General features: G+C 37.6%; 6 protein-coding genes and 1 long non-coding RNA gene across 15 annotated transcripts in view; 5 read left to right on the plus strand and 2 right to left on the minus strand.

Annotated features, from left to right (window-relative positions):
- The window catches only part of LOC109014555 (uncharacterized protein YKR070W-like), a 4,962-nt gene extending 3,648 nt beyond the window's left edge, over positions 1 to 1,314 (plus strand). For 3 of the 4 annotated variants that reach the window (XR_004802042.1, XM_018997062.2, XM_035692590.1), the window contains 3 exons: positions 296 to 497; positions 802 to 885; positions 1,028 to 1,314. Coding sequence is in view for 3 of the 4 variants with exons in the window: in XM_018997062.2 (XP_018852607.1) it covers positions 296 to 497; positions 802 to 885; positions 1,028 to 1,087 (346 nt within the window). In the remaining variant the exon portion in view is untranslated. The other variant, XM_035692591.1, reaches the window with a different exon arrangement.
- A 2,399-nt stretch (positions 1,315 to 3,713) lies between these two features.
- Positions 3,714 to 8,145, minus strand: LOC109014554 (leucine aminopeptidase). Its single transcript, XM_018997060.2, has 4 exons — positions 6,896 to 8,145; positions 6,099 to 6,332; positions 5,531 to 5,857; positions 3,714 to 4,215 (listed from the first exon to the last, which is right to left on the minus strand). Exons 1-4 carry the CDS (start codon positions 7,874 to 7,876, stop codon positions 3,919 to 3,921), a joined length of 1,839 nt encoding a protein of 612 aa, XP_018852605.1. The 5' UTR covers positions 7,877 to 8,145; the 3' UTR covers positions 3,714 to 3,918.
- An 898-nt stretch (positions 8,146 to 9,043) lies between these two features.
- On the plus strand, positions 9,044 to 15,751 carry LOC109014552 (protein TONNEAU 1a-like). The gene is made up of 8 exons (XM_018997059.2): positions 9,044 to 9,225; positions 10,067 to 10,199; positions 11,321 to 11,409; positions 11,509 to 11,631; positions 12,346 to 12,479; positions 12,587 to 12,612; positions 12,693 to 12,849; positions 15,279 to 15,751. Exons 1-8 carry the CDS (start codon positions 9,139 to 9,141, stop codon positions 15,328 to 15,330), a joined length of 801 nt encoding a protein of 266 aa, XP_018852604.2. The 5' UTR covers positions 9,044 to 9,138; the 3' UTR covers positions 15,331 to 15,751.
- Positions 15,752 to 16,690: 939 nt separating this feature from the next.
- Positions 16,691 to 22,213, plus strand: LOC109014551 (probable adenylate kinase 6, chloroplastic). The gene is made up of 4 exons (XM_018997058.2): positions 16,691 to 17,108; positions 19,257 to 19,397; positions 20,338 to 20,610; positions 21,040 to 22,213. The coding sequence occupies exons 1-4, from the start codon at positions 16,788 to 16,790 to the stop codon at positions 21,178 to 21,180; spliced, it is 876 nt and encodes a 291-aa protein (XP_018852603.2). The 5' UTR covers positions 16,691 to 16,787; the 3' UTR covers positions 21,181 to 22,213.
- An 8,344-nt stretch (positions 22,214 to 30,557) lies between these two features.
- Positions 30,558 to 44,785, plus strand: LOC109014549 (two-component response regulator-like PRR37). Of its 4 annotated transcripts, none has more exons than XM_035692428.1 (9): positions 30,558 to 30,722; positions 37,635 to 38,096; positions 38,500 to 38,661; positions 38,775 to 38,908; positions 39,102 to 39,263; positions 42,325 to 42,508; positions 42,603 to 43,032; positions 43,122 to 43,926; positions 44,299 to 44,785. In XM_035692428.1, the coding sequence occupies exons 2-9, from the start codon at positions 37,739 to 37,741 to the stop codon at positions 44,404 to 44,406; spliced, it is 2,343 nt and encodes a 780-aa protein (XP_035548321.1). In that variant the 5' UTR covers positions 30,558 to 30,722; positions 37,635 to 37,738; the 3' UTR covers positions 44,407 to 44,785. The 4 variants fall into 4 exon arrangements, with proteins under 4 accessions (XP_035548321.1, XP_035548318.1, XP_035548319.1 ...); XM_035692425.1 differs by having other exon boundaries at positions 44,231 to 44,779; XM_035692426.1 differs by having other exon boundaries at positions 37,745 to 38,096; positions 44,231 to 44,779.
- LOC108997864 lies at positions 44,434 to 45,665 on the minus strand. Its single transcript, XR_001997226.2, has 3 exons — positions 45,383 to 45,665; positions 45,232 to 45,295; positions 44,434 to 45,090 (listed from the first exon to the last, which is right to left on the minus strand). It is a non-coding gene; the product is annotated as an uncharacterized LOC108997864 (long non-coding RNA).
- A 14,503-nt stretch (positions 45,666 to 60,168) lies between these two features.
- Positions 60,169 to 70,565, plus strand: part of LOC109013080 (probable serine/threonine-protein kinase PBL7) — a 12,914-nt gene continuing 2,517 nt past the window's right edge. Inside the window, exons 1-6 of one of the 3 annotated variants that reach the window (XM_035691885.1) lie at positions 60,224 to 60,320; positions 61,537 to 61,871; positions 64,098 to 65,235; positions 65,677 to 65,864; positions 66,675 to 66,864; positions 67,364 to 67,755. In XM_035691885.1, the coding sequence (XP_035547778.1) occupies positions 64,149 to 65,235; positions 65,677 to 65,864; positions 66,675 to 66,864; positions 67,364 to 67,755 (1,857 nt within the window). In that variant the 5' untranslated portion in view covers positions 60,224 to 60,320; positions 61,537 to 61,871; positions 64,098 to 64,148. Of the gene's footprint in view, positions 60,321 to 61,536; positions 61,872 to 64,097; positions 65,236 to 65,676; positions 65,865 to 66,674; positions 66,865 to 67,363; positions 67,756 to 70,565 lie in introns of all 3 variants that reach the window. The other 2 variants (XM_035691884.1, XM_035691886.1) reach the window with 2 other exon arrangements.

Here is a 70,565-nt window from a genome sequence, read left to right on the forward strand (position 1 = left end):
TAGAACCCATTTGGAGGAAGCAACACCTTGATTCTATGGTAAAATTATCATATGTTCTAAACAACTATTTCACTCACCTTTATCTGAAATTTATGGGTATTGGATCACCCCCCTCCCTCACATGCTAGCCCTTCTCATAATGTTGGTGGCTGTATCCTCGTGTTCAAGCACAAAGTTGAGTAGATAGGAGAAGAGACAAAGAGCCACCCTTCAAGAGCAGCAAACTGAAAAACATTAGTAATTGTCATCAGCTCCCAATAGTAGAATAATTCTTATATTTGATTTTGGTTTACAGAATTCACTGTAATGCTCTGGACTGCGTTATATTTGGGAAACCAAATCCGTTTGTATTCAAGAACACTGAAGCCATACTGAGACAGCTTCACTCATCATGTGATGATAATTACATAAATAATGGAAACAATGGATCACACCCTTTCAAGACGCTTTATATGATTGGTGACAACCCGTTAGTTGATATCAAGGGTGCACAACAGGTTTGTCTGTCTACTCCTTAAGCTCTTTAAATTTCAACAGAATATAAAAGAGGTTTTATTTACTGTCTAGATACCTCAAAGAACTAAGGTGGGACCTTCATCCGAGGACAATCTCTCAAATACACATTAAGACGTTGACCCCCTTTTTTTTTGTCTTTGCTGATTTCATAGTCCTTTGGCCTGAATGTTACATGAAGAACACCTTGTCAAAATCAAATGTAGTAGACCGAATGCTACATGGATTACTCATAATCAAATGTATCAAGTGTTATATTACTGACGGGGGACACCTTTCAATACTCAGGCAGGACATCCTTGGTTTTCAATTTTGACGAGGACAGGTGTTTTCAGGGGAAAGGATAATCATGCAGAATTTCCGGCTGATCTGGTGAGTTCATTGTTGATGTCATTTCTTTTATTATTCCTAGGGTAAACATATAGAAAAGATGGGAGAGTTTGGGAATGTGAAAAATATGTACTAATAGTTGCTGTTATGTTTTGCTATGTTTCTTTCTTTGGTACTTGTGAAGGTCGTTGATACTGTTGAAGAGGCGGTTGACTATATTTTGAAAAGGGAGAGTACGTCTTAGGACGTACGCCATTTTTAAAATGGAATCCATTTTTCGTGCTCTCTTGACCAAAACCATTATATGGCAGGTAAAAAGATAGTTAAAGCCAGAAAACGAAGGCTTCTCTCTTTAGCAAGTTAATTTTTTAAATCCCTCTGACGTTTTTGTTAGATAGAGGATGGAAAGTGCAATTGTGTTTCTCGTAATTTCAGTTTTTTACCATTCAAAAGGCTTCGCCAATTTCAATTGCTTGATGGACCATCGCATGGCCATTACTCGGCGTTAAGCAACTCTCTCAGACTTCACAGATAGTAAAAATAAATTAAAAAATTACATTTATTCTCAAATTTATCTTTTTGGAAACTTGATCGTTAAACTATCAAATTTTTCGTTTATTTTTCAATTTGAAATATAAATTACAATTTACTTTCCTTGTTAAGATCGGAGGGTAGATGGGAAATAGATTACATGACACATCGGTTAAATGAGATAAATTATATGTGAAGTATCAATTTGTTGGAGTAAAATACTTGATTTTTTTTTTTATTATTCGTGGAAAAATGGTTATAGTACGACAGGGAGAGTAACTAAAATAAAAATAAGTATAATATTACATGTACAACCTCGTCTTATAGTAAAATTATGAATTTTCCTAAAATTAAACAGAAGAGGTAGTATGATTTCTTGGAAAGTGAAACGGAAAACCATGCTGCTAAATACCAGGTTCACGCACAAAACAGTTCTTAATTTTTTTTGAAAATGTTTTACTCATTGTCCTCATATTATACACTACACATAATCTTTTACTTTTTAATTTTTTTTCTTACTAAATATATGATTTATGGATGATGAGTAAAAAAATTCAGTTAGCTTAGGAAGAATAAAACAAAATTTAAAAAAATAATAATGTTACTCATTATCTTAATTATTATCATCTCATGATGTAATATTAGATGATTGAAAATTATTTATTATATTTCATTTGTAAATCTATTATCTAATGGTACATCATGAGACGATGAAAAAATAAATGATGAATATATATATTTTTTTTTGGATATGTTGGAGGCTCTACTAGATTTGTCTTTTCAGTTTGAGAATACATCTACAACTTTCTGTTACAGAGACAACAGCATTGTCAAAAAAAAAAAAAAAATTGTAATTTTTTTTTTCATTAGTTACTATTCATTATCACATACCCTACACTCTATAAAAAAAATTATAGGTATGAGATATGAGAGTGAATAATAGTTGATGAGTAGAATTCTTCCGAAAAAAAAGAAACGGATAAACCCGACCGGTTTGAAACTGGTTTTTAATTATCAAAATCGATTGAAAATCGATCTGATTATGATTTTAAGTTTTTAAAACACCGGTTTAGTTGTACATATATGTTATTTTTAAATTTTTATATTATATATAAAATATAATTTTATATGATTTTTTATATTATATTATATATTATATGCTAAATTTCTAATTAATATAATTTAAAATTTTAAAATATTATTATTCACATCTATTAATATCTTATAAATCTTAATATAATATTTGATTATGATATAACATAAACTAATTTTTTAATATAATATTTGAATTTTGATATAACATATAAATTTGTTAACTTGTTAAAGTTTTGTGAGAGTATGATATTGTTTATCTGTAAAATCGAAAAAATCGGATCAAAATTGAAAAAATCGAAAGTTTCAATTTTGGTGGTGAATCAGTATGATACCGATTCTTAAATTTTCAAAAATGGTATATATTGAATCGATTATAAAAAAAATGTCTAAAACTGAATCAAATCGAACTGGTTACACTCTTATATAATCCGCACTTTAACCTTACCCTCATGTCCCGAGAGTCACAACCGCCAATACCATCATCCATTATGAAAGCGATTCTCTTAGCTTTCTCTTATCTAGAATCTCTCCCTAATTCTGCCATATTTCAGAGAGACTAGACTGCATTTGAATGTTGAAGTGATTTCAGATGATCTAAATTGATTTGTGAATAGTATTTTATGGGTCTTATTGAGATGTTTTTTAATATAAATCAGTTGAGATACGTGTTTGGATGTATGAAGTAGATTGAAATGAGTTCAACTTTTTTATGAGAAATTAAAAAAGTAATGGATCCCATATATGATTAGTTTGAGATAAAACTCACTTTAAAGACCAAACACAGCTAAGACCCACCCCAAACTCATTATTCCTATTCTCTAACATTGTTCCAAAAGTACGGTTTGGATAGTGAGTTGAGATGAGTTGAAATGAAAGTTAAAAGTTGAATAAAATATTGTTAAAATATTATTTTTTTAATAATATTATTATTATTTTAAAATTAAAAAAAATTAAATTATTTATTATATTTTATGTGAAAATTTAAAAAATTTATAATAATAAAATGAGATAAGATAAAATTATTGTATCCAACCAGGCCCTAAGTGATTATCTTCGTTACGAGGTACTCAATCCTAACATTTTACTTTTGCAGTTGAATTGGTCGTTTATTATAAAACAGAGGAAAATAATCAACTTATGAAATGCAAATAACTTTTGAGTAAAACAGAAAACATTCATGAAAATAATTTTCATTCCTCTAACAAGCCATGAAAACTTCGAGGAAATGCACAGGGCTCGTCTTCCACAATTCAAAACCCAAAGACACTAGATTGCCTCCTTAGATCATTTCAGTTAACTAAGATAAAATCATTCCAAGATGCATGATACATTCAACACAATCCGTACATATAGTATGAGCCTACAAACTTTAGAAGATCAAAAAAAAGTAATTTACGGAATAAGCCTAAGAAATTCTGTTCAAAGAAGATTATTGTTATATACTCTACTCTAGAGGTGCTTGGCAAAGATTGATGCAACAACCCCTTTAGCTATGGGGTGATAAAAGTCACAAGCCTCTGCAAACACCCTCTCAGCCAAAATCTTCTCCTCTTCCTTTCCAGTGCCTTGTACAAGAGCAGTGTAAAGTGGGCGAAGGTACTTCATCCTTCCAACTTCCTTCAACGTTTTTTCCACCTCACCATATTTATCTCTGCACTTAGATGAAATGGCCATTTGGAGAAAGGCAACCTTCACCTCATAATCCTTTGATTCCGATAGCCTGTAGCGTTCATCCAAGGCCAAGACCTGCACATCCAACCAAACATTATGATCAGACAAGTGTAACAAAACATTTTTGGGTCCATGAGATTAAAAACTATAAAGGAAAGTATATCAAGGAGTTCTAAATTTATGTGAATGACTTGAACTGAAGAATTATGCAATAGTTAGCTTTTATGGATCTTTGGTTCTTGTCTTTTGGTGGTGTCTTGGAGGAAAACAAACAGACCATGGATGGGCTTAGAACTTTCTCTTTCAATACTTTATTCCAACGGTCAATTGTAAATAGAATTCAATGGAACTTTCTTGTATCAATTGTCAATCATACTTAGGTGTTTCTCTTTTATACGACCTGTGTACATGGGCGATGCCTATTGCTATCAATAAAAGTTCTTGCTTACCTATAAAATAAAAAAGATCTTTGGTTCTTGAGAAAACGGAGAATGCATTAGGAGGTTCAATACCAGATCTAGAATGTGTGTTCAGCGGAACTTAGCCTATGCAAAGGAATGTATAAAAAAGTTCATACAAGAGAAAGCATGCATTGCTTGCATTGTGACCCAGCGCATCTACCTATCTTTATGTTGGTAGTTTCAATGCATCAAGTCTTTGAATAACCCACTAAGAATTCTAGTTGTGGGGAGGATGCCTAGACTGTGGGCTAAGTCCTATACGAAACTAATAAAAAAGAAAAAATATTTCATCTTCAGAGATTATTTCTGGTCAAATAAACTTTTTTTTTTTTTTTTTTCCCTCGGGAAAAAATAGAAGATGGTATTTTTTTTTTTATTGGCAAGGGGTGTCCAGGAACAGCATCCCGACTAATCCGGGGGTGCACAGGCCCTTGACAAGGAGTTTTCCACTAGTGCACCTCGGGAAATTCAAGGGGAAAATCCCTAGTCCGATGGCCCCTAGAGATTGTTTGCACCCAAGGAGATTTGAACCTTAGACCTAGGGGGAGCATACCCTCAAGCCCAAGGCTTTTACCACTTGAGCCAACCCCTAGGGGTTAAAAATATATAAGACAGTATTCAGCCAGTTCTGTCCATTGACATCATGTAATATGGTGATGAGATTTCTATTAAACACATCTAAAGTTTTTTTGATAAGTAATCTAAAGCAGAATGTTCAACCTGCATATACAAATTACCTCATCATCACTTAAACCCATTTATTCAAGTAAAAAACATCCCTACACCAGTTCAGAGGTTGTAGACCACGATGTATTAGACAGGAAATCTAATATATTTAAGGGGGAGAGAGCAACCATGAAAATAACAAAAGAATAAATAAATCGAAACAAAAACGATTGGAAAACTCTAACATGATAAGAAACCACTACCTGTGATGTTTCAACGGATTTGGGCAGGTTCTCCAAGTAGAGTTCCCATTCCTGCCCTTGCCAGTCTGCAACTTCATCCTCTCTTGGCATCCTCCCTAGCTTAAACTCATTGGCAAGTGATACAATCTTGGTATATATATTAGAAACTGGTTCGTATGCATCTGGAGGGATACCAGTACCCTCAGTCCATAATTCCAAGTCAATGTCTTTCTCTATTCCGGGGATGTTTGCTTTCAGGAAGTCCAGAAATGTCTGGGTATCAATTGATTGGAACTTAAAGGTGGCAATGTATTTCTTGAGGAATTCATCAAACACAGGCCTTCCAATCTATGCATTCGAGAGGCAAAACACAACTGGTCAGAATATTCGTCATACAATAATGTCCAGTTACACCAATATTATATGCATAACATAGGATTAGATACTCCTATAACTACTGCAAGGGGCAGAAGACACCGTCACTTTCATAAGCACATTTATCAGACTTAAAATGACACATTTTATATGTTTTCAGGAGGCGATAAGGAAACATACAGAATAAATCCACGCTAAGAAACAGTAGGCATACCTGACGTTCAATACGCCATAGAAACTGAAAACCTTTCTCATATGGGACTTGAGAATAGACATCATCTGGGTCTACACCTTCCTGATTGGTTTTGAGTTTTGTGAACTCCATCTTGTCCTTGAATCGCTCCATCTCCTCATTTAAACCCTTCCAACCAATTCCAATATTCAATGTAGCTCTGTCTTCCCCTTGTACAGCTTCGACAATCCTTCTCTCCGCATAAGTAGTAAACCCCTAGTACAAGAAACAAGAAAATTAAACCCAGTTCCAGAGAACAAAACTCGCTCTTGCCACCACAAAACATGCGATTAATGTATCTCAACTTCTTCAACAAACCAGTACTTTATTATTCTTCTACGATTCTGACGCAATTCAAAGTTTATATATATTACCAAAAAATCTTGATATCTTATATTTAACCTTAGATCTTCGTGAATCGTCACATCAAGAACTCGAAACCAACCTTATCCCAGTTCGGCTATCAACAAATACGAGGCTAAGGAAAGAAGAAACACTCACTTAGCTTGTTTTCTAAGCATTTTGAACATCTGCAAGAGTTTCCTTTTACGGCCTCATATTCTCCAACAGAAAATAATTAGTTAAAAAATGCAAATAATGAGACACATCATCCTCGGAAAATATGCTTGCACAGATGGATGAATTAAGAAGACCACAACAATATTAGGAAAAAAAACAGCAAAAAAAGAATAAGAAGAAAAACACAAAAAGGACAACCAAAAAAATAAAAACGAAACAGCAAGAACAAACCAAACAAATCTAATGTACACAAGCTATACCTCATTCAACCAAAAATGGTCATTGGTCTTGTTAGTGATCAAATTCCCGGTCCAACTATGCGCAAGCTCGTGGGCCACCACCTGGGCCCCGCTGGCATCACCCTTAATAACAGTGGGCGTCAAGAACACCATCCTTGGGTTCTCCATGCCCCCGTACGGGAAGCTCGGTGGCAACACCAACAAATCGAACCTCTCCCACTCGTACGGCCCGAACAACCGCTCCCCTTGCCTTATCATATCCTCCGTTCCCGCGAACTCCCTCGCGGCGTCGTCCAACAAGCCCGGCACCGCCTCGGCATAAACCCTAGTCCTTGGCCCCACCTCCCGGAACCCTAGCTCCCCCACCGCGAAGGCGAAAAGGTACGGCGGTATCGGCTGCTCCATCTCGAACTCCTCGACGACCCTCTCCTCCGAACACCACAGCGAGGAGTCGCAGACCAACGCCGCGGCCTCCTGGCTCAACGGGGGGCGCCGCTCAACGTGGCGCGCGGACATCACCGCTGAGAGCTGGCGCGGGATGTTGATCCGGCAGCTGTAACGCACGCGCGCGGCGGGAGTGTCCTGGCAGGGGAAGACCGATCGAGCGTGGATGGCCTGGCATTGGGTGTAGACGAAGGGGTACTTCTTGTTGAATGTTTGCCAGGGTAAGAGCCATTGAAGGGCCGAGGAGGACGGGGAGGTGGAGTAGAGGACGAGGAAGGAGGAGTGGTTGGAGAGAGAGACGGTAACGTGACAGCCCTTGATTGGATCAGGAGGGGAGAGGGAATAAGGGATGGTGGCAAGGGAAATGGGGTCGCGAATGGAGTGGATGGTGAGAGAGCGAGTGTCGAGAGAGAGAGCGCCGGAGTGAGGGTTCGGGAGGGAGACGAGGGCCGAGCCATGGATGGTGGAGGTCGAGAAGTCTACGTAGAGGGTGAGAGAGACGTGGGTTGCTAGTGGGTGGGTGGAGTCTGTGAACGAGTGGGGGTCGATGGGTGCCATTTCTTTAGGGTTTTGTAACGTTGAAGGAGGGGGAACTGGGAGCTGAAGAAGAGAAGAGAAGAGAAGGATCAGCGGGAGAGACGGAGTGGGAAGGTTGCATAATCTTATATAATATAATAAAATAATATTAATATATTAGGTATGATCTGAATATGTTTAGTTTTGGTGGAGAAATTGGGGAATATATAATATGAATGAATTCCATGTTTGGTGAGAGAATGGAATGGAGGAGGAGGAGGAGGAGGAGGGCTTTTTACTCAGTATTTTTGGTGGTACGGTTTTATATTTGGAGGGAGAATTAATAATAATAAGAAAACAAAACAAAAATATAATACTATTACTGCTGGCTACGATAACGAATCCAATCCCCTAACCCAACTCATTAAAGCAGGAATCTATTCTGCGTGCTTTGTTTTCTTCCTTTCTCTGTCTTTTTTATTATTTATTAGTTTAGCTTTCTGTAACTTCATACAGTGCTCGAAAGAGCTGCTCCCTGCGCCTGCGGAACTTTTAAACAATTCGTGGCCGAACCGTAACAACACAGGCGACGACAATACCTTCGTTATAAAGAAAATCTATCTAGAGTTTACAAAAATTAAATTGACTCATAATTTTACTTTATAAAAAAAATGTTAACAATCTTGCGTATTATCTCGTATCACATCAATTTATAATTTCTTTTTTATAAATTAAATATTTATATTCATTATATATATAGTGTACAACAAACTCGACCTATTGAATAATATTATATATAATCGTAAAATATATAAATATCGTATAATTATTTTTAAAAAAAATATAATTTATTATTAAAAAATTAAAATTTTATATAAATTATATATTTATTTATTTTAAATAATTTATAATATTTATATATTCACAATTATAATTATCTAGTAATATAACTTGTTAATAACAAGAGTCAAATCATACGAGCATCAAGTCTGTTTGGGCTTGGGCTGACTGAATGGTCCAAAAGTTCGAAAGCCCCCGAAGAACTTTCAAGTTTAGGCCTCCATGAATCAGTCGTGGCACTTACCCACTAGTCACCCAGTGGGACCCATCTTCAGATGGACTGACATTCTGAACGGGACGGCCTGTAACCAACTCATGTAGAGCCCACATTTACCAAAGTAAACCCATCATTATACCCACCACCACTACTCTTCATTTACCTCTCTCTCCTGTTTGCTGAAGCAAAGCACTGCGCGCCTGCAAGACGAGTGAGCAGAGAAGACGAAAACTCGGTTTCAACAGGAATGGACGACTACACGAGGCAGATGATGGACCTCAAGACCCTCGTCACCCGCACCCTTGAGAAGAAGGGCGTACTCGCCAAGATCCGGGTAAAATCCCCCGCATTACCCTTCCCACGTTTTTCACTTTCACTTTTAGTTTGTTTGTTTTCTCTTATTCTATTGAGTCCTTTCGCATGAGCTAATTGAGTGATAATGCCAACACTTTGTTGGATAGCTTTACGTTGGCAAGCCCATCCGTTATCTGCGTTCATAGAAACGTGATTGTTTTCATGTAAACTAATGAAGGTTTTCGTGCTGTGAGTCTGGAGCCCCATTTTACCGAACCACAAGCTAGATTGGAATTAGGTTTTGACAATGAATTTTAGCAGTTTGGTGTAGACGGTCAGTGTGAATTAGTTGTGGAAGATGATCGATCCAGAGCAGCATGCTCTTCTATGCTAAGAACATGTATTAGTCTGCTGCCATTTTGAACTTTTCGGTTTTTTGGAGTAATTTCTTTTTTTTGATTTTCAAACTCGGAGTCTGTGTTCAATTAACTTTTTTTTTTTTTTTTTTAATAAGAGTTAAATATACAAGAGAAAACATCCATATAGGGAGGAGAAGATAAGAAATTCAGAAATTCTAGACAATTAGAAAAGCGGGAACTGTTCTAAGCAGACATGCAAACATAACGATTTTTTTTCATGGTAGCTGTATATAATATAAATTGTTAGATTCACTTCTTAAGGTGTGAATGGAACAGGGTGGTGAAGATTATGGCCTTAGATGGTGGTTAGATTTAGTGACAAATGATAAATGTAGCTGATTCCAATAGCTGATAGTAAGGCTTAGCTGGGTTGAATTGAATGATATTGCCAAAAGAAACTAAATGCTTCTGTCAATGTTTTATACCTTTGCTAGTTGATTAATCTTGTTGGGCTTTTGCTAGGCTGAACTCAGAGCAAGTGTGTTTGAGGCAATTGAAGATGAGGATCGGGTAATTGAACAAGAAGAAGGTTTGCCTCCTGCATTACTTGGTAGCTGCAATGATCGTGCAAAACATCTTCATTCGTCTCCATCAGGTTCCAGCCCTAATCCATTTTATCTCCTATATATTTGATTTGTTTTATCGCCTATATATATTTACTTTTTTATTTCACTCAGTCTAGCTTCTTCTTCTTTTCTTTTTTTTTTTGTGAATTATTCAGGTGTAACACTACTAATAATAAATCTAATATCTGAATTTTAAAGATAACATTAGAATCATAATAGATACAATAAAAGACAGTGTGTGATTTGACAATATCCTTTGCTTTATTGCAATTGAGATGCAAAATTGTGTAGAATGCTTGTCTTTTAGGCTAACACCACACACGCAAGTTAACTGCAAACATTTAATTTCCATTTTTTAGCAAATTAAGGGTAAGATAGTTAAAAAGTTGGACAAATTATCAAATTTGGTTTTTTTTTTATAAGTAAGAGATAAACTTTATTGATGTGAATGAAATAGGCATGTACCTAGTCCACAGGAAGTATACAATAGAACACCTAAATTTGGTTTTCTTTCTAGTCTGCCAGCATTTTATTCCAAGAATACGAGTTCCTTTCAGGCTTTTTCTCAAACACACTCCTTGCGCAGCCCTTGTACCGACCCTTTTACATTACATATGTCCCAATTCAAAGACCCCACTTGCAGCTCCCCCAACTTTCATATCCTGAATGTCTTGCAGCAATTTGTGAGGTCTCCATTGCTTGCTATTTCACCAATGGCTCGAAGGGTTTGAAAATACCACCTTCATGCTGCTTGTTTTTATGCTTTACTTTTTTTTTTTTTAAGAAAAAAACCCCCCACAATAGCTCAATTTCATGGCAAGAGAGAGTAAAGATGTAGGGTTTAAAATGTTAATGTCACCACACAACTTGGCTTCTGTTCCACCTTACAATGTTGGATGTGGACAAGATGAGGATTTCAATCATTTATTGTGTTTTGCTGGTTTTGCTGATCTTGCGACTTCTTTTTCTCACTATACATGCAATAAATATGGATATGTCATTTGAATTGCATTACAAAATGGATATGGAATACACATGGATGGTCAAGTTTTGTGGCAGAACATAATGCATCTACAAGTTGTTCCGTAGAGTCTTATATATGACTACCTTTTTAATTTATTTATCTTTCATTGTGCTCTTTTAAATGCAGGAAGGCTACTTACTGCTCTTATATGTGAATACTTAGACTGGGCGCAACTAAATCACACGCTAAAGGTTTATTTGCCGGAGTGTAATTTGGTAATCATGTAATTATTTTCTCCTTCTGGTTCTTAGGATTGCTATTTTTTTTCCAACTTGTTAAATTATCTTCTAACTTATATGTGGATTATTGTGCAGCAAAAGGATTCTTGGAAAACTGATTTGCAAGAATTTAGTAGCAAGAATGGATATGATCTCAACAGAAATGGTGATAGTGGTCCGTTGCTTTTGGATGTGCTTGAAGGATTCTTGAAGTTTGAGGTATGATATTAGATCTCATTAGACATCAATATGCAAACTCTGTTTTGACGCAATTGCAATAACTTTCAGTGTCAAGATTGATTAGAACATCTGAGTACTTTGTATGTTTGATGCGTTTATGCATCCATGCATGTACATCCGTTTATTCCAATGATACTTAAATTTGAAGGACTAAGAATTAGATATCTATGATCTGAAACAACCTAAATGTATGCATTTTAAAATGTGTTTTGCCCATATCACCCTGTGTGACTTCGACAATTGTATTTCTTAATGTCTATGATGGCAGTCTACAGTAAACCTTTAATTATTTTATGGAATAACTAGTGATTGGATTGGTATTATATGAACATGTTCAAACTTTAAGATATAATGTTCAAGAGGCATTTGGAGGGAGAGGAATGATAGAAGCTTTGAAGATCATGAGTGGTCAATGGTTGAGCTTAGAAGTTTCTTTTTGTAATACTTGATTCCATTGGACTTGTGTAATAGATTTTAGTGGTATGAACTTACATGAATTTATTGTACCACAAAATCAGCAAGCATATGTGATGCTCTTGTATATGTCCCATGTACTCGAGTTGTTGCCTATCCTTATCATCAATAAAATTTTGTTTACCGATAAAAAAAAAGAGATATAATCTTCAAGAGGAACCACTTCTCATTCTACTCTTTTTAATTGAGTCATTTATTTTTTGAATCATGTTTTGATAGAATCTATCTCAAGCAAGAGGTACTGGAAGAAGAATAACTACTCCAGAAGCTGAGTCCTTATCCAATTTAGAGTCCAGGAACAATCGGAGGCCTTCTTCATCATCTGTTGCTGGGGGCCTACCTCCACTGGGAAGGTTCTGCACTGACCTTACTGTTTCATTAACTTGTACAATTTATCTTTTTTCCCTTGTCCTTTTCTTCACTCCAATTGACACATTAGCTTGTTGGCGTGTTATTGTAGGCCTATTCCTGCTTCCCAGGCATCTGGTGAGTAATAAAGCATTTTATTCTGTCCTTCCAAAATCTGTTTCTTGTAATTTCTCTATCTGATATTGTCAAGCCTTCAGATCGTAGAGGAGGTTCCTCGATGTCTGGTTACAGGAAGGATGACTATAATTGGAGATATGACAGTGACGAGCTCCCAGAGGATGTAATTCGAGCTTCAGCTGCCTTGGAGAACCTTCAGTTGGATAGAAAGGCTCGAAATCTTACTACATCTTGGCGGTTTGTTCTGATATCTTAATAAATCTGCAAAGTTTTCTCCCGTTTTTCATTTGTTACTATTGAATAACTCAAGGTAGGGGTTCTAGAAACATCCAACATGGTGACGTAGTGTTCCCTTTGGATTGCTAGAAACCCGACTCCCTGTGCCAGATGAAGGATTCTTATTACTATCATCACCGTCATTATTTGGTAGAGGGTCCTTTTTTTTATAACTGAAATCTAGTACAAGTTCACTGGTGCCCATTCTTGCATACCTCATCTTACTGCCAGAGTATCAATGATGCAGCAGTAACAAGTTTTTGACTGTTGTCTCTTGAAGAAAATTTAAATTTGGAAAGAGAATTAGTACTTCTTTTCTCTGATAGGGTGTTGGATTTTAGTAGGATTTGTTGATGTCGATTGGTTTGGCTAGTTGACCTATTTTCAAATAGCTGGAGCTTATTAGCGCAACCATTGAAAGAATAATGCATGATCAGCAGATAAAAAAGGTATTAGGGGAAATGCTCACATTGTTGCTGTGTGGAAAATGATTCCCCTCTGCATTATGTGGTGTTTGTGGATGGAGAGAAATAAGAGGTGTTTTGAAGACCGGGAGCATTCCTTGGATGAGCTGAAGAGATTTTTTTATAGTACTTTGTTTTCTTGGGCTTCAGTCATTAGTTGTAATGAGGACAGGTTTCATGATCTGTTTGTATCCCTCACTAGTGTTTAATGGTACTTAGGCATTTTCTGTGTATACTTCCTGTGTACTTGGGCTATGCCTATTACTATCAATAAAGTTTTACTTATAAAAAAAAAAAAAAAAAAGCTCCAGCTCAAATAGCGCATCCTTTCTTGTAAGATCGGGTTGAGAGTGATGTTGTGGGTCCTAGATCCAGTGAGTGTATGTTTAAACTTTAAACTACCCATAAAAAAATCATATAGTTGCTGATTGAAAGGGATTCAAGTTTACCAACAAATTCAGAAAAGAAAAAAAGAAGGAAAGAAACTAAGTTCGGAATTGAACTAACAAGGACGGAATCCTTAGGACATTGTTCAAGCAAAGATGCATACAACTATCATTAGGCGATTTTTATTCGTTCTTGGTTGATATTTAATTTGTAACCTAGTTGTACTTGAGTATAGGACTGAATAACGATGCTGCATATACGAATAGAAATGCAAAATGTGTCTGGCCATGTTGATCAACACTATTTTGTCATTTTCTATTAGTGTAGAAATCTTTTTTCTTTTTTTACAAGATGTAAATTTTATTGATACGAATGACGTAGGCGAAACTTGTGTATACAGGAAGTATACAAAAGAACACCTAAGTACATTCTAGGATCCAGAAATTAAGAACAGAAAATCATGAACACTGTTTCCATTAAGCACAATGGCTGAGAACCAAAGCAATAAAGTTTGTACAAAAAAGTTATGAAGTTCCTCCATTGTATGCTCCCTATCTTCAAAGCATTGAGCATTCCTTTTCATCCAAATACACCACATAATGCACAAAGGAATCATCCTCAATGCCACTTGGGGACAGCTTTGAATCTCCTTCCAACAAGCTATTAAATCCACCACCCTCAAGGCATTACCCAAGCCACACCAACTCTTCTAAAGATCTCATCCCACAACGCTCTTTGGGGGGGGGGGGTTATGGAAATTTATTAGGAGGGGTTGGAAGAGTTTTGAGACCCATATCCGTTTTGTGGCTGGTGAGGACTCTAGAACCAGATTTTGGCACGACGTTTGGTGTGGAGATTGCGCTCCCGATAGGGCCTTTCCAGCTCTCTATCGCATTGCGGTTAATAGGGATGCTTCTGTGTTGGATCTGGTGGTATTTTCCCATGGTTCTCACTAGTGGGATGTTCTATTTAATAGGGATATTCATGATTGGAAATTCCCATGGTTCTCCCTTTCTTTACGAGAAACAACAATCATACTCACACTAGGCATCAAATTAACCAATCCAATGGAAATTCCCTAAAGTGAATCATATAGAAATCTTATGCTTAGGTAGAATATGTACAGTCAATATTTGGCAGCCTGGTCTCTCTCTCTCTCTCTCTCTATATATATATATATATATTATATAAATATATATGTGGTTTTTTGCTTTGTTTGGTTTTAGTATGTACAGACAATATTTGGCAGCCTGGTCTCTCTCTCTCTCTCTCTCTATATATATATATTATATAAATATATATATATGGTTTTTTGCTTTGTTTGGTTTTAGTATGTACAGACAATATTTGGCAGCCTGGGCTTGCTCTCTCTCTCCCTCTCTCTCTCTCTCTATAATATATATATAGTTTTTTTTTTTGTTTGGTTTTCTTTTGCTGGTGCCAGCTGCAGCTTCTACTTTGTGATCTTTAACAAACCTTATAAGCTCAGAGATGTGTATTTTTTTTTTTCCATATCTTATTTGATGGATTTGGTTTCAGGCATGCTGGGGATGGAATCAGTGAGGGTGATGGCCGGGCAGACCATATGTAGCTGAGTGATACGCTTCATATGACTGCTCCTGTATCTTACTGTGTTTTTATTTTTCAACCTTCAATGAAGACCATCAAATGAGAGTAGTGATGTCATGTAAGATTATTTGTTATGTGATGTGATTTAGTGCTTTGATCGAGCTTTTTGTATGTGAAACTCATGTTAGTAACTTTGCCTTGTGTAGAATTTTAGATTTTGAAGGATCTTAGGTGATGTCATGTGCAAATGCAAAGATTTAGTGGGGGATTATCCAAACTAGAATATATAGTGACTTGTAGTCAGCTGAGACAACTGACCTGAAGACCTTTTTACTTTTTGGTTAGAACATGCATCTCCGTTTCATTATACGTGCATCTTGTTTCGGCCTTATTAGCACGGTGGCAGCGAAGTAATAGATTGGCTTGGGATGAAAGTTGCTGTACTTTTTTCGTGAGGAATGTTTGTCACACTTCCTGTCCAAGTTTCTTTTCCTGCGCTTCATCATTTTCCTTCTTTTCTTCGAAAGCACGGCAGACCCTTGTATGGAAACAAGAATAATGCTTAGTCCACCAATGGATTCCACCAAAGTTTATTATTATTATTATTATTATTTACTTAATGATTAATGAAGTATTTTTTAATGATATTATGGATTTTTTTTCAAATGTTGAAGGGTATAAAAAAAAAAAAAAAAGTTATTTGGCCTTGTCGGTTGCTAGATTCCACCGGTGGGCAGTAGGGTTATTTTGGATTTAAATTACCCATAGAAATACAGGTTATTATCTTAAGTTTCATAAATTCAAAAAAAAATATTTTTCATTTATTTTTTCATTATCTTTTAATTATTTTGTGATGTGATATTAGATGATAACTTTATAAATTAAAATATAATAAATAGTTTTTAATTATTTAATATTAAATTATGAGATTATAAGAAGATGATGAGTAGACTAGACGTTGCCAAATCGAGAATAATATCCGGTTAGGAAGATATGTAAAGGGATTAAAGTTTTGAACTGTTCAATCAATGTGTTTGCTGAACTTGTACAATCTCCTGAAATTATCCAATCCCACGAATCTGCCCCAAGTAAATTCTAATCTAACGGTTCGGTGGAAGCACGTATGAAGGTTTCATGTGTGAGGAAGAAAAAGGACTCCCACCCCCACGTCCCCACGTATCCTACGATGAGTAGGAAATTATTCTTAAAAGAAAAATTATAAACATAAGTTACATCACTCAAAAATATATTACCCTCATATTTTATATTAATTTTAAGAGTAGTATCTATAAGTCTTATATATTTTACGTTAATAAAAAAAAAAATTAATATATTTTTAAATGGATATTCAGATAAGATGGGAGCTGTAAATTTTTCATTGATTTTACTTCGTAAAATTTATTGTTTCAAACGTTTAAACCTTCCTTGCTTCCACGCTTTCCGGCTGAACCTCCTCTCTCTCTCTCTCTCTCTTCTCCCATGGCGGTATTTTACCGGTTGCCAAGGGCGAGAGGCTCAACGCAGATCTTCTCCATGACCTCCACAGTCCGGGCCTTCTCTTCGTCCTCTATATCGAATTCCGGAAATGACCTCAAATCGCCGTCCCTGCTCGCCCAGAAGTCCCTCCCTCTGCGTCGCGAACCCAGGGACAGAAACGTCCATTGGGTTTTCCTCGGCTGCCCTGGCGTCGGAAAAGGCACCTACGCGTCTCGACTCTCCAACCTGCTTGGTGTCCCTCACATCGCCACCGGTGATCTTGTCCGTGAAGAGCTCACTTCCTCTGGTCCCCTCGCTTCCCGGGTACGCTTGGGTTTCGTTCTCAATCTCAATTTCAATCACATTTTTTTCTAATGTTTTTCCCTTTGTTTATACTCTGGATTTTCTTTCTTGATTTTAAGTTATAGAACTGCGTTTCTGATTATTCGTATAGTAGTAGGCTTTGAATTCTCGTCTCAAACTGCGATTTAAGTGGGAGGATATGGCGGTGGGTTGCTGTGCTAGTTTCTGGGGGGGTTAGGTTCCATGGTGAGTCCTAGGTAGGGGTGGCCCCGCCCCCGCATGGGCGGGCGGGCAGGCGGGCTACCCCACTCTGCCCCGCCCCCACCCCGCATGGAGAGGGCCTAGCGGGGGTGGGGGGCGGGATGACCCCAGCAGGACCCCGCCCCCGCCCCCGCCCCTCAAATATAATTTTTTATATATATATATATAAATAAATATATTGTATATAGATATATACAATTTATTAAAAACTTAATTGTATTCAAGTCATTGGATTACCTTAACCTCCTAGGCCAACCTTTATATAGGAGGCCAAGACATTGGCCTCCTATATAAAGGTTGGTTTAAGAGGTCAAGACAATCCAAAATCTAACTCTAACGAGTTTAAGTTCTTTTTATATTTATAAATTTTAATTTATTATTTAAATTATATTATAATTTGAGTCTAAAAAATCTTTTTAGACTAAATTTTTTTTTTAAACACAATGTGTTGGCCTAGGCGGGGGGCGGGGCGGATGTGGTTTTTTCCCCCCCTTTGGCACCAAGGCGGGGGACAGGGAAAAAACTCCAATTCCCCATATGGTACGGGGCAGGGGAGGGTACCCCCTGCTCCACACCATACGGGTATCACCCCTAGTCCTAAGGGCTCTGCCGTGGGTGGTTCCCGTTATCAAAAAAATAAAAATCCTCGTCGGCTTATTAATCGTTCAATCTGTATGGATTTTAGAAAATTTTCTATCATAAGAAAAGTGGTGAAGTCTAAGGGCAGGTTTTTTTTTCTAAACACAATGTGTTGGCCTAGGGCGGATGTGGTTTCCCCTTCCTTTGGCACTGGGGGGGGAAAAACCTCAATCTCCCATATGGTGCGGGGCAGGGGGCAAGGGAGGGTACCCCCCGCTCCGCACCATGCGGGTATCACCCCTAGTCCTAAGGGCTCTACCGTGGGTGGTTCCCGTTATCAAAAAAATAAAAATTCTCATCGGCTTATTAATCGTTCAATCTGTATGGATTTTAGAAAATTTTATGTCCTAAGAAAAATGGTGAAGTCTAAGGGCAGGTTTGGGGGGTGGGATGAGATCCAAAATTCTCATCTCATCTCATCATTACACATTTTTCAAATTCTCATACAAAATATAATAAACATTTCAACTTTTTCAAATCCCAAAACAATAATAATATTAAAACACAATATTTTAAACTCTCAAACAAAACACAAAATTCTCATCTCACCCCCCAAACCTACCCTAAGTGTAAAGAAAAGGGGCGAAGTCTGAATACGCTCTCACTTTTGCAGAAACAATTAAATTACAGCTCAAGTCAGCTAAATGATCATATGGTATTCAGCCTCAAATAGAAACTAAAGGAAACTTCTTTGAAAGTTATTGTGGGTATAATATGCTAGTAACCATCAGTCCTACACTTCTATTTCCCTGACAGGAGAACTTTATAATAGATAAAACCATATTGGGGTTTCTAGTTTGCCGAGAGCTCACTAAAGGGACAGTTTATTGTACAGCCTCTAAAAGGTGTTCATGAGCCAAATGCTTTGTGCCTTGTGAACAGACATCTGGCCACATATTTGTCCTAAGAGGGAAAAACTGACAGTATGTGCGAGGTTTCGGGCTGGCTTAATTTGTCTCCTGGCTACAGTTTGGATTTAGCAGTTGCAAACGTGCCTTCTAGGCATAAATACATAGAGACTTTCTAGAAGGGAACAAGAATTTTAGGATTTGATAACCTAAAGACCATTGCCTTTTGTTATTCCAACATTTGGATAAAACTCAAAATGTTCTGAGTTTGTACTGCTTAAAATGTGTCTTAACTTTTTGGGTGAGCAATAACTTTTGGTCGACCTATCTTAGGCCTGGTCTAGAAGAACCAAAAAATTAAACTTGATGTTTAAATTTATATATGTTTATTTTGATTATATTCATTTTATTTATTTTGCAGCTTGCAGAGATTGTTAACCAAGGAAAACTGGTTTCAGATGAAATTGTAATAAATCTGTTGTCCAAGCATCTTGAAGCTGGTGAAGCTAAGGGCAAAACTGGCTTCATTCTTGATGGTTTCCCTCGAACCATAACACAGGCGGTGAGCTTTTGAAACACCAATCTAGCAACATATGATATCTTGTTTGATAATGTATGAAAGTAACATTAATAACTGATGTAAAATAACGTGAAAAGGAGATCTGGTCTGCAATGACACTACTACTGACACCGGTGAAAATAAGTGGCCTTTTGCTGGTTGGGTTTTGTATTTTATATATGTTCCTTGACTAAAGTTAATTACTTATTTTAAAAAAAAACATGATTTGTGTATATTTTATATATGTTCTTTAAGTACCTTTTGCACTTATTGCTTCTTGTTTAAGAATTTTGATGTAACCTTAACTGCTTGTCAAAAAAAAAAAAAACTTTGATGTAACCTTAACTAATTGTGTATGTGCATGTTATAAAAACGTGTACCTTTTCATGGTACCGTGGTGGTTCCTAAGATGAAAATTTAATAATGATAAGGAGATTTTAAAGATTAAAATGGATACCAATAAAAAAAAAAAAAGCAGAAGATTAAATTGGAATTCTCTATATCCTTTCTTTCCCAGCTTATTCATATCATTCTTAGGGCTTGTTTGGGTGTTACATTTTGATGTTTTTCCTCAAGCGTGCTTTTCCGAATAATGCGGAATGTAATTCGAATTTTAAAAAGACTGTCAATGGACTGAAGTACCTATACAACTTTAAGATAATTACAACTTTCAAGGATATAGTCATTCTCTTTAAAAATTCAAATATCGTCATTTCTACCTTAGAAAACACTTTTTAATTTGTTTCCACACAAATATAACGTAGTTGAAAGTTCTTTAAACATATGGTCAGTAAATAACCTTTTAATAGTAGAACTTATACTTAAGTCCTTAAGCTATAAGCTATATTTCCCAATGCAATTCCAAACATGCACTTAATGTTCTCTGTGTCCAGTGCTCTGACTTTTACCCTTCAGTTTACATTATGTTTTGGCTGTTGTCCAGGAAATTCTAGAGGGGGTAACAAATATTGACTTGGTGATCAACCTGAAGCTTCGGGAAGATGCATTGCTTGCAAAGTGCCTTGGAAGAAGAATATGTAGTGAGTGCGGAGGAAACTACAATATTGCATGTATCGATATTAAGGGTGAGAATGGAAGCCCTGGATTGTATATGGCTCCACTTCTCCCCCCTTCACATTGTGCATCAAAACTTTTCACTCGATCTGATGACACTGAAGAAGTTGTTAAGGAACGGCTTCATGTATATAAGGAAATGGTATTGCTCCATAGTCTCTTTTTTTTTTCAGAATTTTAAATAGACACTTTGACAAAATTCTTATTTATAATATTTTTATTTCAAGATTCTGTAAGAAGAAAGTCGTACACATATAATGTGCATAACACTTTTCCCTGTTGAGGATTAATGTTTTGTATGCCTAGCTGCAATAGAACAGGCTTGATACCATTTCTCCACTTCTCCCTTAAACCTCAAAATTGTCTGGTTTCATTATAATTTGTTTGGGAATTACTTATCAAAAAAATTTGTTTGGGAATTGTTTTGGCACTGTCCATTTTCATCTTTCCCACTCTTGTCTACCAACATAATTTATGGAGCCTCTTTATGCGAATGCAAAATGATGGACTACTAAAGATAATAATGTGATTTCTTATCAATATGTATAAATCTGTGTGCTTATTCTTACAGACTCAACCTGTGGAAGAGTTCTACCGCAGCAATGGGAAGTTGTTGGAGTTTGATCTACCAGGAGGAATCCCAGAATCCTGGCCAAAGCTGCTTCGTGCTCTGAATCTTGAACATGATGATAAACAGTCTGCAGCAGTATGAGTTATATTGATATTGTGTATACCCAGCAGAAGGTAAGTTGGATCATTATTTGCATGTTGAAGACATGTACGTGGATATCAATTTCAAAATGGGGATGTCCAACAAGAACTGGAAACATGCTTATACATCTTCAAGGAAACTTCCTATTCAGGTTTTGGAGATACGTGCAATTGTAAAATGTTGTGTGATGGGCAAGGAGGAATTGCGTTGTTTTTGGCAGTGTTATTTGGTTGAGGTATATGTTTAGCTGACGGTGATAATATTGTAGGCAATAAGTGTAATGGAAATACAAAGTTGCTAATTTGCTAAATGTTTATGCTTCTAAAATTTCGGTTTAGAGGTCACTAAACTCGGGATTTAAGGGGAAAAAAAGTTATTCGTTCTATTAGATTCCTCGGACCTGGAGCATTGCTATGGCAATGAGATTGTGAGATCTTGCACCTGCCATCAGATTCGGCCGTATGGATCAGTTGGGTTGGAGGATCTTGGTTTCTGACACCTTATCTTTTGACAGCCATATCGATCCCCATCGGAAGGGGATTTTTGTACCACTGCCTGATCAAATAAAAAATATAGATTGGTAGTTTCGGGTTGGTGCCTATTGGAGATTTTGGGTTGAATCTGCGGGTTAAGGATATTTCTCACCCTTACTGAAAACAATTCTTCTTGTTGGATGGCCTGCTTTTCCTCATCTATCCAATTGGATGCTGATGCATGTAATAGGTAACTTTCAATGGGGTCACCACGTCTATTTGGCAAGCTGCTTCTCCGCTTTCCATTCCTACGGGCATAGATGGATGGATGGAATGAAGTGGCATTATATTGTTTCTTGTGTAAATGCCAGATCGGATTCAGAGGGAGAACAGGCTTCTTCTCATGATATTATTATTTCTTTGTAGAAATACAACACAAATTTGTAACTAGAAAAGAGTGCGTAGCTCATTTCTTTTATTCTCCATCTGCATCAACACTTTTGTACGAGTGATCGGAATTTTATGTGATCTTTTGTAAAATAGCTATGTTGTATACCGCATTAAATCCCACTTTTACCCTACTAAGCTGATGTAACATTGCCTCGAATCTCTTTTAGGAAATTAGAGTTGTTATACAAGGATTATGGATGGCGTTACATCGACACATGATAGAAGTGGAATATGGTATTTTTCTTTATAAAATATATAATATCTTAATTATATTAAGGTTTTGGGATGTCGTTTAGTGTAATATGCATTATGTGCTCGTTTAATTCTCACATCCAAATTATTCTATCCGGAAGTTATCTTGGATTCTTGGGATACCTGTCCCCATCTGAATGAAAACCCACCATTGTTTTCGACTCTGGAAGCATTCGATTTTGTGAATGGTCATATCGTAAAGTTAGACTTGCAACCATGGCTCTTCTAATCCCCAACTTTTTCCAACCTCAAAAGTGGAAGCCCCACAAAGGAAATCCACAATGAACCACAAAAAAGGGAAAGAAAAACAAAAAAAAATGGACGAAGCTTGGCTGATTCCAAAGAAAAAGAGCAAAGGAATCGCACTTTTTGCCACCGGATGTGTATCTGAAAAGATAAAAGAGTTGATGTAAGAAAACTTCGGAGCAAGGCCACAGAGAAGGCATGAGATGCAAAGGTTAATTGGAAAAGTTGACCGCAAAACACTAGCGTGTCGTAGCCTCACAGGTGGCACTCTATTCCTGGGACTACAGCTTTTTGTGAGAATCGGCTGAGAAACTGGGCCCTCAAAATATCTTCAAACTCGTGGCTTTAAATTAACCGAAACAAGATGGTTATGGAATAATGTTAGATACAAATTTTAAATAGATAAGTTTTATATAAGTTTTTTATAAAATAATAGATGTCATTATTAAAAAATAATTTTTTTATACTTTTTTAAAATAGAGTCTACTTTTTTATAAAGATTTGTATAAAATTTATCTATTTAAAACTATTACAAATCATTTTTCATGAACAATACGATTTGTACTTCAAAATAAGATTATTTACTTTATATTGCCACTTATAAAATATCATGTCATCTTACTATCAAAGAATTTTAATATCAACCACTCTACAATATCTAATTATCGAGATTGAATTTCATTACTTATTATTATTATTTATCTATATTAGTACTTGAAATGAAATAATATACTCTTTATCGAAAACAAAATGTAAAGATGTAAAATGAGGTTCCTTGATTTCACATGTCATACTCTATGCAGAAATGCTTATAGGCCCCATTTAGATTGAGAAATGAGATAAGATGAGTTTAGATAATTTGTGAATAGTAATAAGATTTGTGAGTTGACATCATTTTTAAAAATTTTGGATGTTTGGATTGGAAGTGAAATGAGATGATTTTAAGTTGTTGGAGAATTGATAGATGTGGATTCCACAAATAATTGCATAGTATTTGTAATGATTTTATTTTATTTATAAATATATTTATAAATAAATAATAATAATTTTTTAAATTACACACCCATTTTTTTTTATAATATAACTCATAATAATATAAGATGGCAATATTTTTATAAAATCAAATTATATAAAATATATTTTTTATAACATTTTTAAATAATTATGAGATATTTATAAAATCAGTTTATTTTATATTTTCATTATTATAAAAACTAAATATATTTTATTTTATTTTTCGACCGTTTCCTCCATTTTCATTAGGAAAGCTGAATGAAATCAATTCCTTCTAAAAAGTACTGATCGTTTGCCCTTGTTTGTCATCTTCTGAAAGTAATTTGAAATATGTTAAGAAAACTTGCTTTGACCGTTTGGCTAAGAGATGAGTTCTTCATTTGGGATAAGATGAGATGATCTCATCTCACTTCACTCCTGAATCCAAACTAGGCATAATGTGCAACCATTCATAATACTAGAATGATCAAAATATAATATAGTATTTTTCATTTAGTTTAAGTTTTTTTTTTAATACTAGTTGTTAAATATGATATTGGAGCAAAGGCTGTAATTTCTTACTGTACCCAGGTTTATTCAAGTATTTGGTATGTTATCTATTTTCAATCAGTATATTATAAAAGTTTAAAAATAGGGTTAAAAAATCATATTATAATATCATAAGAATTTTTTTTATACCTTTTCTATTTATAGTTGTCAATATTATATTTAGTTGTAATATGGAATATCTATTAATTATATAGTTTAAGATCCACATCATTATATGAGATATTCTCCTCCAAGCTCCTATGGCGAGTGAGCAAGGTGTGGAGTGCGAATCTCAGTTTACTCAATGAGTAAGGAAGAGCTTTCTATCTCTGAGTCTGGTAGCAGATGAAGAGAGGAGTAATGGAGGAATTAAGAGGGAAATGGAACCAGTTGAAACTGACGGAAGAGGAGAACGAAGTTATCAATCTGGATAGCGATGTGACGGGGAAGGTGATGGAGGAAGGAGAACGAAGTCTTGTAGGGAAATTGCTAGTGGATAGGAAGATAAATAAGGATGTGATTCAAGCTACGATGAGAAAGATCTGGCGTACGGGAGGATCCTTTGATTTTCACGAGATTAGTGTCAATCTGTTTGTAATTACCTTTAGCAATCAGAGGGACAAGAACAAAATCCATGAAGGGAAGCCATGGTTGTTCGATAACCATCTGCTAGCGCTCAAACCTTTTGATGGATTTGTTCCCCCTCAACTAATGAAATTTGATCGCAAGGAATTTTGTGTTCAAATGCACAATTTGCCATTAGCTTGTATGACCAGTGAAGTTGGGCATCGATTAGGGGCTTATGTTGGAGTAGTTCGAGAGGTGGATGTGGATGAGAGTGGGATAGGGTAGGGCCAATATATGCAGGTTCAATTTGAAATTGAGTTGAGAAAGAAAATATCTAAAGGAAAAACGGCAAATTTATTGAGGAATAAGCTCTGGATCCCACTGAAGTATGAGAAACTTCTGAAACTCTGTTTTAAGTGCAGTTTGATAAATCATGGGGAGGAAGGGTGTGTGATGGTGGATGGATCTGATGTTAAGAGAGAGGGAGGTGGATTGCAGTTTGGTACTTGGTTGTGGGCGACACACAATCCTTGACGTAGAATGGCTTATAAGCTGCCTGGACACAATCATGCTGAAGCAGATGAGGAAAGGATAGGAGCTGATTCGGATGTCGTGGTAGAGGTAGAGATTGATTCTGGGAAATGGATCTACATATGAGGTTGGAATGGTTGGTAGGGGTTCAATGTGTAAGGTTGGGATGGTTGGCAAAGAGGATGAAAAATTGGTCGGATCAAAAGATGAAAATAGGGTGGGAATGGAAGGTGATGAAAGCACAGATGAGTTGAAATGCCAAGAAGAGATGAAGAATAAACTCAAGAAAATTTTCTAGAGATGGGTTGGGGTCGTAATTTTGTTTCTTTAGTCTTTCTTCAGCCTGTTGTCGATGGCACTGCAGAGAAGGTCCTGGACCAAAATGTGATAAAGGAGGGGAAGTAGGGAGCATGTAGCAGATGGAAGAAGAGGGCCATAAATGTAAGTACAAATGCTTCTGCCCTTGTAATCTCTGGTAATAAACGTAGTGCTAAGTGTTGATCATGGATTGTTGGGGTTGGGTAAAAAAGGTAGAAAGGGGTGTGGGGAATATGATAGAGCAAATGGTGTTGTTGTGGTGAAGGTTGTTAGTCAACCCTGACAACGATTATGAAAATCCTAAGTTGGAACTGCCGAGAGTTTGGGAACCCCCAGACAATTCAAGATTTTCATCTTTTGGTGAAAGAAAATAGACCCGAGATTGTTTTCCTAATAGAAACAAAATTGATGGCCAAGAAGTTAGAATGTATTAAAAGAATGATACAATGGGAGGGTTGTTTTGTGGTGGAGCTTGTGGGAAGGAAATTGGGTTTGGTGATGATGTGGGAAAAGGATGTGGAGTTAGAGATTGTCAATTATTCATAGCGCCACATTAGTGCTTATGTTGGCAGAGAGGATAAATGGTTGTTGACTGGATTTTATGGTCACCCCGAGGCCTGTAGAAGAAAAGAAACATGAAGATTATTATCCCTGATAAAGCCATTAGAGCAGGTGCCTTGGTGCACAATTGGTGACTTCAATGAGGTGTTGTCTCAGGAGGAAAAAGAAGGTGGGAGGCCTAGACCTGAGGCTCAAATGCAAGAATTTAGGCAAGCATTGGAAGATAACATATTGTTTGACCTAGGATGGAAAGGGAGCAGGTTCACTTGGAGCAATAGACACGAGGATCAATCTTTCACTGATGAGAGGCTTGATAGGGCTGTGGCTAATTATAGATGGGCTGAGAGTTTCAAAAATAGAGAGGTGGAAGTCCTAACAATAAGGTAATCTGATTATAAGGCTTTGCTGCTGAGTATGAGCATGATTGGTGAAACTTTTAAGAGGGTAAGAAGGGTCTTTAGATTTGAAGCTAAATGGACCCTAGAGAATGAGGGAGGGGCAGTAATTAAAGATGTGTGAAAGATGGAAATTGTTGATTAGAGTAGATTGAGACAGATGCAGAAAAAATTAATAAGATGTAGATGTGAGCTCTTGCATTGGAATTCTCATAAGTGTCATGATGTAGAGAAAATCATAAAAGAAAAAACAGAAAGGCTGAAGGAAGAGCAAGAAAATGAAGGTCCCCCCAATGTTGAGGTGGTTAAAAATTTAGAAATGGAGTTGGGTTTACTCTTAAAATAAGAGGATTTGAGGTGAAAACAGAGGGCCAAGAATAATTGATATCAAATGGGGGATAGGAACACAAAGTATTTTCACTCATGTGCTAGTCAGAGGAGAAACAAGAACATGGTGAAGGAAATTATGGATGGGGAGGGAAGAAGGGTGGTCTAGAAAGATGAAGTGGAGAGGGTTTTCTGGTCTCATTTCCAGAATATTTTTTAGTCTTCCAATCCTACTATGGAAGAGATTGATGAATGCTTGAAAGATTTGGTGCCTAGGGTGACAATACAAATGAATGAGAAGCTTCAACAGAATTTTGTTATGGTGGTAGTGGAGACAACCTTGAAACAAATGGCAGCTTTAAAGTTCCCGGGGCCCAATGGATATGGGGCATGCTTTTACTAGACTTATTGGGGTATATTGGGTGAAGATGTGGGTAAGGCAATGTTGAGCTACTTGAATGGTGAGGGAGATTTGGATAGTAGTATCAACCATACCTATATAGCCTTGATTCCAAAGGTTAAGAACCCTTCAATGGCAAGTGAATTCAGACCAACAAGCTTTTGTAATGTCATTTATAAGCTGGCCTCAAAGGTTCTGACAAATAAGCTAAAGAATGTATTGTCTTCCCTGATTTCCAGCAACCAAAGTGCTTTTATCCTGGGAAGGTTGATAACGGATAATGCGATTATAGCCTATGAGGCCTTACATACGATGAAGATGAGGCAAAAATGAAGGGTGGGAAGTATGATATTGAAGCTAGACATGGCAAAAACATATGATAGAATTGAGTGGAAGCTTGTTGAGGGTGTGATAAGGAAAATGGGATTTGGTGAAAGATGGATTGGGCTGATAATGCAATGTATCTCTACAGTGACTTATTCAATTTTGTTGAATGGGCAGTCTGAAAGAATGATTAAGCCAACTAGAGGAATTAGATAAGGGGATCCCATTTCCCTTATCTTTTCATCCTTTGTGCAGAAGGACTTAGCTCCTTGATAAACATGACTGAAAATAGAATGGAGTTGAAGGGGATTGTAATTGCTAATGGTGGAACAAGGATTAGTCATCTGTTGTTTGCAGATAACTGTGTGATTTTTGGGAGAGCTACAATGGTTGAGTGAGATAAAATTTATAGGCTGCTAGAGAAATATGGTAAGGCCTTGGGTCAGCAACTTAATTTACAGAAAACTACTATATCCTTCAACTCAAACATTGCAGAAACTCTAAGACAATAGATCCAAAAAGTAGTAGGGGTACCAGTGTGTGGATCTTATGAAAAATACATTGGCTTACCTGCCATGATTGATAGGTCCAAGTATAACACTTTCAAGATTGTTAAGGAGAGAGTTTGGGCTAAATTGCATTATTGGAAGAATTTATTTATTTCACAAGCTGCGAAGAAGTTCTGCTGAAAGCTGTGGTACAGGCCATCCCTACCTTTCGATGAGTGTTTTTAAGCTCCCAATGAGAATTTGTCAAAAGATCTTCTCACTCATGGGTAAATTATGGTGGGGACACAAGCAGGAGGAGAATAAGATTCAGTGGAGTAGCTGAAATAAAATAGGGGATTCAAAGAGGGGTGGGAGCTTGGGGTTAGAGACATTGAAGTTTTCAATTTGGCAATGTTAGCAAAACAATGTTGGAGGATGTTTAATTCCCCTTCTCTTTTGATGGCAAAAATTATGAAGGAAAATTATTTTCAAAGGGAGAGTATTACTGAAGCAAAATTGGGGTTTGGTCCTTCCTTCATTTGGAGGAGTCTGTGGTCAGCCATTGACCTTCTTAAAGAATGTATTTTTTTGGAGAAATGGAGATGGCAAAACCATCAAAATATGGCAGGATAGGTGGCTCCCTGTTCCTAGCTTTTGCAAAGTTCAATCCCCTTATATAAATCTACCTCTAAATGCTTGTGTAGACAAACTCATTGATGTTGGTTCTGTCTCCTGGAATAGAAAATTGATTTATGATTCTTTTGAAGCTTTTGAAATTTATAGTATGCTACTGAGTAGATGGGGGTGAAGGATTAGATGGTTTGGGGCCTAGTTTAGAATGATAGATTTTTTGTAAAAATAACATTACTACCTGGGAAAAGAGAAAGTGAAGCAAATGGGTGGTGAGTGATCTAAAAGGGATAAGCTTGCTGATGTACGGAGACAGATTTGAGATTTGAAGATTCAAGGGGTGGTGAAGCATTTTCTATGGAAAGATGTTCATGAACTTCTTCCTACTAAAGAAAATCTATACAAAAAGCATGTGTATGACTCAAGATTGTGTTCCATTTGTGAAAGAGAGGATGGGACAGTCATCCATGTACTATGGAAGTGCCCTGCTATTGCGGATGTGTGGGCAGAAGATGGGAGCCCAATGAAAAAGTGGAGCAGTGATATAAAGGATTTTGCTGATTTGTGGCAGGGCATACAACAAAGACCGGAAAGGGAAGAGGTGGAATTGGTTGCATACCTTATGAGGAAGCTTTGGTTGAGGAGAAACTCTCTAATTTTGTAGAATAAATTTGATGCTCCAGGGAAAGTATTCAGAGCTGCTATCTAGATGAGAGGTGAGTTCATAGAGGCAAATCTTAGCTGCTCTCAGTTGGTATCAAGTAGAAGCTCTTCAGGAAGGAAAGTTGCAAAATGGGTGAAACTAGGAGGAGGTGAAGTGAAACTCAACTGGGATGCTGCGGTAGATGAAAAATAGAAAAAAGTTAGGATAAGGGTCATTGCAAGGGATGAGCAAGGGGAAGTTTTGGCATGCTTGTATTCTGTAGTGGAGAACCTGGAAAGGGCATGCATGGCTGAAGCGTGGGCTCTCAGAAGAGCTGTTGTGTTTTGTCTAGAATTGAGTTTTGAAAGGGTAGTGTTGGATGGAGATTCACAGGTTGCAGTGAAGGCTTTGTCCAGTGAAGAATGAGGTGTTGACAGATTATGGAGTGTTGATAGAGGATACAAAAAGAATACTTCTAGATATGAGAAATTGGAGTGTAAAGTTTGTTTTTAGAGAGGCTAATAATGTTGTCCATTTACTTGCAAAGTTAGCTTTCTCTTTTACAGAAGAAAGGGTCCGGAGTGAAGATGGCCTGTATACTTAGTGAGAAGTATTGTATTGATTGATATTCAATGAAGATATACTTGCTTTGATTAAAAAAAGATCTACATCATTACGATCACTATCAAAATTAAATAATATTAATTGAAAATATCTTATGTATAAAAAAATATATTTAGAAGTCTTTTAATTATTATTAAGATCACAGGTAAAATATAAAATTATTATTTCAATCATTTAATTTCATATTATAAAATATAAAATAATTATAATTAAAAAGTTATAACTAATATTTTTTTTTCTAGCATGTTTGACAGAAAGAAATCCAGTAAGCATCTCTAGGAACATTTTCGTCACTGAAGATAACCAGCGTTACTTGGGCCACTGCGCCGTTAGTTTCCAGAGTAAGATTGGGGTGTGCCTGGCGTCAAACGTAAACCACACCGTTAACGGCGTAATCTAAAGGAAGCATCTTTAACTCGGCGCATAATGCGCCAGGTGTTCCTACACGATCTGGTGGATCGCCTCAGATCCTTCACAAACCCATTTCTGAGCCCAGCTTAGTCCACCTCATCACTCTTTCATCCGACGTGGCATCATACGTGTCAGGCGGCTCGGGACCCCCCCCCCTCGCATTATCTATATTTTCCCCCAAAACTTTGAGCTTCGCGTATATCTCCCTAGCGAGTCAAGCTGTTAATTGACAATTGTTTTTCTTTACTTTTATAAACCCTAAACTGCTTTAGGTAGATTTTGGTATTTGAATTTGCTCTGATTGAAGTTTCGAATTCTTGATCGTTGGCCTTTGAACCCACCTCCAACGTGAGTTAGAAGGTATTTTTGTCGTTTGAATCGTTGATATTCCTAGATTTGAGTTTTTTGGGTTTTGAGCTTAAATTTTCGATCGTTGGTGATTAGATCCCGGTCCGACCCGACCGGATGATGCGTAATACTTTCTGGAAATGCATAATACTTTCTGTAAAATCTTTTTTTTTTATTAAGCTGACATAGTTTTATATAATTTCTCTGATTCTTTCTGGAAGTAATACTGTAATATAACCCTTTTATAAGATTTGAGAATTTGGTTTCTGGCAAAAGTACGTTTGGTTGCTGACAAACAGGTTACAAACCTAACTTATGTTCGGTCTTGAATTGTTCTCTGTTCCTTGGTGTATATTTGTATTCGAAGATCGAGTTCCCCATTACCATCTATTTGGTTAATGCTTCCGACCAATCAAAGCACATGTTTTTTTTTGATAAGTAAAGATATAAACTTTATTGATGTGAATGAAATAGGCATATACCTAGTACACAGGAAGTATACAGTTGAACACCTAGATACATTCTAAGAGCGTTAACCTAAAGATAGGAATTCATGTATATCATCCCCATTTAATACAATAACTGAAAACCAAAGCAATAAAGTGTGCAGAAAATAATTCTTCAGCTCCATCATTGTTCTTTCTTTGTCTTCGAAGCAGCGCATATTCCTTTCCGTCCAAATACACCACATAATACACAACGGAATCATTCTCCAAACTGCTGCCACTTGATGACTGCCCTGCAGTTTTCTCCAACAACCCATCAGCTCCACCACTCGCCTAGGCATTACCCAAGCCACACCGACCCGTCGAAAAATCTCATCCCACAACCCTCTTGCTACATCACAATGTAGTAAAAGATGATCTACCGATTCTCCATTCTTTCTACACATGTAACACCAGTCCAGTACAACGCATCCTCTCTTCCTCAAGTTATCCGTGGTTAAGATCTTCCCAAGGGCGGCATTCCAAACAAAAAAAGCAACTCTAGAGGGCACTCGAGACCTCCAAATGTTCCTCCATGGGAATGAGGTGTGATCCTGTGAAGTCAAAATTTTATAATACACTTTTACTGAGAATTTCTTATGATCCTGGGACCTCCATTTCAAGCTATCTTGTTGCGCCCTAGTAGACCCTAAAGAGTGTAACAAGCTGAAAAAATCTGAAACCATAGATAATTCCCAATCATGAATATCTCTATTAAACAGAATATTCCACTGATGCGAACCATGAGCAAATAATCGCACATCCGCCACAGAAACGTCCTTGTTAACTGCAATACGATATAAAATTGGAAACACTCTTTCCAATGCATGATCTCCACACCACACATCTTGCCAAAAACTGATTCGATTACCCTCACCTGCGACAAAACGAATATGATTTACTAAAATATTCCACCCCTTCCTTATAAACTTCCATAGCCCCACTCCATGCCCCCCTCTCACTTCTTTAGAACACCAACCACCCCATTCAACCCCATATTTAGCATCTATTATTTCCCTCCACAAAGAACCCTCTTCCATATGATATCTCCAAAGCCATTTCCCCAACAACACTTTATTAAAAGTTCTCAAATTACACACACCCAACCCCCCATACTCAACTGGAGAACATACTGTCTTCCAATTAACCAAATGAACTTTCTTCTCCTCCCCTAAGCCTCCCCATAGAAATGCCTTGAAGAGTTTCTCAATTCTATTCACCACCCCTGCAGGCATAGGGAAAAGGGATAAAAAATAAGTGGGGAGGTTTGTGAGGGTACTCTTGATGAGAGTGAGACGACCTCCTTTCGATAGATACACCCTTTTCCATCCAGCCAACCTTTTCTCTATCTTTTCTACCACCCCATCCCATATAGCTCTACTCTTGAAAGTAGCACCTAACGGAAGACCCAAATATTTCATTGGGAACGAGGACACCCTGCAACCCAGAAGACTTGCTAGATTACGTATATTAGGGACCACACCCACTGGAACCAACTCAGACTTGTCAAGGTTCACCTTAAGCCCTGATACTGCTTCAAAACAAAGTAATAATGCACGCAAAGTTTGGACCTGACTCCTATTCGCTTCACAAAACAACAGGGTGTCGTCTGCAAAAAGAAGATGTGAAATGATACAAGAGCTACCAGAGCTATTTCCTACTTGAAAACCAGATAAAAAACCTCCACTAACAGTAGCCTGCAACATCTTACTCAACGCCTCCATAACTATGACAAAAAGAAAGGGAGATAATGGATCACCCTGTCGCAAACCCCTCGAGCTATGAAAAAAACCTGCAGGAGTGCCATTAACTAGCACTGAAAATCGGGCCGTTGAAATGCAAAAACGCATCCAAGAAATCCACCTATCGCCGAAACCACACCTCTTCAATAAATACAAAAGGAAATCCCAGTTCACATGGTCATAAGCCTTCTCCATGTCTAGCTTGCAAAGAATACCTGGACTTCCCTCCCTCAATCTAGCATCCAAACACTCATTTGCAATGAGCACCGAATCAAGTATATATCTCCCATGAATAAAAGCATTCTGAGGCTTGGAGATAATATTTTCCAGCACTAGACTAAGCCGATTAGCAAGGACCTTTGAAATAATCTTATAAACACTGCTAATCAAACTTATTGGGCGAAAATCCTCAATATTCGACGCCCCATGTTTCTTTGGAATGAGTGCAATAAAAGTCGCATTAAGTGATTTTTCAAGCTTTTGATAAGCATGAAATTCACTGAACACCCGCAAAACATCACCTTTCACCACATCCCAACAAGTTTGGAAGAAACCCATTGAGAAACCATCCGGACCCGGCGCTTTGTCCTTAGCCATACCAGATATGACCTTGAAAATCTCATCTTCCACAAAAGGTCTCTCCAATACACTCACAAGCTGCGGATCAATTACCTCAAACGGTAAGTCATCAAGCTTCGGCCTCCAAGTTACTGGTTCGGTAAGTAGAGACTCATAATAATGTGCAATGTGACTTTCTAGATCAGCCGAAGAAGATAGTACCTGTGTACCTGAATGTAACAACTCAATCGCATTATTACGTCGATGAGAATTAGCCATTTTGTGAAAAAACTTCGTACACCTATCACCCTCTTTCAACCAGAGAGCTCTGGATTTTTGACGCCATGAAGTCTCTTCTAAAAGCAATACCCTTTCCAAATCTGCCACAACCGTTACTTTTCTCAATAACTCCTCCTCCGAAGCCCTTCCCATTAATTCCTTACCCTCCAACTCCTGCAACTCCTCCATCAAAATAGACTTTTGATTGTCAATGTGACCAAAAACTTCCAAGTTCCATTTCTTCAGGTCTTGCTTTAGAGCTTTCATCTTACCTGCAAGAATAAAACTCGGAGTGCCACTAAACTGGTACGAAGCCCACCAATTTCTCACCATCTCAACAAACCCGTCCACCTTAAGCCACATATTCTCAAACTTGAAATACCGGCGACCCCCTTGAAAGCCACCACAATCTAAGAGGATGGGAAAATGGTCTGAGCTGACTCTAGCTAACCTTTTCTGGCTAACTTCTGGATAGTGGGCTTCCCATAACGGCGAGACAAGAAATCTATCCAATTTCGACCAAGCACGGCCATTAGACCAAGTATACTCACCACCCACCAAAGGGAGGTCCATAAGATCCATATCAAAAATGAACTCAGAGAATTCCGCCATGGCCAAAGTGTGTCGATGAAGCCCCGATCGTTCACTAGGAAAACGAGTAATATTAAAATCACCCCCCATACACCACGGCACATCCCATAAAGAGTGTATTCCCGCCAACTCCTCCCACAACCGTCGTCTATCTCTATCTATGTTAGGACCATAAGACCCTGCAAAAGCCCAAGTCCACCCATCGCTCACATTTTTGAATAGCACCGAAACCGAAAACTCTCCAACACACTCCTCAATCGCCTCAAACACTCTTTTATCCCACATTAATAATACTCCACCTGATGCTCCCTGAGAGGCCAAATAGGACCAGCCCATATAGGAACATCCCCAAATACTACGCACAAAACTTCTATCAATAAAACCCAACTTCGTTTCTTGCAAGCATATCAAATCTCCCTTCCATAATCTCAATAGCGCTTTGATCCGAATGCGTTTGTCCCTATCATTGAGACCCCTTACATTCCAAGAAATGATCTTAGGCTTCATTAAAGCTTAACTTACCCCTCCCTTTTGATCTAACCCTTCCGCTACTCCCCTCCTTAACATCATAATTGATGGAGCATGTCAAGCGTTTAAGTTCCCTATCTTGTTTTGAGGCTGATTTCGAGCGGCTAGCTTCAATAGCCACAAGAAGGGCCATAAATTGTTCCTCATAACCTCCAAAAGAGACCCCAAAAATTTTCTGTAGCTCCTCTACCTTTTTGAAAATCCAATTCGTCGAACAACTCCCATAATCACTGGGGGGGAGTGTACATAAAGGAGTAAGAGCCCCCTCTTCCCCAACACTGTTATTTGAAATCACCGAAACAGTTTCACCACTTAAAACCATATTATTAAGAGAAGGATCATCCCCAGAAAATAACTCATCAGAACTACTCAACACCAAAAGTGGAAGACCACTCTGAACCACCTCACTGTCCCGCGAAAACACCTCACCGCAAAGAGACATCTCTCTCTCCCTCAAGCCAGACTGCTCGAGCACCTCTTCTGGAATTCTATCCCTCAAGCCAGACTGCTCGTGCACCACTTCTGGGAATTCGTCCACCACACACAGTTCCGATAGACTATTCTCCACAGACGCAGGAGTTAACGCCAGAAACTCCCCCTCCTCGACCTCTTCCCGTCGAAACTCCTTGACCGTCTCACCTGAGTGGTCGACCGAGGGTGTCGGCAACTTCTGTGCCGGCAGGGATGCCGATAAAGCAACTATCGGCGCCACAGGAGCAACAAGACCCTGGTCCAAAGTCTCGGATCCGAGCCGGATCTCCTTTTCCGTCTCACCAGAGGGTTCGACCGAGGTTGTCGGCAGCTTCTGTGCCGGCAGGGTTGCCGGTAATGAGCTTATCGGCGCCGCCCGCTGTCCCTGGTCCGATATCTCGGATCCGAGAACCTTCCCCGACCCAACGGTCTCCACTGCCCTCCAGGCCTTCACAGGGCCTAAAGCCTGACCCTTGCCCAAGCCCGTCGCGCTGCCCAGACCCATACCAAGCCCACCATTTCGGCCCACCACCTCTTTACCTTTAACGCACCGTTTTAGAAAGTTTATCTCATCTAACACAATGCCGATCTTCTCCTCCAATCCAGCTAACGTCTTCAACATGCTTTCCTCATTTAGCCCCGCCAATCTGCTTTCTGCTACACCATGCCGCTGCACGTCCTTGGTTGCACCTGACACCACGTCAAGCGCAGCATGATACGGTACCTTCTTCAGCACCTCACTGTACGACCTTGCACCTCTTGCCCACGATGAAGAAGCACCTCCCTCACCTTTGTTCTTCTTCACAGCAACCAACTGGATATCAGCCATCTCCATTAAAGTATCAGCAAGCTTCTTCCATCCCTCCCCCTTTCTTCCTTCCGGAATCACAATCAATCCTCTCCTCTTATCACGACCAAATTCCGATATGGATATAAAACTTCCATTAAAGTTACGTCCCTTCCTCACTATTATCACAGTGTCCCCTTTCCTACGAGTTCGCAGAAACTCCTGAGTACCCAAAGTTATTGCACACTCCTTCACCATAGAACCCAGCCAACCCAAAGTTTCCCAATCCACTGAAATATATTTCACACCACGATGACTACTTTCTATTATCCTCCACCACCTTGCATTCTCCTTTCTAAACTCAAACAACTTCTGATCAATGAATACCTCATTACACAACCCCATCTAAACCAACCCACAGACCTAATGATTCAGAGAATACACTAATCCCCTCAAAAGGGAAAAGCCATTGATGAATCACTACCAACAGAAGGCACTACCAACAGAAGGAAAAAAACTAAAACTGTACGGAGAGAAACTAGAGAGAACCCCCATATCCAGACTTAAGCCCAATAACCAAAATTCAACTCCAATTCCTTAGCAGCACAGCTTTTTGTTGAGACGGATGATAAAAAATCCGAGAAAACGATCCGAAACCCATTACAGCATAGAGCTTAAGAAAGACTCGGGCTTGCTTCAAACGAGGTCAAACACAAGAACTACCTGCCCAATATATCAGATACAGAAAACGAAAGCTTAACAACTAATAGACCACAACCAAAACCCACAATTTTCTTAAGCAAGAAAGGCTTCCTTCACCACCAAAACACTGCAAAAATAAATATATTCCCAGTATTTATACAAGATACAAAGTAACAGAGACAGATACACCGCTAATAAATATGCGCTGGATTTGGGAGTTAAACGAAAAGGGTTTTATTTCACTTGTCCAGCTATCTCTTAAGCGATTAAGGAAGCATTTGTTTCACATATCCGCAGAGCACTCAGACAGCTCCAAACAGGATGACCAACAGCAGCAGGAAGATTTTTAATTTTTATTTGTAGCGTGACCATGATTTAGTCGAAGTCCCTATGTTCTTTATCTCCATTTCTTCCTGTTTTGTTCGTTTGAATTTTGTATACGATAGTTCTCTGTACTCATGTATGGCTCAAACTTATCTGTCACCGGTTGTAACATACATTTGTAATACTTGCCTATATACGTAAATCAGATTACACTGCTCTGGTATTGAGACAGAAACAATTTTCCCTCGTGTCTTCTGGTACTCCAGGAGCAGCTAATAATTTTCTCTAAAACAGTTTTTCATCAGTTTAGCTAGTTGTTTGCCTTTTTTTTTTTTTCGCTTTTACATAGATCAGTTTGGGTTTGAGGGTTTATGTTATTTTCAGATATATGTTAAAAGCAATGTAATGATTTGCGTTAAAATGGTTGGTTTTTTTTTTTTTTTTTCTTTTTTTGTAGAGGCTTGTATCTTTAAGACAACAGGTTTTAAGGGAGGTTTTTGTGCCGACTCAATCCATCACCTTTCTCATTATTGGCCTTTTTTAATCTGGTTGATCGGAGTAATGCAGATGAATAATAATGGCCCGGTAACCAAAGAGTTGGCAGAACTAAATCACCAAATGCAAGATGAGCGCAAGGAAATGAGGGTTGGGGTTACCGGTGAGGGCCAAGGGCTCTCGGAAGAAGATGAGTATCAGATTAATAAGGATGCAGAAGACGTTGATGTTGGGCAGTCAGAAGCAGTCCAAGACAAAGCGCATGCCCCAGATGTCTTTCAGAGCTCGCAGCAACAGCCTCAAGGGCCTGTGGTTCGCTGGGAGAGGTTTCTACCTCGTAGGTCTCTCCAGGTTCTACTGGTGGAAAATGATGATTCAACTCGGCAGGTTGTCAGTGCATTACTTCGAAATTGTGGCTACGAAGGTAAATTCTCTCAATTCCTACATCCTGGAAAAATTTTGATGTTGAATTTGAAACTTCCATATAATATCAAACTTGTTGCTGAAAACTTCACGTCCTTCTAATGCTAACATGCTTTCTTGGCCCATTGAGGTGCTTTTTTTTTTTAATTATTTTTTAATTATATTTGGAGATGATATATCTTGAAGTTGGCATTCGTAAGACAATTTCTTCTTCTTTACTGTCGTTTTGGAGACTGAAATCATTTGAGTAACATTCTATTTTAAATGCCATATGCTTGGTGAGTGATTGGTATCTGAATGTTGTCATTAATCATATTTTAATTTCATATTCAATGGGAGCACGACAGTTTGTCATTTTTGGCATCTCTTCTCAAGCAAACCTAACTGTTAATTACTCTTGGCAGTTACAGCAGTAGAAAATGGTCTACAAGCTTGGAAAATCTTAGAAGATGTTACTACTCATATTGATCTTGTTTTGACTGAGGTAGTTTTGCCGTGTTTATCGGGCATTGGCCTTCTATGCAAGATAATGAACCACAAAACTTGCAAGAATATTCCTGTGATTAGTGAGTATATTGCTATCACCATTTCTCCCATGTAAAAGTAATATGATATTATCCTCCTTATATTTAACCAATTGATACTTTTAACTGCTACACCTGGTGAGTTTTATGTGCAGTGATGTCATCTTATGATTCTATGAACATAGTCTTTAAGTGTTTGTCAAAGGGTGCAGTCGACTTTTTAGCAAAGCCTATTCGAAAGAATGAGCTTAAGAATCTTTGGCAGCATGTTTGGAGAAAATGCCACAGCGTGAGTTGCTATACAAGAAACTATATTTTGGACCGATTATTCACTTTAAACTTCATGCTGGTTCTTATTTATGCATTTATTGACCCTGAACGCCAATTAGAACTATACCAACTATAAAGAATCTGCTTATTTTGCTGGAGTCGTGCAATTTGATGAAATTTGACCTAGGAGATATTTTCTATTCTTTCATCAGTCTAGTGATAGTGGAAGTGAAAGTGGTATACACACACAAAAATCAACAAAGTTGAAAAGTGGTGAAGAGTCAGACAACAACACTGGAAGCAATGATGAAGATGATATTGGAAGCATTGATTTGAATGTTAGGGGTGGAAGTGATACTGGAAGTGGCACTCAGGTATTAAACTCCTTTTTTCAGTTAGTAGGTTATGAAATCTTTGTGAATGATCTTCAAACTCTGTCTTTTAAGTTTCAACCTCTGCCTTTACTATACTTCAATATTTCCTTGAACTAATTTTCTTGCGTTAATAATCACAATTGTTTTCTCTTTATAGCTTGTATCGCCTTATCCCACGATGAAGTTCTAGCCTTGTTATCATTTCTTTTGTTTTTATGTAATGTTGGATATAGCAACAACTGCGTATCTTTTCAATCTTGGCATCAACAATTGAAAATACCAGACATTTACATAAAAACTTTACCAGCCTTCCATAAAAGCTCCTATGAAGTATATGCCTCCTGTTGAGGAGTAAAGAAAGTTATGCAAGTATCAGTAATTGGTCATAAAGAGGAGGCACCCATACAAACGGTGTTGTGGAAGCATACCTTGACTACATGAGAGAGATGCAACTTGTGATAAAGACAAGGTAGAGGCATAACAATAGTTTGTGCAAAGCCTCCACCTTCTATCTTGGTCCATTTCAAATGATCAGGACAGAAGGCATCCCCCTACATAAGGATGCATGTATGCAGTACACAAGCTTGGATTGATAATTATGAATCATAGACTTCATTATAAGCACCAATAATGCAAAACTTAATACCAGCGATACATAAAAGCTTGTATGAAATGTTATGCTCGTATTTCGTCAATTAAGAGGAGGAAGGAAATTTATGCGAGTATCAATAATTATTCTTTGAAAGGACACGTGTATAAACGGTGTTGTGGCAGCATACTTTGAATTCATGAGACAGACGTGATTTGTGAGAAAGACAAGGTAGAGGCAAGCGGATCATTTATGATGAAGAGGATGAGCTTCAAGAGAATGATTCGGAGTTCTTGCAGAGTAGAACCGTGCAGTACCAGACAAGAGATAGATCTTCCAAAGAACAAGGCTTTTTTCTAATAAGCCAATTCATTTGGGACCCTGCAGATCCACTTTTTTCCTATTCAAAAATCAGCCCTTTGTCTCTGTGTTTTCATATCGAGAATTCTTTGCAGATGAAGAGATGCCAAAGGGGCTTCTTACTTCCCAAACAGATCTTCCTACATCTATATATAAACGCTGGTTTAGCAAGAATATGCAAGAAAATCACTTCGAATTGTTGATTTATCGCCAGAGATGGATTAGAACCAATAGTTCATTATCTAATGGATTTTTCCGTTCTAATACTCCATCCGAGAGTTATCAGTATTTATCAAATCTGTTCCTATCTAACGGAACGCTATTGGATCAAATGAGTCAATGACAAAGACATTGTTGAAAAAAAGATGGCTTTTCCCGGATGAAACGAAAATTGTTGGCATAACAATGGTTTGTGTGAAGCCTCCACCTTCTATCTTGGTCCTTTTCAAGGGATCAGGATAGGTGTCCTGCATAATGAGGATGCATGTCCAGCTTGGTGAGCCCTTTCTACAGCTACCCAGGCAAGACCCTTAATCCATCTCAGAGAAGCCCCATAAGCACATAGTAATTTCAATACTAACTAGTAACTGTTTGGTAGGTTGGGGCCATTGCCTCTCTTGGTGCCATGGACAATGGGCAAGTTGTCCTGCAACCAAAAACCCAGAAATGTTGTCTTTCATTGCTTAAGGATGTCAATCTAAGGGCCTGTTTGGGAACACAACTATTCCTAGATATTCTCAAATAATTTCACTACTATATACAAATTATTCATTATTATTTACAAACTATTCACTACTTTTTCACTATATTTCACAAACTATTTCACTACTATTTATAGATATTATGAGATATTCGTAGCATCCAAGCGAGTTCTATGGGTCATTTTGGCCATGCTGGAGAATGTGCAGTGCCTTAACTGTTTCCAGCATAATTATCAAAGTTTTAAAGCATTCATGATGTTGACAGACAAACACAAATCATCCAACAATCATCCCAAACTTCTAACATGGTTGTAGCGAGTGTTTCCTCTATGTGCTTAATTTCCCATTTGGTCTAACAAAAGGATTACTCATGGTGTCTTAATCAGTTTACATTTGGTTCATATTAATGTTATATGCTTTGTGAACTCCATATATAGTCATATAAAATGTTCTTCAGTCTCTATGGCTTGAGTTATGAATCAATGGTGCTCTAAAATGTTTTTTTTTTTAAGAAAGATTGTTAATTTCAAGGTTTAAAAAAAATCTTAGCAAACCCCATTGTGTTAATTTCAAATACTTCACATGCAGACTCTTTTTTTTTTTATTTAATATTTTTGGTTTAATATGTTGGGATTAATATGTTTTTGTGCATGATATACTTGCCCTACTTTCTAATTGTTTAAATTGTTGTGACTGATAGTTATCTTAACAGTTTACTGAGAAAAAAATCTCATTTTTGGTTTACTTTACTATCTAAGTCTAATTATTATTGTAGTTTTTCTGACTATAATGTGACAAATAACGAGATAATATCTTATTTATGTGCAGATGTAAATTGAGAAATATAAGAGAAGCAAATCATACTTTCCCTAGTGCAGCGCAGATTTTTTTTTTGGACACCCCTATATGAGATATAATGCATTTGACAATGTAAAAAGATTAGAATGTTTGGAGTTGAATGACCATAAATAGGTGTCCCTTTTTATGATCGATGCATGTGTATGTATCTAAACAGAGATGGATAATTGAATGTGTCAATTAAACAGATTGCACAGGTTGGATGTAATACAGGAAAGATGGATAATGCCAATGTGTGCAGTAGTAAGGAGTAATATGCTTCAAATTAAGGGCACTGCCAGGACGGTGAGATGTCAGACTGGAACATGAACTGAGACTGTATAATAGAACATAAAATAATTTATGATTTGAATTTTCAGGTGAGGAAAACCCTAGACTAAGCAGAATTACTAAAAGGGATTCGTTTAGCCAGGCATGATTGGATGAGTTACTATTGAGTATCAACAAATGATATATTTATTTGGTGGCTAAATATTATGTTCTTAATCTTTCTGATTTTAGGCCCCATAATCCAAACTAAAGCCTACTTGAAATTTTGTATGCATATATGCAGACATCTTGGACAAAAAGGGCAGCAGAGGTTGACAGTCCCCTACCTATGTCACTATGGGAAGAATTAGATGATCCTCCTGATAGCACTTGTGCCCAGGTTATCCCTTCAAGGACTGAAGCCTTTGGCAACAACTGGGTGCCGGTGACGGCAACAAGGGAGCATGAAGGGCAGGATCATGAGCTTGGTACGATCCAACTCTGATATATCTTTACTTTTTTCTACTATCTGCTGCGTTTCTTTTCTGTTTTTAATATTAGGCAATGTTTCCATGGGCAAAGACTTGGAGACAGGAATATCTAGAATTCCAAATTTGCAGCTTGAAAACCCAAGTGCAAAGGGATTGACCAACTTAGCTGGCACTAGTGAAGAAAAGATCTCTGAAATAAACTCAAAGAAAGATGATGAGAAGCTGCAGAAAGGACGAGTGGAGCTCAACAGTGAGAAACCAAATGGCGAAACAAGGAACCAAGCTGCTGATCTAGTGGGTCTGATATCTAACGATACCGATCCTCAGATAGAAACTGTTGTCTTTGACATCCCAAATGGTATCTCCAAGGTATCCAACTTGAAAGATAAGACTATCTTTGACAATAAGGAAATACCTTCCCTTGAACTCAGTTTAAAGAGGCTGAGAGATGCTGGAGATACAGGGACAAGTGCCCATGACCGAAATGTTTTGAGACATTCAGACCTTTCAGCCTTCTCAAGGTATAATGATATTTTAAATTCAGATTACATCTATATCCTGAGCTAGCTGTCCACAAATTTGATGGTCACATCTATTTTATTACTAGCAGGTATAATTTTGCATCAAGTGCTAATCAGGCTCCAACAGGGAATGTCGGTAGCTGTTCTCCTCATAACAGCTCAATGGCAGAAAAGACTGAATCACGGCAAAAATTTCGATCTAACTCTAATAGCACAAATCCCAATCAGTGTTCCAATGGTAGTAGTAATAATAATGACATGGGCTCAACTACTAATAATGTTTATACTAAACAAGTGGCATTCAGTGACAAGTCAGCACCCAATTCTGCATTCAAATATCTTCGTCCGTCCTCTGCCTTCCAACCAGTGCAAAATGGTCCTACTTCTCCCACTCAGCCCATAATACAAGGTAAGACAGATGCAACAATAGCTAGCACTGTTTCGGCACAAACAAGGGACATGAAACAGCCTGTCCAAGTGCAGCACCATCATCATCATTATCACCACCACCACCACCACCTGCATAACATGCCCCAGCAGAAGCTAGCCAACCAAGATGATTTATCTTCAAAAAACATTGCAGTGGAAGCTCCACAGTGTGGGTCTTCAAATATGTTGAGTGCACCTGTTGAGGGCAAGGCTGGCTATCAAAGTATGAATGGAAATGGCTCGAGAAGTAACCATGGGAGCAATGGGCAGAATGGAAGCATCACAGATTTAAATGCTAGAGGAGCAAACATGGAAAGTGATAACGGGGTAGCTGGAAAAGGGGGAGTGAGTGGCGTAACAGGATTTGCAACCAGAAGTGGAATTGATACAAACCATTCTGCACAAAGAGAGGCTGCTTTAAATAAATTCCGTCAGAAGAGAAAAGAGAGATGCTTTGAGAAGAAGGTAAGTATAAATTTAACAACGTGGCACCAAAAATTCATTGAATCATCCCTTGACATGCAATTAGCGGCGTATTTCTCCATCAAGAAATATATCTTGGAAAACTTCAATATTTTCCAAACAAATTTGATATATGACACCGTACAATTCTATTTGAAAGCTTTTACACTATACACTATCTACATGGCATAATTTTATTTGAAAAATAAATTTTAAAATTTAAATTTTACAAATCAGATCATACCATGAGATGGTATGAGGTGTAAATTCTTTCAAATAACACTACTTCTTGTTCTTGCATTTTCAGTATAATCTTCATTTCTATGATTTTGGAGGAGATACGGAAGAAATATCTCTTTACATAATCTTCTCCAGGTCCGATACCAGAGCAGGAAGAAACTGGCAGATCAGAGACCACGAATTCGAGGACAATTTGTTCGACAGGCGGTGCACAAGAAGGAAAGCAAGGACACACATTGCTAACCTGACTTGTCCCTAATGATATTCTGGAATTTTCTACATGATATTGACACCAGCTGTGTACATGAGGGGATGGAGCATTTCCATTTCATATTGGGGACAGTGGGCATGTGAAGGCAATTAAAGCTACGTAACCACTGTGATCGAGGACCGAATAGATTGTGCAAGGAGTCGGCAGAAACACCTTGGACTATTATAAGCTACTACTACTATTACTATGTATAACCACTGTGCTGCTGCTACTGCTACTGCTCAAAAAGGGGTAATCCTTGAAAAGGGCAGTCTTCTCTAATAAAAACTCTTCAGATCGGTGTGCCGTTGTATTTCTAGACTTCTTTAATGAGTGGATGCTTGAAGAATTCTTATTTTTCTTTAACCTACAGTCCTGTTCTGGTTTTTTCTCTGATTAAGTGGCATTACATAAGATGTACAACCAACCAAATGTGAGAATTATCGTTACAGATTTGGGAAGAGGTGACGTCGCGGGAAGGCAGCTTTGGTCATTCCTCGGGACCCAAACAGGTTAGCGTTGAGCTCGCAGAAACATTGACCAACAGTTCCATACGATAGCCATTAATATCCTGAAATCATACCTGAAAGTGTAAGTTCCCAGACGGGCAGCATTCCAACAATAAGGTACGTGATCCATATATATGGAAGGAGATCATGTAGGGAACTGTTTCACCCCTGAGATACAAGCCATGAGTGAGCTAGATTTTATATTCTGTATCATTAAAAAAGATAAACAGAAATATTCCATACGTGCAGGGCACCATTGCCCAGTAATATTCATACATTAACGAGAGAGAGAGGGAGAGAGAGACCCACCGCTGTGAAGCTCCAGCTTCTGTGCGTATAGATTGGGTTTTGATCGGATCGTAGTTTTCAAATGCTATAATAGGATATTGTGACGTTAATATTGTCTATCATTTTATAGATCGAGTAGATTACAGAATAACGCAAAGCGAGGATAAATTACCCACTCGGGCGGTTGATGCAAATGACGTGATCAAGAGTCAAATCTCCAAAACTGCTAGGTCCTTTTGCAAATTATAATTAGCTGCACATGCAGATTTAGACAAATAAATAACGATCATGTGATCATAACGACATCGCCATGGCACTGCAAGATGAGTACCCTCCGAAGATTAGGTCTCGATCCTCATCCAAACACTCCTAAGACAAAAACGTTCCCTATTGCTAGGTGGTCAGAGTTTCACGTGTCACCATCCACTTCAAAAGTGCCCGTACGGGTCCTCCTCGTCTTCTTCGATCGCCAAATGAACCGGAAAAAAAAAAAAGAAAAAAAAAAAAGGAGAGAGAGAGAGAGAGGAAGAGATTGCCGTTCCATCCCCTAATTTTCTGTCTGAATAATTTTTTACATTCTAAAGAGATGACACTAAATTTTACATTATCTAATGTTATTTAGAACTTTATTATCAAATATTGCAGAACCCACGTATTAACGTGATCTATCGGGTTAAACTAGCCAGAAGCTGACGTGTCTCTATTCGCTCCAAATGATATATTTATTCGGACAGAATCGTATGTTCCTGGCCAAAGATAATGCATTCAGAACCCAGTGCGAGTAGAAACCATTTCCTTCTCAAACTTTGTAGCCAAATTATTTGTAAGCTCATCCTGATTAGCTCGAAGGCTTATCCAAATTATTATGATCCTAGAACTTTTGGATTAATGGCCGAGGCTTTAACAATAATTGAGTGTGGAAAGCAAACCAACCTGTCGAAATCTGTCAACTGCAACGAAGAAATACAATGACTAAGGCAAATATCCATCACACAATCTAGCAAACATGGAACATGTTCTATCTACTTCTGTACGACTTGCTGTTTCAAAAAGTCCACATGGCCGTAAGAACATAAAGACTTAAGAAGTACCTCCACAGATATTAATTAATTAGAGTGTACTCTTCCTGAATGTGTTGAAGACAGCAGAGCTGCTGCTGCTACGGATATCGTCTGAAGGTTGATCAACCACTATTCACAAGCAGGCTGATGTGTTTTTTAAGAGATAATCTAAGCATGCAAAAGAAGAGGCAAAACAGCGATAACATCGTATGATTCATTAATTTATTGACTACAACCAGAATCTGAAAAGGAATCCATGACTATAGAAAAAATTATACAAACAAGAATAAGGCAAATGCCGATGATCATCGAGAAGACATTGACATGAGGTTTTTTGTTTTCTATGCAAACGCTGTATCTGACAGAAATGGAAAAGCAGAAACAGAAACAATGAAAAGGAGAAGAAACTTCTCTGTATTCGACTGAATTCAATTGTGTCTAGTTTGTACAAAAAGAACCAAATATATACAATGCATGACCTGCTGCGTGCAGACTGCAGATAACAGAATTTCCTATTCCACTACTAACAATAAATGACAGAACCACTATCATTTGTACAGCTCAACAAATAAGACAAAATATAGAAAAGTGAAAGAATAATAAAAAAGGAATCAATCTGGTGCGTCTCTGTGCACATCATCTAGGGTAGACAAACGACATGTAGGAATAGAAGTGCTTCTTGGATCTTTAGGATGCACACGACTTGTAGCAGTAGTAGGACTTGTAGCAGCAGTAGGAGTAGAGTGCTGCAATACCCCACCACAAGATGGAGAATACAAATTTGTTATTCCCATCTTGAGCAAATGAGTTTGGAGAAGAGTTGAAGGAAGAGCCTTGGTGAGTAAATCTGCAAGTTGGTGGTGAGTAGGAACATGAGAAGTAGAAATGGTGCCATCGATGATTTTATCTCGAATTAGATGACAATCCAATTCGATATGCTTAGTACGCTCGTGAAAAATTGGGTTTGCAGCTATATGAATAGCTGCCTGGTTATCACAGAAGAGATGAGCAGCTTGTGGATGAGGGACTTGAAGATCAGCAAGAAGAAACTTGAGCCAAGTAATTTCAGCACAAGTTGAAGCCATAGACCTGTACTCAGCTTCTGTTGAGGACCTTGAAACCACTCCTTGCTTTTTAGATTTCCAGGAAATCAGTGAGTTGCCAAGGAGTACACAGTAACCTGTGATTGACCTACGTGTATCAGGGCATGAAGCCCAATCTGAATCACAATATGCTACTAACTGAAGTGAAGAATGAGCAGCAAGAAGAAGGCCTTGACCAGGGGCTGCTTTGAGGTATCTCAAAACCTTTTGAGCAGCTGACATATGGGCAGTAGTTGGCTTTGACATAAACTGACTGAGTGTGTGGACAGCAAAACTGAGATCGGGGCGAGTGATTGTCAAGTATAGGAGCCTTCCAACTAGCCTGCGATAGGTAGAGGGGTCCTTCAACTCAATACCAGAGTCCTTGCTAAGTTTGAGGTTTTGATCCATTGGAACCTTCACTGGTTTGGATCCCAAAGTGCCAGAATTTGCAAGAATTTCTAATGCATATTTTCTTTGAGAAATGTGAATTCCTTTTGAAGATCTTGCCACCTCAATGCCAAGAAAAAATCTGAGAGGACCAAGATCTTTAATCTTGAAATTGTTATTGAGGAAAACCTTGAGGGTAGCTATGGAATCAAGTGAATCAGTGGCTACCAAAATATCATCAACATATACTAAGAGAGCTGTAAAAGAATTGTCAGTAGCTTTAATGAACAGGCTGTAATATGCTTTTGATTGGGAGAATCCAAAATTTAACAAGCAGGCAGTGAGTTTAGCATACCATTGCCTTGAAGCTTGTTTGAGGCCAAATACTTTTCTGAAGTTTGCAAACCTGGTTAGGACCTCCCTTAGTGTACCCTGGTGGTTTGTTCATGAAAATCTCTTCCTCTAAATCCCTATAGAGGAAGGCATTGTTAACATAAAATTAATGTAAATGCCATCCTCGAATTGCAGCTATGGATAAAAGACAGCGGATAGTTACCATCTTGGCAACTGGTGAGAATGTCTCAGTATAGTCAATTCCTTCTTGTTGGGTGTAGCCTTTTGCTACTAATCGTGCCTTCAACCTTTCAACACTACCATCTAAGTTAAGTTTGATTTTATACACATATATGCAGTCTATAGGGTGTTTACCAGGAGGAAGGTCTGAAAGAACCCAAGTATTATTTTGTTCCAAAGCAGTTAACTCAGCATCCATGGCTGTGCACCAATTGGGATCTTTGATTGCTTGTGAATAAGAGGTTGGCTCACTCAAAACAGAAAGAGATGAAGAAAAGGCTTGGAAGGAAGGAGAGAGACGTTCATAAGTGAGGTAGTTATGTAGAGGAAATAAACAAGTAGAGGGAGAAGAAGTTACCTGAGCCATTGATTGTGGTGCTGAAGTCAAAACAACCTGTTGGCAGTGGAAGTCCCTCAGATAAGTGGGTGCTGTCCTAGTCCTAGTTGACCTGCGAAGGTTAGGTGATGCAAGGGGAGAAATAGGGTCAAAAATAGGTGCAGGTGGGTTGGAGGTAGAACTGGATGGGAGAGGAGAAGTGCTGGTGACAGGTGACTCAACAGGTGGATTTATTGAAGGTGAATGGGAATTAATGACTGGTGAATGTGAAGTAGAGAAAGAATGAGAGTTGTGAGATCTCTAGTTTCACTTATATTTTGAATTCCTTATTTTTGAGGTGTTATATTGTTATTTTAATTAATGTGTTAATTAAATTATGTTGTTTGTTATTTGTTTTGTTAATTTATTTTAGAGTATGTTATTTTGATTATTTGTATTGTTTTTATTTTTTTGGGCTTGTGTTTGTTTTTTGGCTTATTATTTGTGTTTTATTTCGTTGGGCCGTGTGTGTGTTGTGTGTATTAGCTGAAGCCCAGCCGAAGACCAGCCCAGCCCATAGCCCCGGCCCAGCCCGTGCGGCCTGTGAGCAGCCAGCCCCTCCCCTTAAGTTGAACGGCGCCGTTTGGGTCAAAATGAAGCTAGGGCTTCATCTCTTCATCTCTTCTCTTCTGCGCCGCACACTTCTTCATCTTCTTCTCCTTCTTCTTCCTGCGCGCAGCACGCAGCTGCTGCCGAAAACGGAACCCAGCCGTGAGCCACCTCCACCTTTATCTCTCTCTCTCTCTCTCGTGTCGTTCGGCATGCACCCCGTGAGCTTGCTGTCAACCCGTGGCATCGCGCGGTCACTTGACCTTCCGCAAGCTCCTCGGTGTCGATGGGCATGGCTTCCGTGAGTGCCACCGTGCCACGCGTCCGCGAGAGGACTTCTTTTTCTTCACGGCATGCTGCCGTTATTTCCTTCCTCCACCGTGCGTCACGCACGCCATGCGAACCGCCGCATTTGGCCTATAAATAGGCCACGGCTTCTCATGGTTTTGGGATCTCCGATTTTGGTGTTATCTGTGAATTTTAGGTTTTAAAACCGAGTGAATTTTGTAAGCTTTTTCGAGTGTGTTTGGTTCAGAAATTGTGAATTTTTGGGTGTAATCCGAGAGTTCAAAGAGGGATGCTGTACTGTGTTTTTGAAAATTAGTTCTACTCAATTTCTTGTTAAAATTGGGTTGTAAATGGTGAGTGTTGTGAGACTGTTGCCGTGTATGGTGTTGTGAAATTATTGGTTGTTGCTGTGTAACAAAAACCCAAGTTTTTGGGCACTGTCTTGCTGTGTGCTGCTGTTGCACCATTGCCTTGTACAACTGTCCATTCGATTGATCTTTCAGATTATTTCACTCAACGTGTGTATGTAATTTTCCAGTTTTATAAATAAATTGTTGCATTTATTGGCTTTATAAATTGTGGTATTTGTGGAACTATTGACTGTATTAATTTGTTGGAAATTGGGCCTTGAGCCGGATTGGAGGATGGGATTACGCGTGAAATTATCAAACTGTATTTCGACGTTATTTGAGAATTTGTAATTGAATTATTTAAATGCATATTTCAATAAGCTGTTGAAAAGCATATTTATCGTTTTATTAAATTGTGCGGTGATGTCACGAAGTCTGTTGGATATTGATACTGTTGTGTGGATGCGTATGTTTCACGACCTCAAGCCGAGATGGGGCATTATCTCGGTGGAGCTTCTCTGGTCACTCGGGAGCGAAACAGACTGACGTGACTTCCCCTATGTTGTCGCGGGGCGACAACGGGAATGGACGGGACGGTAACGCTCCCGTACCGATTCCGTGACCTTTGGCTGGCGAGGTTAGAGGATGATCGGCTACGTACGCGCTAAGCGCGGAACCGAGCATCACTCGTTACGAAGTCTCATGCACGGACGTTACCCGTGATGTGACGAAGAGAGCCAGGTCGTGCGGATGGTCCCTAGGGGAGACCGTGGCTCATGCTTAATGACTAATAATTCTGATTGGACCAAAATGGAATTTTTGGTGTAAGTGGTTAAAAAGAGTATTTTGGGAATAAATATATATTTGGTATTATTGTGAATTATGTGCGTTTGGGGACGCGTGTTATTTTTTATATCTCTTGAATGCTATTTCGGTTAATTATGTACTAAGATGTCATAATCTCATGGTGGTGTTTTACCCTACGGTTCCATTTTATGGTTCCATAGAATCTGACGCAGAGCCTGAGTATGAACATGAGGAATCAGCTCCGCCAGAGGGTTGACTTGCTGAGTTACTGTTCAGTGTTATGGGATTTGTTTCCCCTATGTTATTTTCTATATTTACTTTATCTGTCGGATGACTGTTTAATCCTTATAAAGTTATGTTATATGTTTTTTTTTAAAACAAATTCTGGTACTGAATGAAGAAAGACTTTTTATTTCTCCGCTGCGTATATTATTTTGTACACTTATTGCATGTGGTACACACTCTGAGCACTGGTCGATGGGTGCGTGATCCGTGTGATCATCATCCCGGTGTCACGAACTCCACTAAAATAACACGTGGGGGTCGAGGGCGCCACAGAGTAATGGACAGATTCTGAAGTGGGAATGGGAAAAACAGATGAAGATTGAGGAACAGAAGGAAGGGTATCAGAGTGGGAAGTATGAAGAAAAGGAAAGGATTCCTCATAAAAAATAACATCTCTGGAAACAAAGGTGGTGTGTGACTCAAGATCTAGCAGTTTATACCCTTTAACCCCGAAAGGGTAGCCTAGGAAAATGCATTTTTTGCCTCTTGGATCAAACTTCTTGCGTCCATGAGAGAGGGTAGTTGCAAAACACAAGCATCCAAAAACTCTGAGATGATGGTATGCAGGTTTATTTGAAAACAAAATTTCATATGGCGTTTTATTGCCAAGAAGAGGGGTTGGTGTTCTATTTATAAGATAAATAGCTGTTAAAATGCAATCATTCCAGAAATGTAAGGGAAGACCTGATTGAAAATGTAGTGCTCTTGCAACATTAAGGATGTGTTGGTGTTTTCTCTCAACAATGTCATTTTGTTGAGGTGTTTCAACACAAGAACGTTGGTGTATAATGCCCTTTTGATTAAAAAATTCAGTCATTTGAAACTCAGCCCCATTATCACTTCTAATGATTTTGATTTTGGTGTCAAATTGGGTTGCTATCATGTTATAAAAAGATTCAATGCAAGCTCTAGTTTCTGATTTTGCATGTAATAAATAAACCCAAATAGTTCGTGACAAGTCATCAACAAGAGTTAAAAAATACTTAGTTCCATCATAAGCAGGTATTGAGCATGGTCCCCAAATGTCAACATGTACCAAATAAAAAATAGAAGCAGACTTGTGATGGCTAATGGGAAAAGAATTTCTGTGTTGCTTAGCTATAGGGCAAACTGAACAAGGGGAAACTTTACTAATATTGAAATTGTCTTTTACATTTGGATCATCAATTAAAATCATTCTAGTATTTGAAATATGACCAAGGCGACAATGCCAAAGGTCAGAACTCTTGCTACTAGTCATGACAGAAGCACTAAGAAACTTAGAATTGAGAGATAAGGTGGATATGTCCTTGGTAAAGGCATTTGGGGAAACAACCACTGGCAAGAGGTGATACAGGCTGCCTTTGACTTCAGCAATCCCAATCGTGGTCCAGGTGGAAAGGTCCTGAATAAAACAGTGATTAGACAGAAAAAGCAAACAACATGTAAGTGCTTCTGTCAGCTTCTTAACTGAAATCAAATTAAAACAGAATGAGGGGACACATAAAACATCCTTCAATAGGATGTTATTAGTGAGTTGAACATTTCCTAGATGACTAACAGGCATGGAGGTTCCATTTGGAAGCTTGACTGAGTATGAAACTTTAGAAGTAACAGAAGAAAAGAATGTGGCACTACAGATCATGTGATCTGTTGCACCCGAGTCTATAATCCAAGGTATGGCATCATGATGAATAAATTCATGTGTAAAAGAAGACAGAGCAAGATGAATACCAGAAATTTTGGAGGGTTTTGGCTCAGTTGTGACAGGTTGATGAACAGCCTGAGCATGGTTCACAGAAGGACAAGCAATCGAATTGTCCTTGTCTTGAAGCAAAGTCATAAGCTGCTGATATTGTGCTTTGGTAAAAATTACTCGATTTTCATTAGTTTCCTCCTGGTTAGAGTCCAAAAATAGACTAGCCTGATTGGCAGAAGATCCAAAAACTTTACCCTTATGAAATTTATGGTCAGGTGGGTAACCATGTAGCTTATAACATCTCTCAGCTACATGACCAGTTTGTTTACAATGAGTACAGTTAGGAACTTGTGCATTTCCTATTTTAAAACAAGTTTCAAAAGTATGTCCTTATATGCGGCAGTGGGTGCAATATGGTCTTTCCTTCTTTGTGGCAGCAGGTAGTTTACTTTTAAAGGAAGCATAGGATGTGTTGGTGACTAAGGCCATGGACTCAGGGTTTGGGAAGGCAGATATAATCTGATGTTGCTGTTCTTGTTGCTGTATAAGGGAGAAAACCTTGTTAACAGGAGGGATAGGGTCTAACAACATGATTTGGTCCCTAACATTGGAGTATCTGTCATTTAATCCCATGAGAAATTGAATTACACTATCTCTTTGATATCTGTCATTCAAAATAGTTAGTTGTCCACAGGTGCATGCAGGCATGGGGTCATATACAGCAAGTTCATCCCACAGGGTTTTGAGCTTACCATAGTATATGCTCACAGGATCTTGCTCTTGTTGAAGACTTGCTAAGCTCCTCTTTAGTTGAAAAATTCTGGGGCCATTTTGCTGGTTGAAACGATCCCTAAGTTCATCCCAAATATCTCGAGCATTTTCAACAAAAGCCACACTTGATTTTACAGCAGCACTAAAGGAATTCTGAATCCAAGTAACCACCATATCATTGCATCGCTCCCACGCATTGAACAGAGGATCTTTAGATGAAGCAGGTCTTATAAGGGTCCCATTGATGAACCCCAGTTTGTTCCTTGCTCTAAGAGCCCGTCGCATAACTCGGGACCAAATCACATAATTTTCTAATGTAAGGAGATCAGTGACAAGTGTGATAGTGGTATTATCTCCACTGTCAACTCGGTATGGGTTGTTTGGGTCACTGAAATTGAGGAAAGGAGAAGGATTGAGGAAAGGAGAAGGATGTTCTTGTTCGTCTTCCATTGCAAAAAAAAAAAAAAAATTAAGAGCAGGAGAAGAACCTGTTCTCTGGTACCATGACAGAAATGGAAAAGCAGAAACAGAAACAATGAAAAGGAGAAGAAACTTCTCTGTATTCGATTGAATTCAATTGTGTCTAGTTTGTACAAAAAGAACCAAATATATACAATGCATGACCTGCTGCGTGCAGACTGCAAATAACAGAATTTCCTATTCCACTACTAACAATAAATGACAGAACCACTATCATTTGTACAGCTCAACAAATAAGACAAAATATAGAAAAGTGAAAGAATAATAAAAAAGGAATCAATCTGGTGCGTCTCTGTGCACATCATCTAGGGTAGACAAACGACATGTAGGAATAGAAGTGCTTCTTGGATCTTTAGGATGCACACGACTTGTAGCAGTAGTAGGACTTGTAGCAGCAGTAGGAGTAGAGTGCTGCAATAGTATCCGGGTCAATGGGAAATCAATGTAACAAGTATGCGTCTATGACCAAGGCCGTCGAGAAACACCAGAAAATACCAGCTTTATTTCATATCACTGTTAAAACTCTTGCTTATACAGTACCGATGATGATAGGTAAAACAATATTTTTTCTCAAACATCGCTTTCTCTTTCCAGATGAGGTTTTTCTCTCTTTCTCCCTCTACCAAAGATCCAGCCATCCTAGCTTCTCTGCCAAGAGGGGGTGTGGAGCTTCGGCTCCTCCCTCCCTCTTCCTGTTCAGCCAACGTCGGAAATGTACATCAATTTTTTTTTATGGTTTTTTTTTAATTTTTTGTCTATAGTACCAAGATGCACCAATATGTTACTTACTGGCCTCCTATGATCGCCACATGCCCCACTATCAGATTCTCCACCTACTGATCTATTAGACGGCAAAAGAAAACTAACCAAACAAGCGGTACGTGCGTCTCACGTGTGGCTCACAGTGCACATGAGCCTCACATGCCGCCACGCGCGGCACCACTAGGGTTAGTGGTTTTGGATATCTTAGATCCAACTTTTACCTTCTTTCTAAGAGTGGCGCATGTGGAAAGTGGCGCATGTGCTACATGAGCCTCCACCGCCAGTGAACAGTCCTACGTCGGCATATCAACTCATTTTCTGGTTGCTATTTCTCTATATTCTCGCTTTCTCTAACCAAGAATTAAGATAAAGTGGTCGTGAAAGTCTCATTCAGCCAGTCCAAAATAGTAAAATGCAGCACATAACAATTCACTGCGACTTTTTAGTCGTAGTTTTATAGTCTGTTTATCAGACTATGCAAAAATAGCTTCAAGCGGCTTTCTCTTAGTGGGAAATGGGTGGGAGTCAAAATTTTTGCTCCAGATCCCTCTTTTTTATCTCTCTTATATTCCATTTGTTTGTTTTGGGAAGATTGTTGGGAATTTCCACCTTATTGAATCTAGTATCTTATAACCACTTAAGTTTATCTCTGTCATGCTTGCTTAAAAAAAAATACAATACTGAATGAAGCTGCACTGTATATTTATTCAACACTTTTACTTTCCAAAGGGGTTTTTTTTTTAAGAGATCAAGGGGCTCATACTTCATAATTTATAGAGAGATGGAGGGATAGAATCATTGAAATCCTATCTTTCAAGCTCATGTATAATCAATGCGTAATGCTTTTACCATGTTCCCATTATAATAGTTATATATAATATTCACTTCTAATGATTCCTCTTCGATACCATCCAAAAACTAAGATCACATATCATATTGGCACCAAAAGTAGAAGCAGAGGACAGAACGTGGGTTTTCTTTTGGAACAAAAAATAAAGGAGATGGGGAGAAATAAATAAATTACACAAAATCTGATACAAGTTGAAGTCCAGCTCAAAGCTTGGGCCGTGGGGGTCGTATCCAAATTGCTTCTAATTTCCTCCTTGAATTGGAGACAAAATTATAGGAATCTAGATCTCTTGGGATTATGGTGTTAACATTATACAATTTTATTGCAACGATTCTTTCTAATACTTCTAAGATAATAATATTGATAATTTTTATTAGATCTAAATTATATTTAATGAGCCATATTAGATAAGCACGTGAGCAATAAATTATTAACATTGATTAGGGTGAGTTTGGATATTGAAGTGAGTTGAGTTGAGTTGAGTTGAGATGATAAAATATTATTAGAATATTATTTTTTAATATTATTATTATTTTGAGATTTGAAAAAATTGAATTGTTTATTATATTTTGTGTTGGAATTTGAAAAAATTGTAATGATGAGTTGAGATGAGTTGAGAGTAATTTATGTTCCAAACGCACCCTATGAGTTTTAATTAGACTCAATAACTATGTTAAATCTCATTTATTATTTATTAAATAAATTATAATTTTTTTAGAATTTAAAGATTGGCCATTAGAAATTTATTTCAATTTAAAATTATCGCTGAATAAAGTTTCCTACATAATCTCAGTCACTTACAATCCTACATTAAATGAACTACTAGGGTATGTCTTTAATTACAAACACACTAGATTACAATTCTAGAATCATTTACCTTAAAATTCATAAGCTTAACCCATACCATCCTATAAATAGAATCCCATGTGTTTTACGTGCATCTACCTTTTTAAGTTTAGGCTTTTTATTTTTAGCTCTCACTTTACCTTCAGCATGTCGTAGCCTTATCTCTCCCACCATCGTCTCTTCCTCCTTCCTAATCACAACCATCGCCATCCCTCTATCATACTATGATCGATTTTGTATCGAAAATTTTAAGAAGCAACACTAGTAAATACCTTGATCATAAATTAGGATTAACATATCTTAGCTAATTATATATATTATTATTAAAACCAGTTCTTTCGAAGCCATTGTTTATATATCACGCATGTCATGATATTAGCAAGTATATCATTCATCGTGTTTCATTCTGCATATTATAGTTATGTATGTATTATGCATCTCATATTGCATAAAACATGTAAGTTTTTGTAAAATCAAGTGTAAGATAAATTCATAATAATTAATCAGATGATCATTCAAATTCATGATACTAATATAATTTTAGGATAGATTTACAAGTCACAGACTCAAACGTGATCCACTATAGTATGACTCTTCAATGCAATTGTGGCCATCCCAAAAGATTATGTGCCTGTGGACTGAGTAATTGCTTTGTAACGTGTAATGCATAAATGTTGAACACGTCATGTTCTTAATTTCAAAGGAATAATATGTTTACTGAATGTGCTGGATTGTCAAAGAGAGTACTTACTTTTCCAAGTAGGCCATTGCATAATGACATTGACATGGGCTCTACAAAAATGTCCTTATAATATGTAGTATGTTCTGGTTACAGCTTTGCTAGTAAATAATTGGTGAATAATAATAAATAGTAATCAAATTACTTTACTTACCAGTCTATTCTATATCATTGGTGCATGTTTGATTTTTTTAGAACATTGGTGAATGTTTTAGGAACACAAAAGGACAACACAAGAGAGAGAAGACCATCAATATTATTTGTTACAACCTTGTTTAAAAGGGCAATGCAAACTTGCCCAAAACTAAAAGATTCTAGTACTTTTGGAGGGGGAGCAATGGGACCCAAAACCCAGCTATAAAATTACTTGCACAAAGTAGTTGGAGGCCATAAACCTGCACTAAAATCTACAAAAATAGAGCTGCATCCACTCGGCACCAGCTGGCACTTTTAAGTATCCATTTGTCTTCTCAAGAGGGCAAGATGGACGCACATAATAACCCAAAGAAACAGAGATCTCACAAAAAGTATGCCTCACCCCTTCAAACAAAACAAAACAAAACATACCACCCTATATTTATTAAACACCTCGCATCTTGTAGTTAATTCGAAACCTCACCTGCACACAATTTATTTGAAATCTCTTCAAACGAATAATCATGTGATTTGACGATGAAATTTGAGTATCCTTGCCATTAAAATAAAATTACTCCAATGGGCCAAATTTTTGGGAAAACATGAAGGTTGCATAAACATGTATCTATCTATCTATCTATGGGATGATCCCATTCATAATGAGCATTAGTAATAGATTCAACAAAGTTTAACCAAATTTTAGTTAGAAAATTTATTTTTATAAATTTAGCTAGCTACTTTTTAACAACACTAAATCTATCACTATTCAATTAAAATATTGATTTTGACTTTTTCATTCATTTTAGTTTTAATTGCAATTTGAATATTTATTCGTTATTAAAAAAATTCAGATTAATTTTCTAACGTTGATATTAGATTTTAAATGAGAAAATTGGCATCAACTAATTATAATATTACAGAATTAGAATTTGAAGTGCTCCAGCAAGATGGTGCCACGTCATTAAAATAATGACTGATGGAGACTAGCCGCCTTCTATGTTTGAGTTTGAGATTTGGGTGTTTCGTACTTTTGAGATGAAAATAAATTTTCTAGAGTTATGAGCACGCGCGAAATTAATAGCACGCAAGAGAGAATTTTTTATGTAAAAATAATATTTAACCAACAACTTAAACTCAATTGATTTGACCAGTGAAAATGATCAAAATTAAAAATATTATAGTTTTGTTAAGTCCACTACAATAAAATTTTATGCAATCTAATTAAACTTTAGTTAAAATATAAATTTTATTTAATGCACTACTAGTGTCCTGTAAACTATTATTTGGTATTGCCAAAAGTACCCAAGATTCGCTCCCAAGCTACGCAGCCCGAAAGAGTATTAAACGATATATTGTAGTGGCTTTTACATTCTTACAAACACTTGCAATAAATTACAAATATATATTGGATATGAATTTTATTTATTTATTTATTTATGGCTCAACAAATAAACAAAAAGAAAAAAATCGTTTTCTTTAAGTTAAAACCCGTAAAACGCGGTTTGACAAAGGGGGAATATTGTGTTCAAAACCGAAAGATTGTTGTAACTCATCCAACTCATCATTACAACTTTTTTAAATTCCAATACAAAATATAATAAACAATTCAACTTTTTCAAATCCTAAAATAATAATAATAATAATAAATAATATTATAATAATATTTTATTATCTCAACTCAACTCACTTCAACATCCAAACGCAACCTAAAATTACGTTGATGTTGCTGATGTGCTTCTTCTTTCTTATTAGAATTGTTAAAATATATTATTTATATTTTTTTATATAGCTGAACTTGATTTTTTAAATTCTTTTTAAGAATAATATTTTCATTTGTAACCCTCCACATCGTCTTTTTACAATGCGACGCCTGAAGAAATCAGCATGACACTTTTTTTTTTTTTTATCCATTGCCATGCTATAGAATGAAAAGATTCAGAAACTTATCATCAATTTTATTACCGTGTTGATAATTATTCATCATTTTATATTTTATCAATGTTATTTTATTATTATTTTTTCTTATGTCGGGAATCTCTCCACCAAGGCAGGGCCTTTCAAATCCACTTTTGTAAAGTAAATTTCGGTCGGTCCACCATACATTTGAAAGTTTTCCTATATAAAACTGGTTAAAACGGTAATTTTTCACTAGGAATATGATCCCAAAAAATTGTTTGCACCCATAAGTGATACTCCAAGACCAAAACATTTACCACTTGGGCCAACTCCTTGATAAATTATATTTGTATATATTTTAAGTGATTGGCATATAAGTAAATTATAATGTATCATGTAAATAAGGGAAATTCTATATACCATATTACTATCTCATTTTCATCTCATTAAGTATGATGTGACACAATTATCGTCATTAAATAATCATTTATTGCATACTTCTTTATTATCTAATGATGATGAATGTGTCACATATTATCAAAATAGGATAAAAGTATAATGTATAACATTACTAAATAAATAAATATAATTCAACTTACAATTTTTAAAATAAAAGTAGTATTGATTATCTGCTTGAAGGAACACTCAATAGCACCCAATCATTCAACGCAACTGCTAAATTATTAGAATTCGTCATAAACCATTTCAAATTTCAAAGTTTTTAGAAGGTTTTCTAGAATCATATGCTCGTATGATTCATGGGGTTTGACATCCATGAATTCACGCAGTGTTCATCATAATAGGAGAACATTACTTATGCTGGTGAGATTGGCTCCCTCTGCCAAAGGATGCCATGTGACATTTGACAAAATTTGGCGTAAAAATATTTCAAATTCATCAGTTGATTTTGACGAAGATTGTCTGGTTCAATTTGAAAATATTATCGGGTCAGCGTGATTAAATTGAAACTTGGGACTTTTTGAGGGCTGGCATACAATTTAGAAAGAAACAAGGACATATATGTAATAAGGTCGCTGAACGAAAAGATATATACTGGACACACACTCTCTCTCTGATACTCTAACCCAAGAGAGAGAATAAACCATGGGTTGGTTCCTCTGTCCTAGAAAATCGAGCAAAAAATCGAAGAAGCAGAACCAGAAGCACAACGATCCGATCTCATCAGCCTCAGGTACTTCCGTGAGAACAAAGAAAAAGAACTGACTAATTTCCTCTACTCTACTTAAAGCTCAATTTTTACTCAACCCAGGGACATACCGTCTCTTAATGTGCATTTGCACCCATAGATAATTGCCTAAGATTGATGGCACGCGCCCTTTGACTTATCGTCTGGATCATTATTGTGGGTCTTTCATGTTTTCGTGATTTGCTTTAGTTCCAGTGGGGTTTTTTTTGAGAAAATGTTTCAGCTGATGAATATGCATGTTCTTTTGGCTTAGTCTGAAATGGATTCGTGTGAAACTTAATTTTCTTCCAATGAGATTACGGTTTCGTGTTCGTGCGCACTCTAAGTTCTTATCGGGGGGATTTAGGACTGGTTTGGACACTTAGTATTTCATAACTAAGTGAATAATAGTGAAATTATTTGAGTTACAATGTTTTAATGGGTTTTGAGAAATGAGAGAGAAAATGTTGAATAAAAATATTATAAAATTAAAAAATTGTTTGTATGTAATTTTTTGATATTATATTTGTTTTGAAATTTAAAAAAGTTGTATTGTTTTGTGTTTTGTTTTTAAGATTGTAAAAGTTGTAATAATTAGGTAATCATTAGATGAAAAAGTTGAAGATTTGAAATTGAAAAGTGTTTTTTGTTTGAGAAGGAAATTGTGAGAAATTTTATGAATTTTTCATCTCATCTCATTATCCAAACAAGGCCTTAGTTTGGGTTACTAGGATTCTTTTTCTCTTTTGATTGTCAGAATTTGATTCCCTCCAATAATTGCTTATAAGACCTAAATCATTTTTCATTGGCAGCGTGAGTTATTTTATTTGTTCTGGGTTTTTATCTTTGAGAAAATTTGCCAAACAAGCTGAATTATGATTTTTTAATGTTAGATTCGGTGAAAAATCGTTGGTCAATCATTGCAATGGAGTTGACTGAATTTTAGTTCTTATAAGGGCTGGGTGGAGGGCATGTTATTTTTTGAGGTTGCCTTGAAGTATAGCAGAAATTCATAATTTTACACACTATACAAATTTATTTTTATTTCTGTACGAATGTTGTGATGTAATCATTCCAATACATTAACCATGCAGATATTTCCCCTATTTGCTTTTTGAGTTTGAAAAATCCAAGATTGGATCCTTCTTCAGATGTTTTTTGTAATCTTTTTGGATCCTTGTGTTCTTTCTAAACTCTGAATGATATGGTTATATTTTTCCAGCACCCAAAATTTAAATCCAGTGATCCACCAATAACTTTTGCTGGCATTGTACTAGTCGTTTGTAATGGTGTATTGTGAGAGCCACAACATTAGCCAATATTCACTTAAGGAGAAATTGAGAGGAAGGTTGGACTAAACGATTTTAGGCGAGCAAAATGTTGGCAGGCAAAGCATGAGGTGAGCAACACTTTGGGCGAGCAAGTAATAGGCGAGAAAAGCGGGCAAAGCATGAGGCGGGCAACACTTTGGGTGAGCAAGTAACAAACGAGAAAGACAGGCAAAGCACAAGGCGGGGAAGAATTTGGCAAGTAAAGTATTGGCGAGCATAATATGAGGTGAGCAAGTACTTATAAAAAAAAAAAAAATGAGGTGAGCAAGTACTGAACAAGTAAAAGGTTCTTGGGCAAGCAAAGAGAGCGAGGCGAGCAAGGTGATATAACTTCGACATAGTGCTTGGAAATGTGTTTCCCCGAGACTTCTAACCTAGTGCTCGGAGAGACTAGTGCTTAAGTGTAATTCCATCCTGTTGCTCGGATAGGTTTCCCCGTGCTTTATGTTAACCCGGTCCAATGCTCGGAATGTTTTCCCTATGCTTTATGTTAGTCTGGTCCAATGCTTGGAATATTTTCCCCATGCTTTATGTGAGTTCGGTCTAAGTGCTCTGAGATTTATTGCTTGGAAATGCCCTTAATGTAAGCCCAGAAGAGTGCTCGGAAATATTCTTTTAGTTCAGAATGATCGGAAGTGTCCTTAAGTGACAGGAAACTCTTAAGACAACACATGGTTGCCACATTACACGTTACAATACATGACACCTCAAGACTTCATTGACAATGCATAGCACACCCTGTCACCGTTGCTGGAGCTTATAAATAGGAAGGCCAGCTTCACTTGCTTCCCTTTTAGTTGGTCGACACCCTCAGTCTCAGTTCAACTTCACGTTTGAGTTTCCTTAAGCCTCACCATTTCCTTCATCTTCTCCACAGAGCCAAGCAAACTAGTGTTTTCCTTCAAGATAGACCTTCCTGCACCTGAGAACTCCAGAGAGTTGAGCAACTACTCTTTTTCCGATTATGGTTTTATGCTGCTCGGTATTGGAATGTTGCTGTGGATGAGTACGATGCGATAAAATCTGCGATTTCTTGAAGCGTAAAACCTGGAATTATGTTTGTATACATACGGCTGTTGCATTTAAGATAAAAACTGAAGTCTGTAACTTGAGGTTTGCGAGCAGTAAGGGAATGTCGAAGTCAGGTTGTGTTACTTAGTGGTAGCCCTCCGCGGTGAGTTGTTTGTGTATGTTTTGATTATAACTTGAGTTTGTTGATTCTTGAGTGCGAGTGGATGTATACCCGAGGAAAGAAACTCTATTTAGAAGCCCGTAACCCTTGCAATGTGTTGGTTCAATACAATGCAAGGTGAAACCCCATCTTGGGTGAACCTCAGAAATTTTATGACTTGTATAAAAATTGAAAGTTGATGTCGTATAAAAATTGAAAGTTGATGTCCTGCAGTTCACGGTTCAAGGCGATATGAAAGTTAGCATACTCAGGAATCAATAACGTCAAATTGTTGTAGAGTTGAGATAGTTGTAAAGTGCTCGGCATGGTTAGAAAGGGTCCTGTTTTTGGTCTTAAGCCCAAGATTCTAGTAGAGTCAAAGTTGGGTTATTATGATAAAAACGAAGAGTTTAACGGCTGAAATGAAAGGGGTGAGCTTCGGAACCTTTAATCAAAATTTAAAGCTTTAAATCGAGGATTATTCCCGAGATGAGACAACTCTAACTCACGATCTTATTACGCAAACAACAAACACTAAGATGAATCAGCGCTAAAGAAAAATAGTGAGTTACCTTTGAACTGAACTCCTTGATGTTATGATTATGATTGTTCATTAACTACAAAAGCATGAACATGAATTATTTTTGCTGAAACACATCTGTCTTTGGCTGATTTTGTATGCTTCTCATGAACATGATATTATTGCATAAAGCATGAAGTTGTTGAGAAAGTGCTACGACCCCAAGCTAGAATGAGAAATTATTTTAGTGGAACTCTTCTGTCTACATATAGTTGAACTTGTAATTATTGAATGTCTTGGCAACGTGGTTATGACAATGTTCCGGTAAATGCGACTTTTGTAAATGGATGACAATGTTCCAGTTTTATGACTATGTTTGTAATTAAATACTTTATGGTGACCATGTAAAGTTTAAACTTGGGATATAATCTTATCTGGTACAAGCTTTTGTATTATTTTTCCGCTGCGATTATTTCATATTGCTAGTTTCATGCTAGGTTCATGTATCTTAACTATCATGAATGTAAGAGGTGTGTAATCAATGTTGCATATCCCGACATCTTAGTTCCCGTTAAATCTTAAGCAGGGGGTTGAGGGCATCATAGGGTGGTATCAGAGTATCACGACTTTGGAAGACTTGCCTTAAATTACCTTGGAATCTTTGTACCCGATGTTAGGCTTGAAGTGCTAGTACATTTAGGCTTGAATTGTTTAGAATGGTGTTAGAATTATTAAGTAATACGATTAGACTTGTGTTTCAGAAGGAACACGTGGCGCGTGTTAGGATATCTAGAGATCAACAACAAGAAGAAATGACTGAAAATGATCTGCCACGAGATGTGAGCCAGTTGATTGTAGAGGCTATTGATAGAATGACGGAAATGATGAGACAACAACTAGAGCTGTTTCGACAGTTACACCAACAACAGGTGCATCTAGAGCAACAACAACAACAACAAAGGGCGGAACCAAGGGGTTGCCCGTATGAGAAATTTCTGGTATATCGGTACCCAAGTTTCATGGGGACTGAAGGGCCCATGAGGGCTAACAAGTGGTTATTAGACTTGGAAAGGATGTTTGATATATCTGGCTGCACAGAGGATCAAAAAGTGCAATATGCAGGGTATCTGTTGCAAGGGGAGGCTGGTTTTTGGTGGGAGACCAAAAGACAATTATTAGCAATGGAGTTGGGCAATCTGGCAACTCTGACTTGGGAAAGATTTAAGCAAGAATTTGATAACCGATTCTTTCCTAAATCGGTGAAAAAACAGAAGGCACGGGAGTTTGAAGATCTTGTTCAAGGAGGGATGTCTGTAGAACAATATGCAGCAAGGTTTGTGGAGCTGGGAAGGTTCGCTCTACACTTGATTTCTACTGAGAAGATGAGGGCTTGGAAGTTTCAAGAAGGACTCCAACCCAAAATCCGAAGCCAAGTGGCATGCTTCATGATTTCAAATTTTCAGGAGTTGGTAGATGTTGCCTCTATTGCGGAGGCAGAGCAGAGGAATCTAGTGGCTCATGCCATCAATCAGAAAAAGAGAGCCTGTCCTTTTGGCTCTGCGGGAGAAGGTCCGGCTAGGAAAGTGGTTACGACTACTAGCGATAGAGGAAATAATATGGTCATCAGTAGACCAGCTGTTGGACAACTTCAACTTTGCTGCCGTTGTGGAAGGAATCATATAGGAGAGTGTAGGTTCAACTCTCCAGTTTGTTTTAGATGTGGCCAATCAGGTCACCTAGCCAGAGAGTGTCCGAAGCTGGGACAAGGAAGTGCCACACCGCAAAAACCTAACCGTAGGCCTAGACAACAACCGCAAGCATTGGCCAGGGTGTATGTAATGATGCGTGGTGATATAGACAATGAAGCTCGAGAAGTGGAAGAAGCTGGAGTAATAACTGGTAATGTACTAACTTTACTAATTTTTAAAGGAACATAGAATTTTATCTTAATTATAGATGGTATGCTAATTTACAAGCAATATTAGATTATACAATCATTATGCATGCACACTATTTGATTCGGGTGCATCACATGTTTGTGTCTGCTACTTTTGCCCGATTGTGTAATTTACAACCTAAGTTATTACAACAGAAGGTGGTTGTATTACCTTGGGATATAATCTTATATGGTACAACCTTTTGTATTACCTTTCGGCTGTGATTATTTCATATTGCTAGTTTCATGCATCTTAACTGTCATGAACATAAGAGGTGTGTAACCAATGTTGCAATTCCTGATGTATCAGTTCCCATTAAATTGCAAGCGGGGATTGAGGGTGTCACATATGTTTTTTGTTTAATATCATCATCATTATTTATTTATTTATATTTTTTATTTAGAAAAACTGAAGTTGAATTCATCGCTGGATGTAAATGAGAACTCTAATGGAGGATCTGGCCGCATTGCTGCACAAACATTTACATTTCGTGAATTGGCCGCCGCAACAAAGAATTTCAGGGCTGATTGTCTTTTGGGTGAAGGAGGTTTTGGCCGTGTATATAAAGGGCGATTGGAGAGTAGCAATCAGGTTTGTTGAGTTTGTCAGATTTAACTGTTACAACATACGGAGATGTATTAATAAATATTCTTGTTTTGTCATGCTTATCTTTGTTATACCTCGTATGTCTTGCTGGTTTGGTTGCCTCACAATAGGATCCTTTTCCATGGGCAATCAAACCAGACATTCGAGTATGCTCTAGAAGTCTCTGTTAATTATCTTATACATGATTCTGGTCAGTGGGATCTTGTATCCGGGGTTTGTGAGTCAGCCTTTTTTTTTGTTTGTTGACTCAAACATAAATTAGTACAACCAAATAGTAGTTGTACTACTTTAAATTTCTCTGATTAGAATGGTCATGCAGAAGACCCGAGCATAAATGGACCAATTAAAAAGGTACTGACCTTCCAGTTCAAACATTTGTAATCAAACAAGCAACAAAAATAGTCATCCTCTCCCGAGGCCTTGTATGATTTCTTTCTTTCCTTTTCTATCTTATAGATAATTTCATAAGCTAAGTTTAATAATCTACAAATATTTAATGCTATTAATTCCAATGCCCAGGATGAGCTATGTACTCCTTGTTTTAAAAAATATTGAAAAGAAAACTCATGCTCATAAGATGCATTTTTTTTTGGTATATATTTAGATGTATTTTTAGGTGATCCCATTGGCTGAATGTAAGGGATGTAAGCCACAACTCACCTCTCAACTTCTTTTTATTTTGGATTGCTAAATTACATATGCATCTGACCAATCTCGAACCTTGTAACCTCATCATACCCCTAATTCTTCTTTTTTGTTTTGTTTTTGTTTTTTGGTTATTTTTGTTTGGTGTAGGTTGTAGCTATCAAGCAACTTGATCGTAATGGGCTGCAAGGGAACAGGGAATTCCTTGTTGAAGTTCTGATGCTAAGCCTACTTCACCATCCAAATCTTGTTAACTTAATTGGCTATTGTGCTGATGGAGATCAGAGACTTCTGGTTTATGAATACATGCCGTTAGGATCTTTGGAAGACCATTTGCATGGTATGTACAACACTAATAATGTTTCTTTTCTTCAGTGAATATTTAAATAATTTTCTCTAGTACTAGCAACTAGGCATCTGTTATGCCTTTTTTCCCCATGAGAATTTGGTTTTTCAGATAAGGAGACATACGAAGTAAAGGGTCCCTGTAAGAGATTTTCAAGATTAAAGGAATCACAAAGTTTAAGTGGTTTTGGGTGCTGTATTTTTCTCCACTATGTTTGAAAAAGTTAAAAAGTTTTTGAAGATAGATTATCAAGAACCATGTGATCATGATCTTTTCTGTCTCATGAATTATCTGAAGCAGTAAAACAGCGTATGCTTTTTATTTGTGGATCAAGTGCTTGACTCAATTAGCTTATTTTGATCTTTATGGTGGGGTCATCAACCTTATGTGTGCATCTTTCAACATTGTTGAATTATCCAAAAAATCAATACAAATGACTAGATAAAGACTATTAAGTTATTGATTATTCACCTTACTTGCTTATCCTTGCTAGACCTGCCACCTGACAAGAAAAGACTTGACTGGAATACAAGAATGAAGATAGCTGCGGGTGCCGCAAAGGGTTTGGAGTATTTGCATGACAAAGCTAACCCCCCGGTGATTTATCGTGATTTGAAGTGCTCAAACATTTTGCTTGGTGAAGACTATCATCCCAAGTTATCTGATTTTGGCTTGGCCAAAGTAGGTCCTGTTGGAGATAAGACCCACGTCTCCACCAGAGTGATGGGAACATATGGATATTGTGCACCTGAATATGCAATGACTGGTCAGCTTACATTGAAATCAGATGTTTATAGCTTTGGGGTTGTTCTTCTGGAAATTATCACTGGCAGAAAAGCGATTGACAACTCAAGAGCTGCTGGGGAACACAATCTGGTTGCATGGGTAAGAGACCCTTGTCTCCTCTGCTATGATAATCTTTGTTTGAAAAATATAAACCTTCTGGTATTGGGCTTACAATATAGACCTCATAAAAATGTTTTATAACTGATGTAGGTGATTATATTATCATATAAACTAGTCTAAATTTCCTTGTTTCTTATGCGAGGCAAACAACATAATCTTAACTTGCTATCCATGCTCTGATAATTCCACTCCTAGAAGGGCCATTATGATTAATTTTGAACTAAACCTTTGGCACATTGGCAAAAGTATTGCATATTTTTCAATAGTAATATTTTTACTGTTAAATGTATGATTAAAGATGAGTCGGATAGAAAAAGAAAGAAAATATTTATTTCTGATCATTTGGAGTTTCATGTGATCCAGCAGAGGAATTTTCTCCAGTTCCTCTATGTTCTGTTTTCCCTGATATTGAGTGGAATTCAAAATCTTCAGATTGGGTGTTGAGAAAGGTGGATGAGATTAAGGAGTGTGTGGGTGTGTCTTGTGATGGTTTTGAGGAACAATTTAGAGCTTTATTGATTGCAATTGAGGCTGGTCAGCCTTCGTTGGCCAGATCTGTCTTAAAGAAGGAGAGGGAATTGAAAAGTTTTGCATTCTCGGTAAACTATGATGGGAAGGGAGGAAGCGTAATTAGGAATAAGGGAAAGGAAAGGGCTGTGATAGATTCAGATGAAGCCAAAGATTATTTCTTGGAATGTAAGGGGTCGTAATGACCTTCGAAAGCGTCTTTGGGTGAAAAATTGGTTTAGAAAATGGAGGGTGGATGTGATTTGTCTTCAAGAAACTAAACTGAAATTTGTGAATCAAGCTATTGTTCAGAGTTTGTGGAATTGTAGTAGTGTGGGTTGGGTAGAGTTGGTGTCTAATGGGGCTTCGGGTGGGATTTTTAATAATGTGGAATAGGAGGGTGGTGGAGTTGAGGGATCATTTTGTGGGGGAATTCTTGGTGGCATGTCATTTTAAGAATATTGAGGATGGGTTTGAATGGGTGTTTGCTGGGGCGTATGGCCCTAATGTGGATAGTAGGAGTTTATTATGGGATGAAATGTCGGGTGTATGTGGTTGGTGGAATTTACCTTGGTGTTTTGGTGGGGATTTTAATCTCACTTGTTTCCCTAGTGAGAGATCGGGGGAATTATATTTTTCACATGCAATTCAGATTTAATTTTTGAATTAAATCTGATTGATTTACCTTTGGTGGGAGGAGATTCTACTTGGTCTAATGGTAGGTTATTTTCAAGGCTGGAAGGTTTCTGGTTTTGCCTTCTTGGGAGGCTCATTTTTCTGGTTTGAGTCAGAAATTATTGCCGAGATTGTGTTATGATCATTATCCTATCATGTTGGATTGTGGTGGAATTGAGGGTGGGAGAAAGTATTTTAAATTTGAAAACGTGTGGCTGAAGGATGAGGGATTCATGGACAGGGTGAGAAGTTGGTGGAATTCCTAAATTTTTCTGGCACTCCTAGTTTTGTCTTGGATGGAAAATTGACATCGCTTAAGAAAGATATAAAGAGATGGAATAAAGAGGAGTTTGGGAATTTGGATAGCAAGAGGAAGCTTCTTTTGGAAGAGTTTAGAGGTTTGGATGAGAAGGAGGTGCAAGGGGTGATATCGGGGGAGGACAGAATAAGAAAAATAGGGGTGGTTTCTGAACTGGAAAATATAGCGTTAAAGGAGGAAATTTCGTGGAGGCAAAAATCTAGGGTGCTGTGGTTGAAGGAAGGAGATAGGTGCACTAATTTCTTTCATCAAATGGCGAAATCTCATAGAAGAAATAACGTGATTGAGGTTCTTCGAGATTGGGATAGGCTTGTCACGGATCAAGAAGACATTAAGGCTTACATAGTGAATTTTTATGAGCAGCTGTTTTCAGAAGATTTTTCTTGGAGACCAAAACTGGACAGACTTGGTTTCGACTCTATAGATCAGGTCAAAGCTGATTGGTTGGAGAGAGAGTTTGAAGAAGAAGTACTTAATGTGGTTAAAGGTATGGATAGGGATAAGGCTCCGGGTCCAGATGGGTTCTCTTTGGTCTTTTTTCAAGCATGCCGGGACATAGTTAGAGAAGATATTCTGAAGGTGTTTGCTGAGTTTCATTCGTATATGAGGTTTGAGAAGAGTTTTAATGCGACTTTCATTGCACTTATTCCAAAAAAGGTAGGGGCTGTGGAGATGAGAGATTTTCGGCCTATTAGTTTGGTGAATGGATTGTATAAAATCATTTCTAAGGTGCTGGCCAACCGTTTGAGCAGGCTGATGGAGAGGATAATTTTAAAATCACAAAATGCCTTTGTGAGGGGAAGACAGATTTTAGACTCTGTTTTAATTGCAAATGAATGCTTGGTGCTGGGATTTCCTTGATTATTTGCTGAGGAGATATGGTTTTGGTGATAAATGGTGTTCGTGGATGAAACATTGTATGTCGACTTCAAAATTTTCTATTTTGGTGAATGGAGAACCGGTTGGTTTCTTTAGTAGCTCACGTGGTTTGAGGCAAGGTGATCCCGTCTCCCCCTTTCTTTTTGTTATGATTATGGATGCCTTGAGTAGAATGATTGAGAAGGCTGTGGATGGTAATTTTATGTCCAGCTTTGTGGTGGGTAAATAGGTACGGAGTAGTTTAAAGAACGATAAATTTTATAAGAACGATAAATTCTTGTCTTTAATTTATCGTTCTTAGAATGTATTTAGGTGTTCTTTTGTATACTTCCTGTGTACATGGGCTATGCCTATTCATTTATATCAATAATATTTATCTCTTATAAAAAAAAAAAAAAGTTTAAAGGTC

The sequence above is a fragment of the Juglans regia genome, chromosome 7 (genome assembly GCF_001411555.2).
Source record: "Juglans regia cultivar Chandler chromosome 7, Walnut 2.0, whole genome shotgun sequence".
NCBI lineage: Eukaryota > Viridiplantae > Streptophyta > Magnoliopsida > Fagales > Juglandaceae > Juglans > Juglans regia.

What these genes read in the sequence shown, in the direction of transcription:
- LOC109014552 (XM_018997059.2), top strand. Translation starts at nt 9,139, where the DNA reads ATGGACGACTACACGAGGCAGATGATGGACCTCAAGACCCTCGTCACC. An exon ending in GCGTACTCGCCAAGATCCGG is followed by an intron (nt 9,226 to 10,066) that starts GTAAAATCCCCC and finishes GGCTTTTGCTAG; the next exon opens with GCTGAACTCAGAGCAAGTGT. An exon ending in AATCTTACTACATCTTGGCG is followed by an intron (nt 12,850 to 15,278) that starts GTTTGTTCTGAT and finishes ATTTGGTTTCAG; the next exon opens with GCATGCTGGGGATGGAATCA.
- LOC109014554 (XM_018997060.2), bottom strand. Translation starts at nt 7,876, where the DNA reads ATGGCACCCATCGACCCCCACTCGTTCACAGACTCCACCCACCCACTA. An exon ending in TATGGCGTATTGAACGTCAG is followed by an intron (nt 5,858 to 6,098) that starts GTATGCCTACTG and finishes TCGAATGCATAG; the next exon opens with ATTGGAAGGCCTGTGTTTGA. An exon ending in AATCCGTTGAAACATCACAG is followed by an intron (nt 4,216 to 5,530) that starts GTAGTGGTTTCT and finishes TTGGATGTGCAG; the next exon opens with GTCTTGGCCTTGGATGAACG.
- LOC109014551 (XM_018997058.2), top strand. Translation starts at nt 16,788, where the DNA reads ATGGCGGTATTTTACCGGTTGCCAAGGGCGAGAGGCTCAACGCAGATC. An exon ending in CTGGTCCCCTCGCTTCCCGG is followed by an intron (nt 17,109 to 19,256) that starts GTACGCTTGGGT and finishes TTTATTTTGCAG; the next exon opens with CTTGCAGAGATTGTTAACCA. An exon ending in TTCATGTATATAAGGAAATG is followed by an intron (nt 20,611 to 21,039) that starts GTATTGCTCCAT and finishes TTATTCTTACAG; the next exon opens with ACTCAACCTGTGGAAGAGTT.
- LOC109014549 (XM_035692425.1), top strand. Translation starts at nt 37,739, where the DNA reads ATGCAGATGAATAATAATGGCCCGGTAACCAAAGAGTTGGCAGAACTA. An exon ending in TTTGGAGAAAATGCCACAGC is followed by an intron (nt 38,909 to 39,101) that starts GTGAGTTGCTAT and finishes TTCTTTCATCAG; the next exon opens with TCTAGTGATAGTGGAAGTGA. An exon ending in AGGGCAGGATCATGAGCTTG is followed by an intron (nt 42,509 to 42,602) that starts GTACGATCCAAC and finishes CCATGGGCAAAG; the next exon opens with ACTTGGAGACAGGAATATCT.